Consider the following 70,061-nt stretch of genomic DNA (forward strand, 5'->3'; position numbering starts at 1 on the left):
GGAGCTTCCTAACTCCATCTACCTCTATTTAAAGACCTTCCCCGAAATTTTTGGGTCATTCTACCCTAACCCTAGCAAAAATCCCCTCTCCGCCGCCGGACAACGTCCACCCTAGCCGGACGCACTGCCACCGCCAACCACGTCCCGCCACATGGCACGGCGCCACTCTCCCCGCCGCCAGGCCGGAGAGCCCAGGGCGGGCCCTCCCCGGCCCATCTCCTTCCGCCGCCCGCGCCCTCGTCTCCCTCCTCGCGCCCGAGACTCGCTGCCCACGATGGCCGCCGCCCTCGCCGCGCCTCTCGCCGGCAAGCTTCAACTCCGGCGCTGCCCCGACCGGCCGCCGCGTCCTTCCTCGCCGCCCGACGCTGACAGCCGCGTCCCTCGTCTCCCCCTCGTCGCGCGCGCCGCCCTCCTCCGTCTCCGGCCACCGGAGGCAAGGCCGGCGACCTCTCCTCCCTCCTCCTCGACTCCGGCAGCCTGTTCGGGCGAGAACTCCAGCCGGCCATCCTCAGGAAGCACGCCTGCTACAGTACGCGCGATCTGGATCTGAGATCCACCTCGGTTGACTTTTGCCCCGAAACCCTAATTATTTTGTATTCTTCCACATGCCATAACTTCCTCATCGTAGCTCCGATTCGTACGTGTAGCATATCAAAATGTTTGTCTCTACGAGTACATCATTTCATCTCACTGCATCATTTTCATTTGAGCTCATCTTGATGCCCGAAATGCTATTGGAAGAGGGCTATGTGATGATAGGTGCAGATCTGTTTCAGCAAATGCACTTTTGTCATTTTTGCCATGATTAATGTGTGCATGCTATGATCCTGAGCTCTACATGTGTTTTGATGTATGCCATGCCATCTTTACAGGGGTGTATGCCATATATTTTTGTGATCTTTGTGGTGACTAGCACAAGCATGGAAAGTAGCTTACTCAATGATGCTGATTTCAGGGACATAGAATTTCACTAAGTCCTTGCCCTGTCATTATTTTTATGCCATATGTTCATGTTGTTTCCTAGTGATCTGTGTCTCTTTTGAGCATGATCAGTAAGGATGTTTTGTAGATAATGTTGTTCTTTGTCCATCCATGTCTTTGTTTGCAATTATGGAGCACCCTAGCTTGAGTCAATCGAGCTCTACATTTGCTATAAAATGTTCCGGGCAGATTGTTAACATGTTTAGCAATTTTGCCGAGCTTGTTGTTGTTGATCCGTGCATGCTATGTTGTTGTTCTTGCCATGTCTAGCTTCTATGACATGTCTATGTGCTGGGTGTATGCTTAGTTTGTCATGCAATGCCTCGTAGTGAGTGCATCGAGCTCGTAAACATGTCTACTTGTTAATCTGTTTTGCATGCTCCAGTTTTTCACTAAGTCTGAATCTGTTTATGTTTTTGCTATGTTCACATGTTTGCAATTGTATTTTTCTGATTCCTTTTGGTTTATGGTCAATAAGGTACTTTTGTTATATGCTTTGAGTAGCTTCATGCCATGCCTTGCTTTGCCATGATAAGTTCTTGTAGCATGTAGTTATCGTGCTCTAAACATTGCTTCCTGATGATAAATTCCTGTTTTGTGTTATTTTCTCTAAGTTTGAAACCTGTTATCATTTGCACTTTTTCCATGCTTGTTTGAACCTGTTAATGAGTGAATTAGCTATAGCTCAGTGTTCATCTTTTGTCAAGCATCATGAGTGGATCCCTACCATGTATTTTGTTGTTATGTTTGAGTGTTGTAGCATATTTATCTTGATGCATTTAGTTGGTCACTTGCTGATTATCGCAGACCGGTGCCATATTTGTTTTGATTGCCATTTCCAAACCGTGCATCCGATTCCGGTGATCTTTATATCGATTTCAAACAAAATCAACTCCCCTTTCTAGTGGCACTCTTGGATTTCCAAGTTGAGGCCAGGTTCAATCATTCCTTTGCAAATCTTGCATATGCATCACATATCGCATCCCGCATATCATACCATGTTTTGCATCATGTTGCTTGAGCATTGCACGTGGTTGATTGTGTTCCTTTTGCTTGTTGTTCTTGTTTGGGTAGAGCCGGGAGACGAGTACGTGAATGAGGAGCCCGTTGAGTATGCTTAAGAGGATCAAGGCAACTCTGAGAACTTTGCAGGCAAGATGACCATACCCTCGAAATCACTTCTATCTTTGCTTGCTAGATGCTCGCTCTTTTGCTATGCCTATGCTACAATACCTACCACTTGCTTATCATGCCTCCCATTTTCCATGTAAAACCTCTAACCCACCATGTCATAGCAAACCGTTGCTTGGCTATGTTACCGCTTTGCTCAGCCCCTCTTATAGCGTCGCTAGTTGCAGGTGAAGATTGGAGATCGTTCCTTGTTGGAACTTGTTTATTGTTCGGATATCACCATATTATCTTGTTTATCTTAAATGCACCTATATACTTGGTAAAGGGTGGAAGGCTCGGCCTTATGCCTGGTGTTTTGTTCCACTCTTGTCGCCCTAGTTTCCGTCATATTGGTGTTATGTTCCCGGATTTTGCATTCCTTACACGGTTGGGTTATAATGGGAACCCCTTGACAGTTCACCTTGAATAAAACTCCTCCAGCAATGCCCAACCTTGGTTTTACCATTCGCCACCTAGCCTCTTTTTCCCTTGGGTTTCCGGAGCCCAAGGGTCATCTTTATTAAACCCCCTTGGGCCAGTGCTCCTCTGAGTGTTGGTCCGACCGAGTAGACTGCGGGGCCACCTCAGGGCAACTTCAGGGTTGGTTTTACTCGTAGGATGTCTCATCTGAGTGTGCCCTGAGAACGAGATATGTGCAGCTCCTATCGGGATTTGTCGGCACATTCGGGCGGTGTTGATGGACTTGTTTTACCATTGCCGAGGATGTCTTATAACCGGGATGTCGAGCCTGATCGGATTGTCTTGGGAGAAGGAATATCCTTCGTTGATCGTGAGAGCTTGTGATGGGCTAAGTTGGGACTCCCTGCAGGGATTTGAACTTTTGAAAGCCGTGCTCGCGGTTATGGGCAGATGGGAATTTGTTAATGTCCGGTTGTAGATAACCTGAAACTTAACTTAATTAAAATGCACCAACCGCGTGTGTAATCGTGATGGTCTCTTCTCGGCGGAGTCCAGGAAGTGAACACGGTGTTGGAGTAATGCTTGACGTAGGTTGTTCTAGGATCACTTCTTGATCATTGTTGTTCGATCGTGCTTTTTCCTTCTCTTCTCACTCTCATTTGCGTATGTTAGCCACCATATATGCTAGTCGCTTGTTGCAGCTCCACATCATACCTTTTACCTTTCCTATAGGCTTAAATAGTCTTGATCGCGAGGGTGTGAGATTGCTGAGTCCCCGTGACTCGTGGTTTACTTCCAAAACAAGATGTAGGGACCGATGATGCCGCTCCCGACAATATGACTGAGCTCAAGTGGGAGTTCGATGGAGACTCTCGTCGTTACTACGTGTCTTTCCAAGATGATCAGTAGAGGTGCCCAGTTGGGGCGATCGGGGACTTGTTGCATTTGGGGGTTGATCTTTATTTTGGTTCCGTAGTCAGACCCTGAGTGTATTGGATGAATGTAATGACTTATTTATGTATTTGTGGGACGTGGCGAGTGTAATCCAACTATGTACTTTTCCCCTTTATTTATTTACATGGGTTGCTGTGAAGATTACCTCACTTGCGACATTGCTTTCAATGCGGTTATGCCTCTAAGTCGTGCTTCGACACGTAGGAGATATAGCCGCATCTACAGCGTTACAAAACTGCACCAATAAATAGGTGGGATTATTACAAGAATTTAGGTGTTGGAATTATTGCACTTGGATTAATATTTAATCCTCTGGAATTTTTACAAGTTTGACAGAAAAGAAAAAGGAGAAGGAGCACTGTGCCTGCTGGGCCAGAACAGCCGCAGCGCCGCAGGCCCAGCTAGAGAGGCGGCCCAGCGCACTGGTGCACGCACACGCGCCAGGTTTAAACCTGACGGGCGGGGCCTAGGCATCAGCGAGCGAGAGAGGGGCGTTGGAGAGGAGAGGCTGACAGGCGGGGCCCACCTGTCATCCCTAACCCCGAGTCCAGACGGCCGGCGAGCTCACCGGCGACGATGCAGGGCACGGCGAGGTCGGGCGAGGGCACGGCTGGGCTCAGCTCGTGTCGCCGTTCGGGTGGTGGTGGAGTTGGTCGCCGGGGTGGCCTGGTTCGCCGGCGATGAGGTCATGCGGTGGAGGAGCTTCGGGTGTTGGTGGTTCCGGTCGTTTCCGGTAGCTATAGAGAGGGGAAACAGGGGGAAATGGATCAGTGGAGTGTGGGGGTTCCAGATCAGGGCTTTAGAAGCAGCGAGGACGGCCTGTACCTCACGAACTCCGGTAAGCCGAAGCGGCGGAGCTCGAGCTCGATCTCGAGCTCGGGCGGCTCTGGAGAGGAACTGGGGGTGCAGGGGGATGATTTGGTGGTGCAGAGAGCGAGTGGTGAGGAGAGGAGAGCTCGGGGAGGCCCTTAAATAGGCGGGCGATGGTCCACCGAGGACCCGTGCGCCGGCGAGCCTGCTGTGGTTGCTACAGGTCACGGGGGCGCGCTTGGGCGTGTCTGGGGTGCTTGTGGGGTTGGTCTAGGGTGAGGGGAGAGAAGAGAGGGAAAGCAGGGGGCCAGGGCGCCGCGCGTGTGAGCGCTCTCACTGGTGCGCTCGGGCGACCAACACGCGTGCGAGCTGGGGCGAGAGCCGGGAGAAGGGGGAGGGGGACAGAGGCATGGCGTGACGCAGACGTCGAGGCGCATCGTCGGGCGCGCTGGGGAGGCCCGAGGTGGCCAGAGGTGGTTGGAAGGGGGCAGCTACAGTACGGGAGCGCACTGTAGCGCGCTCCAGAGCGCCCAAATGGCCGGCATGGCCATTTTCTATGCAAGGTGGGCGCGGCCAAATATGTCTGGTAGCTCTAGGGTGTAGTAAAGAAAGGGGGCTTTGGAGTGAGGAGGGAGGTTGAGGGAGAGAGAGAAGCTGCTGTCCAGGGAGGTAAATGGGGGTGTTTCACCCCTCAATCATTGAGAAATGGCCAGGGGAAAGTTACTGGAGGTAGAAGAGGGTCAGGAGTAGATGTAGTACAAAGTTGAGCCCACGGAGTTTAGTGGAAGAGGTCTAATATGGCATTTTGGTAAAGTGTCAGAAGGTGTTTGTTGCTGGTTTGGGCAAGAAAATGAATTCCACTTGCCATGATACTTAACAGGATGGAATGGCACATAGAAATAGGGTGCTCCACCAAATTTGAGTTCATTTGGGTAAAGTTGCCAATGCAACTTTTGTAAACCCTAGAAATCAACAGAAATGGGTTTTTCAAGATCTAGTATCCAAAAATATTCTCCTTGATGCACCACTTGTTTTAGTTTCATCATTTGGGTATTTGATAATGTCCACAAAGTTTGGGATCAAATGGAGAAAGTTGGCAATCTAGAGTTGTTCAGACTTGGATCTGGACAGAAAGGGTTTTGGGGCACTTTTGTCAACCAAAATTATTTTGATTGATATGAAAATTTTCAAGATCATCACATTATGCATATGTGACTTTCTAGAATTTTCCTGGATTTATTTGAAAATATTTCTTGTAGAAATATTTCAAATACTTGAAATGGACAGAAATGGTTTTGGAGAATTTTGCCCAATATTTTGAACATGACCATGTGTTCAAACTCTTATATATGGAAAATATATGTCCACTGAGTTCCCCTGATTTTTGTCAAGTATTTTTGAAACAATAAAATAATTTTTCCCTATTAAAGACCATTTCTGGCCATAAGAAAAAGCTTTTAAATAAAATAGGAAAATAACTTTTAAACTTATATTTTTGTGGTTTATGGGAGTCCTATATCTAATAGTATTCAAATATACCTGTTGAAAGATTTTCCACACCCCAAATCAAATACTTGCAGTGCAAACCTCAATTCAGGGGGTTTTGGAAAACTAATTTTAGAGAATACTTTTTGGCCAAATTATTTTTGTAAGAAAATACTATATTGCTCTATACACATGTCATGATCATTGGGCAGAAGCTTGGGGCAAGGATATGAAGTGTAGAAGGTGGAGTTGTGTTGACTTTAAAGAGCACTTGAAAAACACAGAGAGAAAACCAACTCCAAATAAAAAGCAAAAAAATGCAAAAGATTTTGTCAAACCACACTTTATCATGATTTATTAGCTTAATTGTTGTGGCATGAAAATCAGGGTGTGACAAAAGCATTGTAGACATAGAAAATTTGCAAAATACATACGGCTTTGAATGTGGCAGACCCGTTGACTAAATTTCTCTCACAAGAAAAACATGATCACTCTTTCGGTGTTAATCACATAGCAATGTGAACTAGATTATTGACTCAAGTAAACCCTTTGGGTATTAGTCACATGGAGATGTGAACTAATCACATAAAGATGTGATCTAGATTATTGACTCTAGTGCAAGTGGGAGAGTGAAGGAAATATGCCCTAGAGGCAATAATAAAGTTATTATTTATTTCCTTATATCATGATAAATGTTTATTATTCATCCTAGAATTGTATTAACCGGAAACTTAGTACATGTGTGAATACATAGACAAACAAAGTGTCACTAGTATGCCTCTACTTGACTAGCTCGTTGAATCAAATATGGTTAAGTTTCCTAGCCATAGACATGAGTTGTCATTTGATTAACGAGGTCACATCATTAGAGAATAATGTGATTGACTTGACCCATTCCGTTAGCTTAGCACTTGATCGTTTTAGTTTACTGCTATTGATTTCTTCATGACTTATACATGTTCCTATGACTATGAGATTATGCAACTCCCGATTACCGGAGGAACACTTTGTGTGCTACAAAACGTCACAGCGTAACTGGGTGATTATAAAGGTGCTCTATAGGTGTCTCCAATGGTACTTGTTGAGTTGGCATAGATCGAGATTAGGATTTGTCACTCCGATTGTCGGAGAGGTATCTCTGGGCCCTCTCAGTAATACACATCACTATAAGCCTTGCAAGCAATGCAACTAATGAGTTAGTTGCGGGATGATGCGTTACAGAACAAGTAAAGAGACTTGCCAGTAATGAGATTGAGCTAGGTATTGAGATACCGATGATCGAATCTCGGGCAAGTAACATACCGATGACAAAGGGAACAATGTATGTTGTTATGTAGTTTGACCGATAAAGATCTTCGTAGAATATGTAGGAACCAATATGAGCATCCAGGTTCCACTATTGGTTATTGACCGGAGACGTGTCTCGGTCATGTCTACATAGTTCTCGAACCCGTAGGGTCCGCACGCTTAAAGTTCTGTGATGATCGGTATTATGAGTTTATGTGTTTTGATGTACCGAAGGTAGTTCAGAGTCCCGGATGAGATCGGAGACATGACGAGGAGTCTCGAAATGATCGAGAGTAAAGATCGATATATTGGACGACTATATTCGGACATCGGAAAGGTTCCGAGTGATTCGCGTATTTTTTGGAGTACTGGAGAGTTACGGGAATTCGCCGGGGAGTATATGGGCCTTATTGGGCTTTAGGGGAAAGAGAGACGAGAGGTTGCACGCCCCCCAAGGCCTAGTCCGAATTGGACTAGGGGGAGGGGCGGCGCCCCCTCCTTCCTTCTCATCTCTTTTTGCTTTCCTTCCCTCCTACTCCCACTACATGGAAGGTGGGGAATCCTACTCCCAATGGGAGTAGGACTCCCCAGGGCGCGCCATAGTAGAGGGACGAACCTCCCCCTCCTCCACTCCTTTATATACGGGGGAGGGGGAACCCCATGGAGACACACAAGTTGATCATTGATCTTTTAGCCATGTGCGGTGCCCCCCTCCACCATAGTCCACATCAGTCATATCGTAGTGGTGCTTAGGTGAAGCCCTGCGTCGGTAGCATCATCATCACCGTCATCACACCGTCGTGTTGACGGAACTCTCCCTCGAAGCTCTGCTGGATCAGAGTTCGTGGGACGTCACCGAGCTGAACGTGTGCTGAACTTGGAGGTGCCGTATGTTCGGTACTTGGATCGGTCGGATCGTGAAGACGTACGACTACATCAACCGTGTTCTCATAACGCTTCCGCTTACAGTCTACGAGGCTACGTGGATGACACTCTCCCCTCTCGTTGCTATGCATCACCATGATCTTGCGTGTGCATAGGATTATTTTTTGAAATTGATGTGTTCCCCAACAGGGTGGACCGGTGCTTGGGTAGTGCCCTTCCTTGGACAAGCATCCCACTTATGATTAACCCCCCTCGCAAGCATCCGCAACTACGAAAGAAGAATTAAGGTAAACCTAACCATAGCATGAAACATATGGATCCAAATCAGCCCCTTACGAAGCAACACATAAACTAGGGTTTAAACTTCTGGCACTCTAGCAACCCATCATCTACTTACTACAGCCCAATGCCTTCCCCTACGCCCAAACAATGGTGAAGTGTCATGTAGTCGACGTTCACATAACACCACTAGAGGAAAGACAACATACATCTCATCAAAATATCGAACGAATACCAAATTCACATGACTACTTATAACAAGACTTCTCCCATGTCCTCAAGAACAAACGTAAATACTCACAAATCATATTCATGTTCATAATTAGAGGGGTATTAATGTGCATAAAGGATCTAAACATATAATCTTCCACCGAATAAACCAACTGGCGTCAACTACAAGGAGTAATCAACACTACTAGCAACCAACAGGTACCAATCTGAGGTTTTGAGACAAAGATCAGATACAAGAGATGAACTAGAGTTTGAGAGGAGATGGTGCTGGTGAAGATGTTGATGGAGATTGACCCCATCCCGATGAGAGGATCGATGGTGATGACGATGGTGACGATTTCCCCCTCCTGGAAGGATGTTTCCCCAGCAGAACAGCTCCACCAGAGCCCTAGATTGGTTCCGCCAAGGTTCCGCCTCGAGACGGCGGCGCTTCGTCCCAAAAGCTTCCTTCTGATTTTTTCCAGGGCAAAAGACACCTTATACCAGAAGATGGGCATCGGGGGGCTTCCATGTGGCCCATGAGGCAGGGGCGTGCCCATGTGGACAGTGGGTGGCCCCCCTCTGGTGCTTTCTTCACCCAATATTTTTAATATATTCCAAAACTGACTTTCGTGGAGTTTCAGGACTTTTGGAGTTGTGCAGAATAGGTCTCTAATATTTGCTCCTTTTCCAGCCCAGAATTCCAGCCGCCAGCGTTCTCCCTCTTCATGTAAACCTTGTAAACTAAGAGACAAAAGACATAAGTATTGTGACAGAATGTGTAATAACAGCCCATAATGCAATAAATATCGATATAAAAGCATGATGCAAAATGGACGTATCAACTCCCCCAAGCTTAGACCTTGCTTGTCCTCAAGCGGAAGCCTATATTGAAAAATATGTCCACATGTTTAGAGATAGAGGTGTCGATAAAATAAAATACGGACATGAGGGCATCATGATCATTCTTAGAATAGCAACATATATATATATATATATATTGTCATACGATTTCTTATACTGAAGTAACTATCTATTCACAATGTAAAGTATGAATCAGAAACTTCATTGAAAAACTAGCAAACTATAATCTCAGTCATTGAATCAATTGCAATTTATCATAACATCGGAAAGAGTCAATATAAGAGCTTTTCAGCAAGTCCACATACTCAACTATCATTTAGTCTTTCACAATTGCTAACACTCACGCAATACTTATGGGTATGAAGTTTTAATCGGACACAGAGAAAGATAGGGGCTTATAGTTTTGCCTCCCAACCTTTTACCTCAATGGTAACGTCAACAATAATGCTTTATGAAAACCCACATCCAATTGGATATATATATATATATATATATATCAGGATCTTTCCAACACATAGTGCTTGCCAAAGGATAAAGTGTAAAAAGGAAAGGTGAAGATCACCAAGACTCTTGTATAAGGTATAAGACAAAAATAAAAGATAGGCCCTTCGCAGAGGGAAGCAGAGGTTTTCATGTGCTTTTATGGTTGGATGCACAAAATCTTAATGCAAAAGAACGTCAATTTATATTGCCACTTGTGATAGGGACCTTTATTATGTAGTCCGTCACTTTTATTTCTTCCATATCACAAGCTCGTATAAAGCTTATTTTCTCCACACTAATAGATCATACATAATTAGAGAGCAATTTTTATTGCTTGCGACAATGACAACTCACTTGAAGGATCTTACTCAATCCATAGGTAGATATGGTGGACTCTCAGGGCAAAACTGGGTTTAAGGATATTTGGAATGTAGCGACCAGACCTCAACCAGTCTGATCTCTGTGCTCCGGTGTCATCCCTGGATCCGTAATGCTGACAACACACAGTACTTGAAGGATTTATAACAGAGTAGCAATCACACACTTATTACATCGAGTGTCTCAAAAGAGAACTTATTACAATAAATATGGCTTAAGGCCATCTAATAACGATAACAGCGGAAGGCTTGGATGATAAGTGAGTCCATCAACTCCAACGGCATCACTGAGTATAGAACCACGACCTAAAAGTCTCCTTACTCGTCGTCTGAAAAGTCTGCAACATGAATGTTGCAACCCGAAAACGGGTCAGCACATGGAATATGCTGGCAAAGTAACACATAGAGAATGATGGAAGAATAAGACTATACTTCATGCATATTTGGCTGGTGGAAAGCTCTATGGTTACAGTTTTGCGTAAAGCCAATTTTTCCCTACTGCAAAGGAATAAATTATATTTAACTATCATGGTAGTTGTTAAACATTGAGAGTGTAGACACCCTCTCAATCCCAATTAAGCATCATCATTAACCCAACAAAATTAAATTAGAGTAACATGACGAGATTCACATGATAATCCAAGTACTAGATACTCAAGATGTCCATAACCGGGGATATGGCTAACCATGATTAGTTTATACACTCTGTAGAGGTTTGCGCACTTTTCCCCACAAGACTCGATCTCCTCCGTTGGGATTCTCGCACTACATGGTGTTTGAGAAACGGATGACCGAGACATAGCCTTTCAGAAGCGCTTGCACCTTACAAATGGGTAGACCGTATCAACCTATATCCCCTACATCTGCTAGTCTACCACTGTAAGAGTTCGCACAACTTAGTCAACTATGCTAGAGCCCATAGTAGCTTGTGGCTGCACACGGAAGTTTCTAGTATGAATAATCTCATGATCCCTTTGAGCCTGGGTGGTGGTCCAAAGAAAAACAAGCAATTGCTGGAATACCCAGGTACCTCAATCCACCCAGATGTGTGTTCAAGTTGCCACCTTAGATAAACCATTAATTTAAAATTTTCACATCTGTCATGGATACACTCACCCAATCCACGTCTACTAGCATAACATAGCGATAAGCAACGTAGAAGTAACTCCCAAAGGTTTGGTAATAAAACAGGTAATAGGTGCTACCTCATATACTTCACAAAACCCACAATTTAATTAGGTCCTAAACATGCAATGTGTGAGGATTGATCTAATGCAATAAAAACTGGGTAATAGGAAGTATGATCAAAGTGTTACTTGCCTTGCTGATGATCCGTGAAACCTAGGGATTCAAAGTAGCAAGCGGCGCAATCCGGGTACTCTATCGCAAACAAACAAGCATACAATAAGTACTCAACTAATGCACAGGTAAAACTCAAATAAGAGATCTAACCAGAAAGCTCAACTTAAGAACTCCGGTTGGCAAAAAGAATCAAATCGAACGAAGCAACGAAAGACAAACGGCAAAAGAAACAAACTCCATTTACTAATCTGAATCTAGGTCAAATTTTACTGAGGCAAAAACTTGTTTTGAGTTCTTTAAACGGAAAGAGGGTTTCGAGACGAAACTCCAGGCACTTGAATCGCCTGATTCCGATAAACGAGCGAAAAGTTATACTAGAACGAAAATCGGATCAGAAATCACGATCAGAAATAATCGCGGAAAATCCGAGAAAAAGAGAAACGACAAACAGAATAACGAACAAATGTTCGTTTTCTGGAACTTAACGATGAACGCGTTCGTTAAAAGAATGAACGAGCAAACGCTCGCTAAATAAATAAACCGGAAAAAACAATCTATTTAAAAAACGAAAACTAGGGTTTTCTGAAAAAACCGAATCGGTTTTTCTTAGAAAACCGGGCGGCGGTGGCTACCTCGGCTCGGACTCCGGCGAGGCGGGCGGCGGGGCTGTGTGGGTGGGGCGGTGGCGGGCGGCGGCGGCGGCGGGGTTGCGTCGGCGGGGCGGCGCGGCTCGGCTCGGGGCTCCAGGGGGGCCTCGGGTGGCTATTTAAAGGGGGAAGGGGGGCGGCGGCCTGGCTTGGGGAGAGGGTCGGGCGGCGCGGGCGGCTCCGGCTCGGACTCTGAGTCCGGCGGCAGCACGGTGCAGGAGGCGGCGGCTCCTGGCGGGGCGGCCTGGCTCGGCTGGGCCTTTGGCCCAGTCGGGCGCGGGTTTTTTTCTAAATAAATTTCGCTGGACTAAAAAAAATTCTAGAAAAATAAATAAAAATCTAAAATGCCAAAACAAATTTTCACCGTCTAAATAAAATATTTAGAACAGGATGAACATTTTCTTGGCCCTAAATGCAATTTTTGAAAGCGTGCAATTTTTCCTAAATTCAAAAAAACAACGAAAAACTCCGAAATAAAACCTATTTGATTTTATTATTAAAACCTCAATATTTCTTTATTTTGGAAAAGTCATTTTATTCCCTCTCTCATATTTTTTTGTAATAGAAATAATTGAAGATAAAATAAATCAAATCAAATGATCCTATTTTTTAAAAATTTGAGAAAACTCAAATATGAAAATAACGAAATCCCTAACTCTCTCCAAGGGTCCTTGAGTTGCGTGAAATTTCTAGGATCAACCAAAATGCAATAAATATGATATGCAATGATGATCTAATGTATAACATTCCAAATTGAAAATATGGGATGTTACAAACCTACCCCCCTTAAGATGAATCTCGCCCTCGAGATTCGGGTTAGCTAGAAAATAGGTGAGGGTGGTCCTTCAGTTGATCTTCCTCTCGCTCCCAGGTGGCTTCATCCTCTGTGTGAAACGTGGAATACATCATGAACTCTTGACAATCCTTCGGGCAATTCCAACTTGTAAGCTACTTCTCCCATACGCTCCAAAACTTTGTATGGTCCTACGAAACGTGGCGCTAACTTTCCCTTAACTCCAAAGCGCTTAACTCCTCGAAGTGGAGATACTCGAAGATAGACTCGGTCTCCGACTTCGTAGAATGTCTCCTTGCGTTTCGAATCTGCGTAGCTCTTCTGCCTGGACTGGTCTACCTTGAGCCTATCGCGAATCAATTTCACCTTCTGTTCAGATTCCTTAATCAGATCCGGTCCAAACAACTGGCAGTCTCCAACTTCATCCCACGACAATGGGGTCCTGCACCTCCTTCCGTACAAGGCTTCGAAAGGGGCCATCTTCAAACTGGATTGATAACTATTGTTGTAAGAGAACTCTGCATATGGTAAATTGTCGTCCCAACTAGATCCATAATCTAGCGCACAAGCTCTCAGCATATCCTCCAAAATCTGATTGAGTCTTTCGATCTATCCATCTGTCTGCGGATGGAAAGCTGTACTGAACTCTAGCCTGGTACCTAAAGTTTCGTGCAACTGATTCCAGAACTTTGAGGTAAACTGGGTTCCTCTATCTGATACAATGCTCCTTGGAACTCCATGCAGACATACGATCCTGGTCATGTATATCTTTGCCAGCTTAGCACTGGTGTAGGTAGTCTTCACTGGGATGAAATGAGCTACCTTTGTTAAACGATCGACTACTACCCAAATCGAGTCATAGCCTGAACGAGTTCTGGGTAAACCGGTAATAAAATACATGCCTAGCTTATCCCACTTCCATTCGGGTATTGGCAATGGCTGTAACAATCCTGCTGGCTTCTGATGCTCTTCCTTTACTCTTTGACATACATCACAAACTGCTACATGCTCGCAATATCCTTCTTCATTCTGGTCCACCAGAAAGTATCCTTCAAATCCAAATACATCTTGGTATTCCCTGGGTGAATCGAATATGGTGAATCATGGGCCTCTTGCAGTATCAACTTCCTGATCTCCGGGTCATTGGGCACATAAACACGGTCTTCAAACCATAAGGTATCGTGCTCATCCTCACGAAATCCTTTAGCTTTTCCTTTGCTCATTTTCTCCTTAATAGAAGCAATCTCCTTATCAGTCTTCTGGGCTTCTTTGATCTTATCCATCAAAGTAGACTGAATCTCTAATGCTGCTACATAGCCTCTCGGAACTATCTCCAAAAAAAGCTCACGAAGATTTTCAGCTAACTCCCTTGGTAAATTTCCCGTCATTAGGGTATTGACGTGGCTTTTACGGATCAATGCATCGGCTACTACGTTAGCCTTTCCGGGGTGATAATGCAATCTCCTATCATAATCCTTGATGAGCTCCAACCATCTCCTTTGCCTGAGATTCAACTCCTTCTGGATGAAACTATACTTCAAACTCTTGTGATCCGTGTACACTTCACAATGGTTTCCAATGAGAAAATGTCTCCAAGTTTTTAATGCATGCACTACGGCTGCTAACTCCAAATCATGTGTGGCATAATTCAACTCATGAGGCTTAAGCTGTCATGAGGCATATGAAACAACTCTTCCCTCCTGCATAAGCACTGCTCCAAGTCCTCGACGTGAAGCGTCGCAATACACCTCATAATCCTTGTTCTGATCCGGCGAAATCAACACAGGTGATGTAACCAAACATTTCTTCAACTCCTGGAAACTGGACTCACATTCCTCGATCCATTTGAACTTGGTATCCTTCTTCAACAACTCCGTCATAGGCTTCGCAATCTTCGAGAAATTTTCAACAAATCTCCGGTAGTATCCTGCGAGTCCCAGAAAACTCCGGATCTCTCCAACTGTTGTTGGGGCTTCCCAATTTGTTACAGTGTCAACCTTGGTGGGATCTACTACTATACCTTCTCCGGATATAACGTGTCCAAGGAATCCAACTTCCTTCAACCAAAATTCACATTTGCTAAACTTGGCATATAGCTAATGTTCTCTGAGCTTTCCAAGTACCAAACGCAAATGCTCCTTATGCTCCTCTTCATTCTTCGAGTAAACCAGGATATCATCAATGAACACTACGACGAACTTATCCAAAAACTCCATAAATACTTTGTTCATCATGTTCATAAAATAGGCAGGTGCGTTAGTCAGACCAAATGACATAACGGTATACTCATACAGCCCATACCTGGTGGTAAAAGCCGTCTTAGGTATATCATGTTCTCGAATCTTCAACTGATGGTATCCTAATCACAGATCGATCTTGGAAAATACCTTAGCTCCTTGCAATCGATCAAACAAATCATTAATCATCGGTAGTAGGTACTTGTTCTTGATGGTTACTTCATTCAATCCTCGATAATCAACAACCATCCTTAATGATCCATCCTTCTTCTCCACTAAAAGTACTGGCGATCCCCAAGGTGAAGAACTTGGGCGAATATAACCTTTATCCAGTAACTCCTTAATCTGCTTCTTAATTTCCTCCAAATCCTTTGCGGGCATCCTATATGGTCTCTTAGATATTGGCCCTGTGCCTGGGAAAAGCTCAATCAAGAACTCAATATCTCTATCCGGTGGCATGCCTGGCAACTCCTCTGGAAACACATCAGGGAAATCCTTCACTACTGGTACTTCCTCCTGCACAACTCCCGTTAAGCAATTTACTTGAGTCCTCTTCGGCACATGCCGGGATACATACTTGATCCTTCTTCCTTCTGGCGTTGTAAGCAAAATTGACTTACTGGCGCATTCAATGTTCCCTTCATACTTTGATAACCAATCCATGCCTACTATCACATCCAATCCTTGAGATTCCAATACTATTAGGTACGAGGGAAATACATAGTTACCAATCCTTAATGGTAATCGATCACACCATAGACTAGCCATATACTTTGCTCCAGGCAAGGTTACTAACATGGGTGACCTAAGGGCTTGGGTTGGCAGTTTATACTTATCCACAAATCCCCTTGAGATGTATGAATGCGATGCACCAGTATCAAAAAGAACGAGTGCAGTAAATGACTTAAACAAAAACTTACCTATTACTACATCGGGCTGGGCTTCAACCTCCTCCACATTAACGTGGCTCACCTGTCCCCTGTTGAAAGGGTTCGGCTTCTTCCCAGAGCTTCCATTGCCATTTCCATTCTGGGCTTCAGGACATTCATTAGCGTAATGTCCGGTCTTCTGGCACTTAAAGCAAGTGACTTGGCTCAGGTCTCTCTTGGCTGGGGTTGATGGGTTGGTACGGTTCTGGCCATTGCTTCCTCCATTCCCATTACCATTCTTGGGGCCATTATGATTGTGCGAGCTTCCTCCCCCATGGGTATGCTGAAAAGGTCCTCCCGGTCTAGGGGTAAAACATGGCTTCTGCTGAGCTCCAGAATTGTACTTCCCTTGTCCATACTTCCTCTTGTGGTTCTCAATTTGCTGCTGCTTCCCTTCAATCATAAGAGCACGATCTACCAACTCCTGGTAGTTGTTGAAGGTTGCTACCATCAACTGCATGCTCAACTCATAATTCAGTCCTTCCAGAAACTTCTCCTGCTTAGCTGCATCTGTAGCAACGTCATCTGGGGAATAATGTGCTACCTTACTAAAGTCCTCCACATACTGGCCAACTGTCCGCCCTCCTTGGCGCAAGTTGCAAAACTCACGCTTCTTCATGGCCATAGCTCCTGCTGAAACATGGGCAGTACGGAAAGCCTGCTGGAACTGGTCCCATGTGACAGTGTCGATAGGGAACGTGGCTGTGAAATTCTCCCACCATGATGCTGCGGGTCCGTCAAGCTGATGTGCGGCAAACTTCACCTTTTCCGCATATGTGCATCCTGCTGTGGTCAACTCCCTTTCTGTCTTGCGGAGCCAATCATCTGCTACTATAGGCTCGGTACTACTGGAAAACACTGGCGGGTTCAGCCTAAGAAAACGGGCTAAGTGGTCAACAGGTGGTGGTGGTGGTGGGTTGTTGTTGTTGTTCCCCTGATTCTGATTCTGGACTAGCAACTGCATCAACGTATTCTGCTGCTGGATCAACTGAGTGAGCTCCGGTAGGAAGGTAAATCCGGGGTCACGTCTCGGAGGCATCTGATGGGTTTAGAAAAGATGAGATTTAAGAATAGAGAGGGGTCTAAAGAGAAACACTACCCTTATGCACATGAGGCAAAAGCAAACAATTCACTTCATTCAATCAAACAAGGGCACACAATCGGTCTAACTATCACAAAAGTGCTCGGACTACTATATTTACATGGTGGACTACTACTACATGTTGGGTGGTCTACTAGAAATATTCTTCGGTTGCAGACTCCATAATATCTGCTCCAGCTTCATCAACATAGTCATCATCGCTATCATCTGGATCCGAGTCGGTGTCGTCGATGATGATGTAGTCTTCCGGGCGAATCTCCTTGGGTTCTTCGTCTTCTTCTACTGGTGTAGGGCCTCCCATGAATATTCTGATCTTCTTGATCAGGTCGTCATTCTTCTCCACTAGTACTTCGATTTCCTCTTCATAATCTTCACGTGTATCCTTGAGTTCTTCCTCCAGTTCATTGATTCTTGTTCTTGCCTTCTTCAGATCTATCATGTCTGTGCACATCTGGTTCTCCTGACGTCGAATGTGCTGATTCAAGTCCTGGATAAAAGCTGCAATGGATCTATCCTTCTTGGTGTTGATCATCTCCCAGTGCTCATCTCGGCGCCCACAAATCTGGTAAATAGTATCCTTGAGATCATTGCGGTAAACTTTTCCAATACGTCCCATGGTGATGTGAGCTGCCATGCTCTTTCCTAGACTCCAGGTTGGTGCATCAAAGGAAAACTCTATGGGCTCGGTGACTGGCATGAACGTCCTTCCTGGGACTTGAACTTGAATCATCCAGCGCTCCTCTTCAGGTAAAGTGGCGTTGTAGGTTCCGGTGAAGCTTGGTACTCCGATGTTCAGATATCTAGTGACTTCCTTCAGGTGACGTCCAAAGGGTGTATCTTCATCCGGTTGCGTGAACTTGTTCCTTGCATCCTCCATCCTAAAAGAGTAGGAAAAGATGAGGAGTCAGAATGAGAAGAGTGAGTAGAGATCTAGGGCTTTTAGCTTAGTGGTCGTGTCCTACAGTCAGTGTGTGCTCTGATACCATCTTGTAGAGACCAGACCTCAACCAGTCTGATCTCTGTGCTCCGGTGTCATCCCTGGATCAGTAATGCTGACACCATACAGTACTTGAAGGATTTATAACAGAGTAGCAATCACACACTTATTACATCGAGTGTCTCAAAAGAGAACTTATTACAATAAATATGGCTTAAGGCCATCTAATAACGATAACAACGGAAGGCTTGGAAGATAAGTGAGTCCATCAACTCCAACGGCATCACTGAGTATAAAACCACGGCCTAAAAGTCTCCTTACTCGTCGTCTGAAAAGTCTACAACATGAACGTTGCAGCCCGAAAACGGGTCAGCACATGGAATATGCTAGCAAAGTAACACATAGAGAATGATGGAAGAATAAGACTATACTACATGCATATTTGACTGGTGGAAAGCTCTATGGTTACGGTTTTGCGTAAAGCTAATTTTTCCCTACTGCAAAGGAATACATTTTATTTAACTATCATGGTAGTTGTTAAACATTGAGAGTGTATACACCCTCTCAATCGCAATTAAGCATCATCATTAACCCAACAAAATTAAATTAGAGTAACATGACGAGATTCACATGATAATCCAAGTACTAGATACTCAAGATGTCCATAACCGGGGACACGGAAAACCATGATTAGTTTATACACTCTGCAGAGGTTTGCGCACTTTTCCCCACAAGACTCGATCTCCTCCATTGGGATTCTCGCACTACATGGTGTTTGAGAAACGGATGACCGAGACATAGTCTTTCATAAGCGCTTGCACCTTACGAACGGGTAGACCATACCAACCTACATCCCCTACATCTGCTAGTCTACCACTGTAAGAGTTCGCACGACTTAGTCAACTATGCTAGAGCCCATAGTAGCTTGTGGCTGCACACGGAAGTTTCTAGTATGAATAATCTCATGATCCCTTTGAGCCTGGGTGGCGGTCCAAAGAAAAACAGGCAATCGCTGGAATACTGAGGTGCCTCAGTCCACCCAGATGTGTGTTTAAGTTGCCCCCTTAGATAAACCATTAATTTAAAAATCTCACATCTGTCATGGATACACTCACCCAATCCACGTCTACTAGCATAGCATAGCGATAAGCAACGTAGAAGTAACTCCCAAAGGTTTGATAATAAAAGAGGTAATAGGTACTACCTCATCTACTTCCCAAAACCCACAATTTAATTAGGTCCTAAACATGCAATGTGTGAGGATTGATCTAATGCAATAAAAACTGGGTAATAGGAAGTATGATCAAAGTGTTACTTGCCTTGCTGATGATTCGTGAAACCTAGGGATTCGAAGTAGCAAGCGGCGCAATCCGGGTACTCTATCACAAACAAACAAGCATACAATAAGTACTCAACTAATGCACAGGTAAAACTCAAATAAGATATCTAACCAGAAAGTTCAACATAAGAACTCCGGTTGGCAAAAAGAATCAAATCAAACGAAGCAACGAAAGACAAACAGCAAAAGAAACAAACTCCGTTTACTAATCTGAATCTAGGTCAAATTTTACTGAGGATAAAACTTGTTTTGAGTTCGTTAAACGGAAAGAGGGTTTCGAGACGAAACTCCAGGCGCTTGAATCGCCTGATTCCGATAAACGAGCGAAAAGTTATACTAGAACGAAAATCAGATCAGAAATCGCGATCAGAAATAATCGCGGAAAATCTGAGAAAAAGAGAAACGACGAACAGAATAACGGACGAACGTTCGTTTTCTGGAACTTAACGATGAACGCGTTCGTTAAATCGAACAAACGAGCAAACACTCGCTAAATAAATAAACCGGAAAAAAACCGATCTATTAAGAAAACGAAAAGTACGGTTTTCTAAAAAAACGAATCAGTTTTTCTCAGAAAACCGGGCGGCGGCGGCTACCTCGGCTCGGACTCCGGCGAGGCAGGCGGCGGGGCTGCGTGGGCGGGGCGACGGCGCAAGGCGGCGGCGGCGCGGCGCGTGCGGTGTCGGCGGCGGGGCTGCATGGGCGGGGCGGCGCGGCTCGACTCGGGGCTCCAGGGGGGCCCCGGGTGGCTATTTAAACGGGGAAGGGGGGCGGCGGCCTGGCTTTGGGAGGGGGCCGGGCGGCACGGGCGGCTCCGGCTCGGACTCTAAGTCCGGCGGCAGCTCGGCGCAGGAGGCGGCGGCTCCTGGCGGGCCGGCCTGGCTGGGCTGGGCCTTTGGCCCAGTCAGGCGCGGGTTTTTTTTAAATAAATTTCGCCGGACTAAAAAAAATTCTAGGAAAATAAATAAAAATCTAAAATGCCAAAGCAAATTTTCACCGTCTAAATAAAATATTTAGAACAGGATGAACATTTTCTTGGCCCTAAATGCAATTTTTGAAAACATGCAATTTTTCCTAAATTCAAAAAACAACGAAAAACTCTGAAATAAAACTTATTTGATTTTATTATTAAATCCTCAATATTTCTTTATTTTGGGGAAGTCATTTTATTCCCTCTCTCATATTTTTTTGTAATAGAAATAATTGAAGATAAAATAAATAAAATCAAATGATCCTATTTTTTCAAAATTTGAGAAAACTCAAATATGAAAATGACGAAATCCCCAACTCTCTCCGAGGGTCCTTGAGTTGCATGAAATTTCTAGGATCAACCAAAATGCAATAAGTATGATATGCAATGATGATCTAATGTATAACATTCTAAATTAAAAATTTGGGATGTTACATGGAAGCACAAGTAGTATCTCTACTTGGTGCAAGGAATTTGGCTAGCATGAGGGGGAAAGGCAATCTCAACGTGTTGGATGATCCATGACAATATAATTTATTTCGGATGTAAGAAAACATAACCCATTACGTTGTCTTCATTGTCCAACATCAACGTTTTAGCATATCATATTTTAATGAATGCTCACAATCATAAAAGATGTCCAAGATAGTATATTTATATGTGAAAACCTCTATTTATTTATTACTTCCTATTAATTGCAACGATGCCGAAAACTATGTTTGTCAACTCTCAACAACTTTTATTCATAATACTCTTTATATGTGAAGTCATTACTCTCCATAAGATCAATATGATCTTTTTTTCTTTTTTTTCTTTTATTCCCTCAAGATCATAGCAAGATAACCAAGCCCTCGACTCAAGACTAATCTTTATTATATATAGCTCACAGACTCTATTACATAGATAATGATCAACACAAAAACTCAAAGCTAGATCATACTAAACTTTATTCTACTAGATCAAGATATAACCAAAAGGATCGAACTAAGAAAAACGATAAAGATAGAAGTGTGATGGTGATATGATACCGGGGCACCTCCCCCAAGCTTGGCAGTCGCCAAGGGGAGTGCCCATACCCATGTATTTATGTCTCTTTCTTCGGAGGTGGTGATGATGGAGTTGTTTATGATGTAGTCTTGGCGTCCATCTTCCAAGGCATGGGCTCACCATCATAGAAGGATGATCGAGTCTCCTGGATCCTCAAATCTGTAGCCAAACTCATCCTCTTGAATCTATATTTATACTCACGGTTTTGGTTTTGCAGTTCATAGATCTGGGCTTGGGGGTGCTCGATTTTCTCGTGAAGCTTGAAGATGGTCTCCCCAATGTTCTTGGAATATAGCTTGTGGTTGTTGGTGAACTCCGTGATCATCATGTGGTTGGCGTTGAGTCCACGTTCCACCATCCCCATCCCCTGGCACTTGAAAACTTGTTGCTCCATTGCTTCGAGTCTTGTCTCCACGCTTCCGGTCCTCCTTGGTCCCTCAACATCGCGGATGTGCAGCACCCCCTCATGCATCTCAATGGTTTGAGGGTGTTGCAGCACCTCCGCGAGGTAGGGGTTGATGACCTTCTCAAAAAATTTGTCCTTGGGGGAGCTTGAAGACGTCATGGTGATCTAGATCTGTCAGAAAAATAGCTCAAAACAAAAGCAGAGGATTTTGTCGTGGTACCGTGGTCAAAACCTTCGGGAGATTATATAATGAATTTTTACCGACCAAAAGAAATATCGTGCAAGAAAACGGAATCCGGAGGGCACACGAGGTGCCCACGAGGCAGGGGCCGCGCCGTCCACCCTCGTGGATGCCTCTTGTCCTTTCCGTACTACTTCTTATTTTCTTATTTTCTTAAGTATTCCAAAACGGAGAAAAATTGTTGTTAGAACTATTTTGGAGTCGGTTTACTTACCGTACCTCATACCTATTCCTTTGCGGAGTCTGAAACTTTCTGGAAAGTGTCCCTTATGTACTCCTCCAGGGTTACGGTGTCAATAAAATTGGTTTCAACATTTATGGGATTACCTGAGATACAATGCTTGATTCTTTGACCGTTCACCACCTTCGAATTTGTGCCTTGGAAGTTGTTGATTTTTATGGCACCGGAATGATAGACCTCCTCGATAACGCAAGGACCTTCCCATTTAGAAGGAGTTTTCCTGCAAAAAAATCTTAAACGAGAGTTGTATAACAAAACATAATCACCTACATTAAACTCATGCTTTTGTATCCTTTTGTCATGACATCTTTTAACTTTTTCTTTAAACAGTTTGGCATTCTCATAGGCCTGGGTTCTCCACTCATCAAGTGAGCTAATGTCAAATAGTCTCTTCTCACCGGCAAGTTTGAAATCGTAATTGAGCTCTTTAATGTCCCAATATGCCTTATGTTCTAGCTCGAGAGGTAAGTGACATGCTTTTCCATAAACCATTTTATACGGAGACATACCCATAGGATTTTTATATGCAGTTCTATAGGCCCCTAATGCATCATCAAGTTTCTTGGACCAATTCTTTCTAGATCTATTAACAGTCTTTTGAAAAATTAAATTAATCTCTCTATTACTCAGTTCTACTTGACCACTAAACTATGGGTAGTATGGAGATGCAATTCTATGATTAACATCATACTTCACAAGCATTTTAAGAAAAGCACCATGAATAAAATGTGAACCACCATCAGTCATTAAGTATCTAGGGACTCCAAACCTCGGAAAAACAACTTGTTTAAGCATATTAATAGAGGTGTTATGATCAGCACTACTAGTTGGAATAGCTTCTACCCACTTAGTAACGTAATCAACAACAACTAAATATGTGTATACCCATTAGAGGAAGGAAATGGTCCCATATAATCAAAGCCCCAAACATCAAATGGTTCAATAACAAGTGAATAGTTCATAGGCATTTCTTGACGTCTACTAATATTACCAATTCTTTGACATTCATCACAAGACAAGACAAACTTACTGGCATCTTTGAAAAGAGTAGACCAATAAAAACTGGATTGCAATACCTTATGTGCAGTTCTATCTCCAGCGTGGTGTCCTCCATAAGCCTCGGAGTGACACTTGCGTAGGATCTATTCCTGTTCATGCTCAGGTACACAACGTCTAATAACACCATGTACTCCTTTATAAAGGTGTGGGTCATCCCAGAAGTAATGTCTCAAATCATAGAAAAACTTTTTCTTTTGCTGGTATGTGAAACTAGGTGGTATAAATTTAGCAACAATGTAATTAGCATAATCAGCATACCATGGAGAAGTACAAGAAGCATTTATGATAGCTAATTGTTCATCAGGAAAACTATCATCAACAGGGAGTGGGTCATCAAGAACATTTTCTAACCTAGACAAGTTGTCTGCAACGGGGTTCTCAGCTCCCTTCCTATCAATAATATGCAGATCAAATTCTTGTAGCAAGAGAACCCATCTAATAAGCCTAGGCTTTCTTTTCCATAAGGTATTTAATAGCAGCATGATTAGTGTGAACAATTACTTTAGAATCAACAATATAAGGTCTGAACTTATCACAAGCAAATACAACTAAAATTCTTTTTCAGTAGTAGCATAATTTCTCTGGGCACTGTCTAGAGTTTTACTAGCATATTGGATAACATTTAATTTCTTATCAACTCTTTGTCCTAGAACAGCACCTACAACATAATCACTAGCATCACACATAATTTCAAAGGGTGAATTTCAATCATGTGGCTGAACAATAGGTGCAGAAATCAAGGCTTTCTTAAGTATTTCAAATGCTTCTACACAATCATCATCGAAGATAAAAGGAACATCTTTTTGTAAGAGATTAGTCAGAGGCCTAGAAATCTTTTAGAAGTCTTTAATGAACCTCCTATAAAAACCGGCATGACCAAGGAAACTTCTTATACCTTTAATGTCCTTAGGACATGGTATCTTTTCAATAGCATCAACTTTAGCTTTATCAACTTCAATACCTCTTTCAGAAATTTTATGCCTCAAGACAATACCTTCATTAACCATAAAGTGGCACTTCTCCCAATTCAAGACAAGATTAGTTTCTTCACATCTCTGCAAAACTCGATCAAGGTTGCTTAAGCAATCATCAAAAGAAGTTCCATACATGGAGAAATCGTCCATGAAAACCTCAACAATCTTTTCACAAAAGTTAGAGAATATAGCAGTCATACATCTTTGAAAGGTAGCAGGTGCATTACATAAACCAAAAGGCATACGTCTATAAGCAAAGGTACCAAAAGGGCAAGTAAAAGTGGTATTTTCCTGATCCTCTTTCGACACAGGTATTTGAGAGAAACCAGAATAACCATCTAGAAAGCAAAAATGTGTATGTTTGGATAATCTTTCTAGCATTTGATCAGTAAACGGTAAAGGGTAAAGATCCTTTCTAGTAGATTTATTTAATTTGTGGAAATCAATTACCATTCTATAACCTGTAACAATTATTTGTGGGATCAATTCGTCTTTATCATTAGGAACAACATTAATACCTCCCTTCTTAGGGACACAATGGACAGGATTTACCCACTGACTATCAGCAACAGGATAAATTATACCTGCCTCCAGAAGTTTTAGTATTTCATTTCTTACCACTTCTTTCATCTTAGGATTTAACCGTCGTTGGTGATCAACAACCGGTTTAGCGTCTTTCTCCAAAAAAAATTTGTGGTGGCATAAAGTGGGACTAATGTCCTTAAGATCATCAAGAGTATATCCAATAGCAGCACGGTGCTTCTTCGGAGTTTTCAATAATTTCTCTTCTTCCTGCTCGGAAAGGTTAGCACTAATAATAACAGGATATATCTTCTTTTCATCAAGACAAGCATATTTAAGAGTATCAGGTAATGGTTTAAGCTCAAACACGGGATCACCCTTGGGTGGAGGAGGATCCCCTGGAATTTCAACAGGCAAGTTGTGTTTCAAAATAGGCCCATGTTTAAAGAATACTTCATCTATTTCCCTTCTTTCATTCATAAACATATCATTTTCATGGTCTAGCAAATATTGTTCTAAAGGATCATTAGGAGGCATGGCAATAGAAGCAAGACCAATGATTTCATCTTTACTAGGCAATTCTTTATCATGGGGTTGTCTACAAAATTTAGCAAAATTAAAATCATGAGACATATCCCCTAAACCAACAGTAACAATATCCTTTTTGCAGTCTATCTTAGCATATCCCCTAAACCAAATATAATGGGACAAAAGTCATCTTGTGGGGAAGCAAGAACAAGAAAATCAGTAGGATATTTAATTTTCCCACACAAGACTTCAACATCTCTAATAATCCCAACTGGTGAAATAGTATCTCTATTGGCATGCTTAATAGTAACATCAATATCTTCTATCTCAGCAGGTGCAATATCATGCATAATTTCTTCATATAAAGTATAAGGTATTGCACTGACACTAGCACCCATATCACATAAGGCATGATAAAAGTGATATCCTATTTTAACAGAAACAACAGGCATGCCAACAACAGGTCTATGTTTATTTTTAGTATCGGGTCTAGCAATTCTAGCAGCTTCATCACAGAAGTAAATAACATGCCCATCAATATTATCGACCAAGAGATCCTTAACCATAGCAATACTAGGTTCAACTTTAATTTTCTCAGAGGGTGTAGGTGTTATAGCATTACTCTTATGAACCACAGTTGAAGCTTTAGCATGATCCTTTATTCTAACAGGGAAAGGTGGTTTCTCAATATAAGCGGTAGGAACAATAGGATCAACATTATAAGTGATAGTCTTTTCTTCAACTTTAATAGGTTCGGCTACTTTTACTTCAATAGGAGGATGATATTTAAAAAACTTCTCCTTAGGGAGATCAACATGAGTAGCAAATGATTCACAGAAAGAAGCTACTATCTCAGAGTCAAGTCCATATTTAGTGCTAAATTCACGAAAAGCATCGGTATCCATAAAAGATTTAACACAATCAAACTTAGGTGTTATACCTGACTCCTTACCTTCGTCGAGTTCCCAATCTTCAGAGTTGCGTTTAATTCTTTCCAATAAATCCCATCTGAATTCAATAGTCTTCATCATGAAAGAACTAGTACAAGAAGTATCGAGCATGGAGCGATTATTGAGAGAAAGTCGAGCATAAATTTTTTGAATAATAATTTCTCTTGAGAGATCATGATTGGGGAATGAATATAACATTGACTTAAGCCTCCCCCAAGATTGAGCGATACTTTCTCCTTCGCGAGGCCAAAAATTATGTATAATTACGATCACGATGAACCAGATGCATAGGATAAAACTTCTGATGAAATTCCAATTTCAATCGGTTGTAGTTCCACGATCCAATATCATCACATAGCCTAAACCATGTCAGTGCCTTTCCCTTAAAAGATAAAGGGAAGACCTTCTTCTTGATAACATCCTCGGGCATACCTACAAGCTTAAATAATCCACAAACTTCATCCACATAGATTAGGTGCATATCAGGATGTAATGTTCCATCTCCTGTAAAAGGATTAGCTAGCAGTTTCTCTATCATACCTGAAGGAATTTCAAAGTAAACATTTTTAGTAGGTTGAGGAGAAACTCTTTGCTCTACTGGTTGGGGTGAAGATACCCTGAACAAGCCCCTCAAAGGATTATTTTCCATAGTAACAGGTGACAGTAAATTTCAGCACACTATATAAATTTTTCCTTACTAAATTCCACCTACCAAAGGCGCTTCACTCCCCGGCAACGGCGCCAGAAAATAGTCTTGATGACCCACAAGTATAGGGGATCTATCGTAGTCCTTTCGATAAGTAAGAGTGTCGAACCCAACGAGGAGCAGAAGGAAATGACAAGCAGTTTTCAGTAAGGTATTCTCTGCGAACACTGAAATTATCGGTAACAGATAGTTTTGTGATAAGGTAATTCGTAACGGGTAACAAGTAAAAAAAGTAAACAAGGTGCAGCAAGGTGGCCCAATCCTTTTTGTAGCAAAGGACAAGCCTGGACAAACTCTTATATAAAGGAAAGCACTCTCGAGGACACATGGGAATTATCGTCAAGCTAGTTTTCATCATGCTCATATGATTCACGTTCGTTACTTTGATAATTTGTTATGTGGGTGGACCGGTGCTTGGGTACTTCCCTTCCTTGGACAAGCATCCCACTTATTATTAACCCCCCTCACAAGCATCCGCAATTACGAAAGAAGAACTAAGGTAAACCTAACCATAGCATGAAACATATGGATCCAATCAGCCCCTTACGAAGCAACGCATAAACTAGGGTTTAAACTTCTGTCACTCTAGCAACCCATCATCTACTTATTACTTCCCAATGCCTTCCCCTACACCCAAACAATGGTGAAGTGTCATGTAGTCGACGTTCACGTAACACCACTAGAGGAAAGACAACATACATCTCATCAAAATATCGAACGAATACCAAATTCACATGACTACTTATAACAAGACTTCTTCCATGTCCTCAGGAACAAACATAACTACTCACAAATCATATTCGTGTTCATAATAAGAGGGGTATTAATGTGCATAGAGGATCTGAACATATAATCTTCCACCGAATAAACCAACTGGCATCAACTATGAGGAGTAATCAACACTACTAGCAACCCACGGGTACCAATCTGAGGTTTTGAGACAAAGATCGGATACAAGAGATGAACTAGGGTTTGAGAGGAGACGGTGCTGGTGAAGATGTTGATGGAGATTGACCCCCTCCCGATGAGATGATCGATGGTGACAATCTCCCCCTCCCGGAGGGATGTTTTTCCAGCAAAACAGCTCCGCCGGAGTCCTAGATTGGTTCCGCCAAGGTTCCGCATCGAGACGACGGCGCTTCATCGCGAAAGCTTCCTTCTGATTTTTTTCCAGGGCAAAAGACACCTTATACCAGAAGATAGGCATCGGGGGGCTTCCAGGTGGCCCACGAGGCAAGGGAGCGCGCCCTCCACCCTCGTGGATAGTGGGTGGCCCCCCTCTGGTGCTTTCTTTGCCCAATATTTTTAATATATTCCAAAACTGACTTTCTTGGAGTTTCAGGACTTTTGGAGTTGTGCATAATAGGTCTCTAATATTTGCTCTTTTCCATCCCAGAATTCCAGCTGCCAGCATTCTCCCTCTTCATGTAAACCTTGTAAAATAAGAGAGAAAAGGCATAAGTATTGTGACATAATGTGTAATAAAAGCCCATAATGCAATAAATATCGATATAAAAGCATGATGCAAAATGGACGTATCAATCCACGAGGGGATCTTCCCGTGAGGGGTCTTGAATCCAAGGTGGATGTTCTCTGTAGAGGATGCAATCTCTCTCGTGGAGTAGATCTGTATGGATGAGCAAAGCTCTATCTCTAAATGAGCTAATCCTTTACTAACCCCAACTAGAAGGAGGTGGAGGAGTAGATATAGTCTAGGGCCACGAAGGAGTAAGTGAGGAGGGGATACATGGGCCTTTGGCCCGGTTAGGCACGCACATGTGTTGGACGTCCGGGCTGGGGGCCGGATGTCCGAGGTCTCGGCCGGATGTCCGGGCTGAAGTGGAGGTTCAGTTGCTCTCTGGATACGTCGGCGCCGGATATCCGCGGGAGATGCCGGATGTTCGGGCTGTCGGGAGGCGCCGGATGTCCGGGGCTGGCGTCGGATGTCCGTCCGCTGAAGCTTGTTCGTCCGACTGTTGGGGCAGCTCCTGCGCGGCTGCCCACACGTCGGATGTCTGGCCTCTGGCCCGGATGTCCGGCCGTTGTAGCTTCAGCAGCCCTGTCTTCTTCCGTCGTCGCTTCCAGGCTTCCCTCCCGGATGGTGTAGTTGTTCCTTGGCGCTTGCACTCCTCCTTAACATCTGTGAAGCACTGACAATACCTATGCATGCACATGGGAGAAGTGTCAAGTAGTATACCATCCTCGAAGGGGTCAAGTGAGCACGTGTAAAGGAGATGATTCACCTTTGTGTATGTGAAGTAGATGTCGCACGTGTCACTCGCCAAACGGACTCTTGACATGGTGATGTCCATAGGATGCTCCGCATCACTGTAGTTTATCACCATTTGCCACCTTGACAGATAAGGGATCAGATAGTTTTTTTGGTGTTAGCTTAATCTTGTCCAGCAAGGCCTGATCAACAAAAGTGTGTGTACTACCAGAATCCAACAACAGTAACACCACTTGGTTTCCAATCAGTGCTCTGAACTATATAGTTTTTGATGAGTAGCACCTGACAAGGCATGGACAGGAATAGTAGCACATTCCTCTTGCTGGTCATACAACAGTGCATCTAACACGGCATCAGAAATGATCTCATGGGGATTCATAGCTTCCACTGACTTAAGCATGTCCAGGACTGTACTTCTCCCCACACCCATAACATAGCCCATTGGCTCTTCTGTACTCTTTAAGCTACTTAGCTTTCCACAACTCACCTGGTGCAAACGCACTTCTAGAGTCCTGTCTACCAGTGATTTTTTTGGATAAGTAGTTTTACTACCCTTGTTTTGTTGCAGTAACCTCTCCTGGACTTGAGCATATAGTGCAGTTTGCTAAACAGATTCAGGTAACTCCATTCCCACTGCAGCTCTCAATTCCTCTTTTAAACCCATGAGAAATCTTGTGACCAATAAGGTGTCACTCAGCTGAGGCTCATACAACCTGATGCTATATACCAACTGGTGGAATTTATTTTTGTACTCCTCTATAGTACCCCACTGTTTCAGCCTGAGTAGTGATTGCAGCAGCTCTCTATGCACATTAACATCAAACTTAGCAAGCAGTCTCACTGACTGAAACCAATGTGCTGCATTATCTACTAGATTCAGAGATGCATATGCCACCCGGAAACTGTCTGGAATGTTGTACAATTGGAAAAATGCCTCACACTGATCAATCCAGACCCTAGCCCCTGTACCATCAAATTTTGGAAAATCCATTTTGGGCATCCAATTCCTCTTCCTAGTCGCTTCATCACACTGAACATGTTCTTCTTGCTCTCCACTAGGGTATGGGTTGTTGACATGTACCTGATGTGGCCGGTGCGGAGTCCTTGTCGTGGAACCTTGGGATGCTGGTGCTGCTCCCAGCAACCCGTCTGGAGCGGTGGAACTTGAGGAACAGTCCCTCCCTTAGCTGCGACCGGAGCACTCTATTTCATCGACTGAACTTGCTCCTACTGTACCTTGCCCAATGTGTCACATGAGAGATTTACCTTCACTTGAACCTGATCCAAGCGTTGCGACTGCTCCTCCAGTTTTGCATCCAGCGCCTCCAATTGGTTGCAGATCTCCACCACTTTCGCCAACTTGCTCTGCTCGGCGCAGATCCCCGCGAACTCCTTCAACATGCGCTCCTGGAAGAGCTCCATCTCGCGCGTGATGTGCTTCGTCTGGGCGCCGGGTTTGAACGCAGTCGTGTCGTTCCTCTCTGAAGTAACCCACCTCAGGTCAGGGATTACACCGATCGAACCCTAAGGTGATCGGAGACCGTCGCCTCGGAATTTGCCGGGTACGCTCTCGAGAACATGGAAGAAGGCCATAGATCAGTCGCTCTGATACCAGATTGTAACGCCCTTGCCGTTGGCCACGAGGGACCGTCGGATTTGGGGCTCGTCACCCGTGAGATCGGTGAGGAGAGGGGCTAGACGGTGGGAGAGATGCGGACGCAAGCGAGTGAGAGAGAGAAAGAGATAAGCTCAGGGAAATGAGATTCAAATTCAATACATTGATACCCGTACACGCCAGCCACTCGAGCTTATATCTGCTGGTTACATTCATGGGCCTCAGCCCGTTTACTCACCCGGCCCAACTCAACTACACACGGTCCAACGCCTATTCAAACCTCCCGCCACTACGCTTCCACCTTGGCACAGCGAATATGTCTTCCTGGCTGTTTCACTGCCAGTGTCAATAGGTGCATACTGACACATGTGCATCAAACGTCCACGCACTAGTTCAAACGGATAGTCTGCATCAAACATCTACTAGTTCAAACGGACAGTAAGCCGAAATTTATGCAAACTTGGATGAATTTTAAGAAAGTTTCACATATTACATTCAAACCGGATGATATTTAGCAAGTTCACCTAAATTTTAGAAAATAAACTATGTGGGCGATATTTAACAAGTTCACCTGATTTTTTTAAATACGTGAGGTACCAGACATGACCTCGTATGTATCCTGCCTTGGCCGGCGGCTCCTTCAGTCGTCATCCCCTCCATCGTTGTCGAAGTCGGAGTCGTTGTGGGTCTTCCAAAGACGGAAGGGAGCGTAGGGGTTGCGGTAGTCGTGATGGTCCGCCAAACTGGCGCTCGCGGGAGCCGATCAGATGCCTTCGCCTCCTGGTGCAGGTGCTCGTCCTGGCGATGACGGTCAGCCGTGGGTGTCTTGCCCTTGCCGCCAAGGACATGGGTGGCGCGTTCGGAGTCACCCAACCCCACTTTGAGGAGCAACCGTGAACGCCTTGCCCTTGCCGCCAAGGGCACGGGTGGCGCGCTTGGAGTTGGCCAGCCCCGTCTGCCCGGTGATCCTAGACTGGCCCTTGGCCTAGGCCAATGCGAGGTTGGGTTGGCGAGCTCCCAGTCCAATGTAGCAAACATGGCCGGCGCGTGTTGCATCGTTCCCATGGCGTGGCCTTGGATGCCACCTTCTTGGCCGCCGTCATGGTGTGTGACGACGTGTTGCCGCGGTCACGACCGAGGTACTGTAGGAGGCGTCCGCGCGTGTTCACAAGCTCCGAGGAGGACGCGTCCTCCACGGCATTGTTGTGAAGCACAAAAAACACAATTGTGGTCGAGAAGGGCGGTTGCATTATCACTTGCAATATGAACTGTCCTTCACAAAACGAAAAATCCCGTGTCATTGCTTATTGCCATCTCCCATCTCCAATCAAGAATGTCTACCAATAGTGACATGGACGAGCGTAGCGGTTAAAAGAGGCGGTAGAGCTTACGGGAGGGGTGTACCCAATCTACATATACTCCTAGGATAAGGAATCTATTTGCATCAATGAAATGGGTGTGCATACTCGCAGGGAGAGGCACAACTTACTTGTCAAGGTGAAGTCACAAAGGTGATGTAGCTGATTAGCTATCTGCGGAGCGTAGGAGCATATCAATGTACATTATATATTATTTTTCTTCTGTTTATCAATCTATTTCGACGAACCTGAAATCTTGGGATTCTAGAAACAAAGTTTCCTAAATCCATGGGTTAATTAGAGTAGGCAAACAAGATTTTATATGGTTAAACGGTTTTCTAGTTTATAAAGATTGAGTTTTGTGTATCCTCCCTATGAAAACAACGCCTTAGATAAGAGGGTATAAGAGGGCACTTGGATCTTTTGGTGCCGGTATTGGCAGGCCAGTTGCCCTCTTGCTTGAACTTATGTGAAGTAAAATTTTACTTTCTCTGTCCGGGTTTATTAGGCCTAAAGACAACTTCTCTTCGAGCAAGACATATAGTAATTTGCTCACACTAATTCTTTCATTCCACTTCAATGCACTCTCTCACATGCATGCAGCCAATGAAAAAGCACGCTTGAAGTGTATTAATTTTCCAGTCATGGCACCAACAACAACGGCTTTCAATGCAACCAACGAAATGATTGCATGCATGCACCTTTCCAAAACGAGACCTTATAAAAAGGGACATGTTTGTGATACTGAGAGGTCTAATAAACCCGGACGGAGGGAGTAGGAAATTTCACGTTCAACTCTCGTTGTTTTCGCCATGTTGTTGCTGACATACACAACCATTCCATTAATGTTGCCTTCCCGCCCGCATCCTTGACACGGGACTCGATGTGGGCCTCCCTCCGACATTTCCGACTTGCTAAGGAGGTCGCCGCCTTGAGCGGACCATCCGTCGTGGCCTCCTCCTCCTTCTCCCGTGGCATCCTGCCACACCGCCTCCCAAGATGGACAGATAGAGTAGAAATAAGAAAAGGAAAATGACCTATAGTTTCTAATCTGGAAGTATTCAAAAAATTTAATACTCCCTCGATTCATATTAATTGTCGCTGATTTAGTACAAATCTATATTAAATCAAGGACAACTAATAGAGAACCCTTTAAAACCATACAGAGGCTATTGGTTTTAGAGCATCTCCAATAGATGGTCCAAAATTTGGCGGTCCAAAACCGAAGATGTAAAATTTGGACCGTCAAAAAGTGCGTTTTGGAGCTCCGAAAAAAGCTCAACTCCAACAGATGGTCCAAATTAATAGTCCAAAAGAGCAACTCCAATAGATGGTCCAAAATGAAGATGTAAAACGACATACTACTAGTCCATTCAACATAGTTCAAACATCAAATTCAATATCGTTTCATACATCAACTTCAACTACTACTTATTCAAACTACTAGATAAACTACTCCTCATCGGAGCTACGGAACTGCTCCCAGAACTCCTCCTTCGTCGGGTCGTCGCACCCCTCATCCTTCTCATCCTCCTCCGAGAAGTCTGCCCAGTCCTCCTCGGAAGATGACTCGATGGGGATCACCGTCGAGGGACCGGCCTCATCCTCCTTCTTCGACCCCTTCTTCTTCTGTTCCGCCTCACGCTTCCAGTAGTACTCTATCTCGGCCTGGACGTACTCCGGATGCTCCCGAGCAAACCTCGCCATCGCCTCCTCATCGGTTTCGCCAGCACTGACGACAACCGACGGCTTCTTCGTCTTTTTCTTCTTCATCGTGATCTCCTTCATGTTGATGCCCTGCGGCACAAGTATCTCCGCTTCCGCCCGACTCTCGATCTCTGGAAATTTGAGGTGCGACCGAGGCCTCTCGGCACGCCACACCGCCACGTCGTAGGCACGCGCGACCTCGTGGGCGGAGGGGTACGTGCCGATCCACCAACGCCTTCCGGCGTCGGAGAACTCCACACCCCAGTTGCCGGAGGGCTTCTGCCTCACGCCGAAGAAACCCGACTTGCCCTTCGGCGTCTTCTTCGGCGACATCGGGAGCGGCGTGCGGCCGGGGCGGTGGCGGACGGAGCCGGGCGGGGCGGATCTGCGGGGACGCGGTGGCGGGCGGGGCGGTGGCGGAGCTGCGGGGTGGAGCTGCGGGGCGGCGGTCGGCGGGGCGGGCGGGCGGCAACGCGGCGTAGAAACAGCGGCGGGCGATGGGGCCGGATCCGCGGCGGGCGGGTTGCGGGGCGGCGTGGAAACAGCGGCGAGGGACGGGGCGGCACCGGATCTGATGCGGGCGGCGTGCGGCGGCGGGGTGTGGAGGCGGCGGACGAGCAGGAGGTCGCGGGCGGGAACGGAAATGAAGTGGCGGTTGGGTGTTCACGGGCGGCGGCTGGTTTTGGACCAGATGCTTCTCGTGATGTATATTTGCATCGCGAGGTGTTGCATTTTACATCATGAAGAGACCGCGGTCCATTTCTTTTTGCATATGGACCGTCTGTTGGAGCAGTGTTTTTTGTCCCAAATGGTCCAAAGGTTAATTATTTTTACATTTGGACCATCTATTGGAGATGCTTTTAGAGTGTTTGATTGATAGAGTTACTCTAAACTCCTGAACTCTTGATCGCCACGCTGCTGTGACCTTTTAACCATGAATATTCTGTTCCATTCCCTGGCACCGCCCAAAGGCTCCTCCCTCGCCAGGTTAGGTTAAAGGCCACAGAAACGAATAGTTTGCAGCCAACACCATTTTCTCCAATAATAAGAATGAAATGATACAATCCATAGCCAAAGCATTTCACTACAGAATAATTATGTATGCCCACTTGTTTCTGCCACATGTGCACCAAAATTCCTGAGCACACGACTACGAAGTCAGAAGCCCCATTAAAATGGTCACCGGCAAGTACTCGCACTCTTTTCGCAAAAAAAAAAAGTACTCGCACTCGCACATGCGGTTTCTTACATACACATAAACTAGCTAACGGTTATACGGATGAAGCGGCCTACCAAATGGAGGATACTGACCTCCCTGCCCGGGGAAGCCCATCATCTGCGGCCCGGCGCCAGGAGGAAACTGCTGATTGCCATATACTGGAAACTGCGGCATTGATTGCATATGACCTTGTGGAAACGGCGGGCCTCTATAACCTGGACCTTGCATCATTTGAGGACCCGGAGGTAGCTGCTGCCTTCCATGGCCAGGGAACGACATCGCTTGATGGTTGGGCATCTGTTGATTTCCTTGGCCTGAATGCTGTGACATTTGAGCTTGATTTGGGCCTTGCGGGAACCCTGGGGCTCCATAGCCTTGTAGGACTCCCTGGCTGGCGTATTGTTGAGGTCCACCTGAAGCAGTTTGTGGGTGTGGCTGACTGGAAGGAAGGGATGGTGCTCCTGGTGTTGCCAGAATAGATGTAGTCCCTGGTGCTGCTACTACATCAGCTGCTGTGGAAGGAGCACTGCTGTATGGTGGCGCAGTAGAGCCAGCAGCAAGCATTGGCTGAGGCCCAAGAATGGAAGGTTCATGGTTAGCTGGAGCACTGTTCCCCCCAGTGTAATCTCGACCTCGCTCATTGTTGATCTGAAACAAGATAAAAACATCACCAAGGATTTAACATCTGATATTACTAGTTCATATGGCACAAGTAGTTTTGCCTGGTGCATCGAAATCTTTATTCCCCAGCACAATGGTGCATTTTGTTATACCAAATTTGGACATAACGAGGGAGTGGTGCATTACCCTAACATTAAGATCAGTATGGCGTGAAAACGCGAGGTGAAGCTTGCAATATCCACCTTCATAGATGCTGTGTCCTTCTAATGCTTCTCTTGCTTTAACTGCAGTTTGAATATCTGCAACAAAGGCGTAAAAGTTTGAGAGACATGCTGCACACTAAAAACTTTTTGAGTTTTGTGTACTTGCAATTTGTTTTACCTGGATACTGGATTAGTGCATGGAAGCCAGAGTTCTTCTCAAAAATAGCAATCTTTTGTACAAACCCAAAAGCAGAGAAGACCTGCCAATTACAGGAACAAATGGTTGGTGTCATGTGTTTTACATATGATGATTTCACGGTATTTAATACATTACCTCGTGAAGAGCATCAATTGTAACAATATACTGCATATTCTCAACTGACGCAAGCAGAACATTGCTCTCTGGCTCCTCCTTCTTCCCATCCTGGGCCTAAACCAACCACTACGTTAGCATAAGAAAAATACCAAATCATATATAGGCACGGAGGTTAGAAGTATTACCACTCCAGATCCATCAATAGCAGAAGGTGCAAGGGGAAGGTATGGGTTTGTATAATCCCTAAAGAGGAAAAGAAACCAATAAGTGAGGAGTGAGGATCTTTCAACGCCAAAATGAGAGCAAATAGTTAAACAGTAGCTTAGTGTCATAGGGTAATAGAATATAATGAGACAAACAATTATTTTGCCCATGTTTGTAGTGAGAAAAAATTGGTAGGTGAATGTGACGAACGTTCATGAAGCAGCAAGACAGCAATTCTTACCTACTCCTATGACTCTGAAACTTGACATTTAGAACAGAGTGTGCTGAATAATTGATTCTTAAAGTGCAGGACCCATCAAGTTCTGGAAGCAAGTAGCTGCAGCAGAAGCATAAATAGTTATCCATCAGTCTTGAAAAATAGTACAATAGAAATATAACCTGAGAACAATACCTAGGAATGCATCTGCCATCCAGAGCAGCTTTTGCAGATGACGCGGTCTCAGCATCAGAAAATTGTATCAACGCCTATAAGACAGGGATAAAAAACATAATTCCATATAAAACCTACCAGGACAAAGAGAAGGAAATCATGCTGCTTGTTCTTAAAAAGAGAAACCATCATGCAAGATTTGAAGGGATGATCAGATGAGAACTGTTACTAAATGAGTACAAGTAAACCCTCACCTGATAACCAGATGCCTTTTCAAAGGTAGCAATCTTGTGAACATATCCAAAAGCAGAAAATACCTGGGTAAACAAAGTTCGGTTGTCAATATGACAAGTACAATAATGTAGTAAAACCAATTGCATGCATTTAGATAAAATGGAAAGACAAGCAAGCTTAAGTCAGGAAATAAGCTACAAAGGCCAACTAATATCTGAATGCAGAGTGTCACAAAGACTCAATTATAAAGCATGAAGAAAAGCACAGAAGCATACAAGGTAAATTCCTCACTAACCATGACACTCACGGGGTAGAGTTTGAAGGCAAGTTTTGAGGTTTTACTAGCAGATCATTTTTTCAAAAGGAGTCTTCTAAACCGCTAAAAATACAAAAAGATTAAATAAACCTATTATGTTTCCCCTCGCACAATTATAACCATAGAAGTTCTACTTATATTATCACCAAGTCAATACTTGCCATTTGTTAGCGTTTATAACAGATGGCCAAGAGAAGGCAGCAAGCAGCAAATCTACAAAGCATTGATATTCCAGTGCCGCTAAAAAAGGAACTACAAGTTCAGCTGAACAAGGTCCCAACACTGAAAAACAACTTTTAGGCATGTCTTCACATCAGCAAGTGATGAACTGTTAAAACAATTGCAACTCTATATAAAATTTAAAGCTCAATTGAACAGAATTGCGTACAGGTATGTCAGTCACTTGAGACTAGAGGGCATAAAGAATGACAGAAGCAGTCGCTAAAGCCAAACAAGCACAAAGTGTTCAACAAAGGATACACTGCATGTTGAGGCTTTACCAGTTAGCTCACGTACTTTCTAAAACTTTTACTGATCTATAGTTATGTATAAGTATAGGCTAACTGTTCAAGGTCTCCATCATGATAACTGTTATAGGATTGTTCCATGACATCATTTCTGTGTGATGCTATTTGCCAAAATTCTTTGAGGGCGTGAATAATGTATGCATGTTTAGTAGTTTTTGGCAAAAAGATACGAATTGTTGCCTCTAGCCTATTTGTATTGAATTGTGATATAACAGGGAACCACAATTCTGGCATCTTCATCTTGTGTTTTCTTTACAGTAACGGCTTCATCTTGTCCTGGTGGCTTTCTGGAGATAGTTGTAAACAATACTATCCTCGCATCTTTATTTGTTCTTGTACACATAGTGTCAAGTACCTCGGAAACATCAAATTCAAAAAGTATTTCATGCAATCCTCATTGAGACAACATGTAAACCAACTTTTTGTCACTAACTATTACGTAGTCAACAAACATGAAGGGGGGAGGAATGGAGAGGGAGGGAGGAGGATGGGAGGGAGAGAGGGAGGGAGTGGATGTTAACATCCTAGCGGAGGATATAGTTTGAGGGAAGGGAAGGGGGTAGGGCAGCGATGAGTAAGGGAGAGGAAACGAACACACACAGTTGTTCCTGATGCGGTTGCCAGTCATGATACTCCGTGACAACGGCCTGCTAATCCATTTGGACCATGTAAAAAATGGGCTACAAGTTACTAAGGCAGTCCTGGCAAATCAAATTAATCCTGCAGACATCAGACTAAGTAAACAACAGAAATCATACTAGGACTCTTAACTTCCTTACCAAGTGTAGAACATCTATGCTCACAGCATCTGGCAGAACACCCTCCATTGTCACTAGCAAAACATTGCCTGCAGCATCCCCGGTATTCTTGCTGTTGACAATCTCCTGTCTATTGGAGTACTGAAGGTACACATTCTTGCCTCTTACCTGCGCTGGCTCCGCTGATGATGCATAGTATGATATCATAGCAATTGCCTGATTTTGGTCAGCCTGCAAAGAGAGAATGTAAAACTTAACTAGTGTTTGGTATCTGCTATGGAGCATACCAAACTACAGTCTAGACTTGTAAAAAAAAAATTCCCCACATAATCAGTTAAAATTCCTTAAGACAAACTCCAGACACAATTTCCACCAAGATTGCGCTCGTTTAATTGTAAATAACATGACACCAACTCTAAAGGCCTTAACAGTTTATGAATGGCACAACTCACTGACTAAACACACGAACAGGACGGCCCCTTGCATCCCCACACTTGATACGGGAGGGAGGGGGCGGGTGGGTGGGTGGCTGAGGAACTAAACTGACTCTCAACCCAAATACGCACATAGGACGAAACTATAACGAAGATGCAATCAAGGATCTGGAAGTAATACTCACGAATTCGATGAACGCCTGGTTCCTGTTGGCGCCGACGTTGCACTTGGTGTTGACGACCTTGCCGAAGAGGCTCCCCAGCTCGGTCAGCTCCTCGTCGGTGCACTCCCACGGCAGGTTCCTCACGTGTATCACCTTCGATGGAGGCTGGGTGTACCGGAACTGCGGGTTCCCACCGGAAGCCATCCCCACTCCCCCAAAAGCTCCTCCTACCTCCCGATCTTAACTCGGCAGGTGATCGGCGATAAACAGATCCCCTTAGGAGGAAACTGTCAGTGGATACGCTCCCAACCAAGGTGCATCAAAGTAGGAGCCTGAACTTAACGGCGGCGAGCTGCGAGCGGCGAGCGGCGGTTCTCTTCGACGATGTGGAGAGGCGACAGGCCGGACCGGAGGAAGACGGGTTGGATGGATTGTCAAATCGAAAGGCTTCGGAGTTCGGAGCCTCCTGCCTAGGGTTTCGTGTGGGCTCCTGCGGGAAGAGAGAGTACGGAGGCAGCTGGGCCTCGGGCCGCCAGGCAATCTTTCGGTGGATTGTGGGCTTGGGCCATGGGGTTGCAAATCTCGAGGCAATTATCCGACGGCGCACAACACGTCGCCAGAGAAACCCACCTCTAAACCACATCGTGATGGGACAGAGAAAAAAAAAGCCCACCTCGTCGCTGCATCGCTCTGTCGGTTCGTCGGGCCTGTCCCCGCCACCGCCGGAGAAATGCCACCCCGGAGGCGGGATCGCCGGAGTCATCGCGACCCCTCGCCGTCTCCCTCCCGCCCAAGCGGGCCACGAGCTTCCCCCTCGAGCCCCCGCCTCCGCCTCGCCTTCATCGTCCCTCCCCTGCTTCTCCTGGTCCTCACAGTGCTTCACTTCACCGGCCTCCTTTCCCGATCCCCTCCTTACCCCCAAACGCCGGGGAAGACCCCACTCTCCGTCTATGATCGTGGCCTAGTCAAGCGCCAAGTCTCCGCCGGCGAGATCCTTGCCGTAAGGGCCTCCTCGAGGTCGGTCCAGTCGTTCCAGCTGAGAGTTCATTGCCACTGACGCCATGTTTTTTCTTTCTTCTGTCGGGCCGCTCGGTACCGTCTGCAGGAGCACGCTAGGGTTTCGGAGAACCAGTCGCGCCACCATTTCCCCAACCCCGTCCTGGCCTACGTGACCCCCTGGTGCGTCGTTTCTGCTAAATCAGCTGCTATACCAAGTTACATAGAGTTTATAGCATTTGGATCAATTTAGACGATTTTGTCCACATTGTGTAACAAAATATACTACATCTTTGAGAGCAATATATTCATAAACTACTGTGTGATTGGTTGGCAGAAAAAACAATGAAGATAACCATTGCATATCGGGTCTGCAATTATTTCAAGTTCTTAAATCTCATAGGAACATCATTGTGGCTGTAGTGATTTCACTCCTATCGCCAAGCAAATTGAGTCAGACAAGTCGACTAGAATGCATGTGTTTTGAAGAAGAGGAGTGTAGCTGATCTCTCCCCTCTGATTCCCATTACCAGAGACCAACCAAGTTCCTTACAGCCAAACGAAAACAGAAGAAAGAAAGAAAAGCTCTAAAAAGGCAAGATGCCAAATGTTGCTTCAAGCCATAGTACAGAGCCACATGCGGCTCAATGTGGGACCATGTTCAGGGCAAAAGCAAAAAGAAGTGTAGCTGATCTTCTCTTGTTGGAATGCACAGCAACAAGGATCTTAAGCAGCAGGAGTTTTTTCTAGAATGGAGGCATATGCCTGGCCTTAAACCGAGGCCCTTACAGTTAACAACAAGGTAGCAGAAAATAAAGGGAGTTCGATACAGGGTCATAAATTCACAAATGACCAGACACAGTGATGCAACGCTAGTGAACAGAAAGGAAATGCCATGCTGGCAAATGAACGATACTAAGAGGTGTCGTGCCGGACGAGCCTCGCTACAAGTACTGCCTAAGCACGGATGGCTCCTCTAGCCAGTAGTGTCCCGTCTTGAGGCAGCACGTAGCACTTGACTTCTTGCAAGGAGGCTGCTGATGAGCCGATCATGCTGCCATCGATCCTCTTGTCTCCCGAACGGTCTCCAACTCTCCATAGCTGTAAAAGGACAATGAGTCAGCTGGATGCTTAAAGGTTAGACCTTCCATTAGTGCCTTATTACGAGTATTCCGAAGGGACCAAGCAATTGGTACAAAGCCCAACCACGCCATTTTCCTATCCTTCCCATGTGTTCCCTGGATCAATTGACGAAGATTGGCAAAGCCCGCTGGGCTCCTAGAACACCCCGTGGCATCCCGCATAACACTCCAAATGAATTTGGCCACAATACACCGAAAGAGAATGTGGTCACAATTCTCGTCTTATCTGCACCACACGCACGTCCCATCCCCTGGACCGTGTCTTTTGAGAACCTGGTCGCTGCTCGGAATTCTGTTCCTAGCCACTTGTTGTCAAAACATGCTTCATTTCGTATTTCCGAATGGTCCAGAATACTGCAGCAATACAACAATAATCAGCATCTTTTCCTGCTTACTGGCTAGTTGGTGTCTTAAAAAAGCAATTAAAATGGGAAGGCCATGGCCCAACTTCGTCCTCATGAAGATCCACCCTTGGTTGATAGAGTGAAATTTATTGAGTACAAATTTACAATGGTATAACCTTTTTTCGGGAGAAAACGCAAAAGCTTGCTTCTTGATGAATTGATAGAAAGAGAGAATTGTTCGTTACAACTTACAAGTACAGTGACGGGGCAACACCTCAAAGAACAAAAACGCAACACGGCTAAGAAGACACTGCTGGGAGAAGTGTGGCCAGGCACGCCACCCCCGCCTTCGCCCACGATCGAGCCTCGGACTTGATCGTGTCGAGCAAAGTGGTGATGCTAGGCTGCGTTGCATAATCACCGAGGACGTGCCCTTGCGCAGGTCCGCTGCCAGCAGTAAACGAAGTCCTGCAGGCATCGCGTCAGTGGGGGTTTGATCTGATACGGATAGGACCTTGTGGCACAAGGTCCGTGAGAAGGGAAAAACTGTGAGTATGTGAGTCATGGACTCCACAGCCTGGTCACAGAACAGCTAACGCGGGTGGTGCTGCAAGCCCCAGCTCACAAGGCTTTTGGCAGTCCAACAGCGGGCTTGGCAAGCAAGCCAAACGAAGAACTTCACTCGCAGGGGTGCCCATGAGTGCCAGTTCAACCTCCAAGAACCTTACACAGCGCCCCCCCGGGGAAGAGGGTGTTATACCCTGACATAATGGTATAACCATGGCTTTAGATATTCGTCAGGGAGTTCAAACTGGTACATGTGAGCAGTAGGAATTTTGATCCAATAGAGTTAGCATGTGTCGATGTATACTTTCTGCTACCATATCTGTTCACTATTAACTTGTCCAAGGCCCACACCATGCTAGGAGTTGCAGTACAAAAACCATCAGTTTTTTTTTGAACCAAAGCGAATGTTGTTTGTTTAAAGAAACAGCAAACTTGCTTCAGATCAGAAGAAACCTAATTAGCATATAGTTAATTCGTAGTGTGAAAAGGGAGGTAATTGAGGGTTAATATCAGATCTTAAAACGCGAATTGAGCCGAGGCTAGGTTTCTTATCTAATGTGTGGAATGTAAGGTGTTGAAACTTATTGTTTTATCAGGACTATAGACCTAGATCTATACATACATAAAAGAAACAACTAGGATGTATAATTGGCAATTAGCAATACTTCTTTATTGTTGTAAGTCTTAATCTGTCAAAAAAAATCCACATCACTTGTTGTGCACTGAACTTCCCTGCAGGAATTCTAAAGGCTATGATATGGCAAAGTTGTTCAGCACGAAGCTTACTCATGTATCACCAGTGTGGTATGACTTGAAGAGGTATGTGGTTTCCGTCCCTGGATGCATTTTCCAAGTATCTTGTTTCAACAAGTTGTTTGTCTAACGTGTTCTCTGTCCAGTGATGGGAATAAGCTATCTTTGGAAGGACAGCACAATTATGATGCTGGATGGGTCTCCGAACTTCAAAATAACGGTTCTTTGGTAAATTATCTGTCTGTCTTGCTAAATAGGGAGTTCCATACATATTATGTTGGCCAAGCATCTGTTCTCTCCAAGATGTTCATAAGTGCATATAAGTATAAAGATAAACTAACAGAATTTTATGTTGTCTACCTAGTATAATTTGTTTTTGGTTCTTATGCTTGTTCTTTAGGTAGTGCCAAGAGTTGTCTTAGAGGCATTCCCTGGTGTTGTACTTCTGAAAAAGAAGTCAAGGGACAAAACCATTGAACTAATAGTGAGCGAATGCAGGTAAAAGAAAACCTTTATTTATTGCATTTCCAGATGCAGGTATTCTTATGGTTGCCAGTTTGACATCTGACTGTCGGTTAATAGGGATAAGGGGTATGATGGTGTTGTGCTGGAATCCTGGTCAAGATCGGCTGCTTATGGTGTGCTAGATGATCCAGAGCTGCGCCAACTGGTAATTCGTTACCAGCATACCTTAATAATCTCTACTATGGTTCTAACAAAGAATTTTGCATCACCAATTCACCATCTGGGTTAGTATGCAATCCATGCATTCGGGGAGTCTTGTGGGGCGTGTTTGGTTGCTGTAGTCTACAGTAGCTGCATTGCATAGCCTTCTCAACTCAGCCTGGCTATGCAAATGCAGCCTCAAATGCACCATCTGCAAGTTGTTTGGTTGCCTGCATGCCCTCTTGCCTGCATGGGCTGAACCACACTACCTGGTGTTTGGTTGCCTGCATGTTAGTGGACAAACCCAAGGCATGGTGTTTGGTTGTATGCAACGTCTGGTGTGTGGTAACCTCTTTGGCTAGTTGGTGAGGTTACCAGCACACTTCGGCACAACCATGTACCACACATCATAAGCAGAGCATAGCATAAACAGAAAATCAACTACTTAACAGCATAGTTCAGATAACATAGTACCACACATCATAATGATAGTTCAAACAGTTCAACACATAAACCATAAAGCAGACTCGATAGTACTAAGGAAGGAGGTGCCCGGGCCCTAGTCCCTGGCGGCGAAGGCTTCGTCGTGCTTCCCGCACTTGTTGACCACCTCAATGCCATCGTCGTCGAAGATGATGACCTTGAGGGTGTCGGCAGTCAGGAGCTTGAACGTCACCATATAGCCGATCTTGATCTGATGAACTGCGGCGTAGGTGGCCCAACCCTGATCCAAGGTCACCCTGTCGTTCATCAGCTTCACCGTCACCCTCCAGGAGCAGCCGGTGTTGTTCCTCAGCTTGAACTCCGTCGGCACCGCGACGAAGTGCTTGGTGAAGCCTAGGGGCATGGGGATGCACTCAAGCTCCGGTGCAACGATGACCTTGCAGAAGTGAGTTGGGCCACCCTCCTCATGGTAGTGGTCGTAGTTGCGGCGCTTGCTGCTGGGGGGCTCCTCCATGCGCTTGTCGTCGCCAACCGTTGGCGTCTTCGGTTCTTCCTCAGCGGTGGGCGGCAGCACCACCTCGGGCATTGGATGAACCGGCTGCTTGTCCTTGTTGTCAACGGCCGGGAGCACCTTCGTGCCCATCTCATTGCTCTCCTCGATCTGCAGACAATTCATGGAGTCAGGCACAACACAGAGTTCAAGGCTTATTGAAGAGCATGTGGTTAAAACGACATGACTGTCACTCTTCCTCCTCTCCATCGCGCCTATATTTACTCACCCTGACCACCACTACTTACCCACCCCCTCTCTTCTCTCACTATCAACCTTCCTCCTCTCCATCGCCATGAGCTCCAGCTCCAGCTCCAACGCTAACCCCTTCCCTTGGGGTATTGGCTAGAGGGCCTTCTTCCTCGGATGGTCGGCTGGTGACCGTACCAAGTTCAAGAGCACCATGGAGGTGTGCTCGAACTTCGGCTCCATGCCTGACATGCAGAAGGAATCTGATGCAGTGCTCATGAGGGCCACTGCACAAGAGTTGAAGACGCTGATTCCTAACCCAGCGAAGGGCGCGATGGCAGTCGACATCATTCGCTGGGCCATGAGTCAGGTCGTCTCCGACGACGCTAAACAGAGGAAGAGGTGGTCCAAGTACAAGAACTACTGGGCTCCTAATGACCGCCGTGCCGCAGTGTACTGGGAGACGGCAATCGTGCCGCTGGCGGTCATCGGTGGGGAGCCTAAGGAGGAGGAAGAACTGGTGCAGATGCCAGTGAGGGCGCCGGAGCCAGGCCGTCGTACCTGGCAGATTGACCTCGACTCCGCCGAGGACGATGACGACCCGCCGCCCCGCACGACGATGGACAAGAAGATGAAGGCCAGCCACTCGACCCGCCGCTCCGCATGCCTCAACGGCCGCCGCGGTTAGCCAGTGTCTGTTGTGTACCCCCAATCCCCCAATCCCCCTTCTACTCCATCCGCATCTACCTCTATTCCGATCTTGCATGAACTAGTATGAACTGCCATGCTTATCTACCTCTATTCCCCATTCCCTTCTCCGTCGTGGATCGAATCTACCACCGGATCGAACGCGGAAAAGTAGTGCATGACGAACAGAAAAGTGCTTACCGCCATTGCCGCGGGCCAGGTGATGATCCGCTCACCGGTGATGGAGTCTGGTGGTCTTCTTGCTCTCCTCCGATCCGCCGCCGCCAGTGAGAGTTGGGAGAGTGGGGAGATGGAGCGGTGAGGCTAATAACTGCCGGCGCTTCGGGAAGCAACGCGGCTTCTCGAGCGTGGCCACGCGCGTGCAGCCACCGCCGCCCACGTGCACCGCTCGGGCCTGGCTCTGGAGAAACTGCCGATTCGAGCGTTCCCAGGGAGCCAGGCCCAGGAGTGCTTTAAACATCATGCCATGCAGGCCCAACAGTGTATGCAGCCAACCAAACAGGTCGTTTTCTTCCCGCGCGGACCTGGTTGGGCCTCATGCAGGCAACCAAACACGCCCGTCATGTATGTGGTTTGCATTCTTTTATTATTGTTGAATTACTTTACGAAGTAAACTAGTTGAACAAACTAATCTTGAGCTACTTCTAGGATTATATTACATAGGTCCTTGTTGATTTAACACTTGTATAAACTGAAGATAGAAAAACGCCTGGTTTTCTTTCTAGAAATTGTTTTTGAGCATTGTACAATTGAATCTCTTGTTTTTATCTCACAACCCGTCACTGTTTTTCATGTTATAGTTCCAATGTTAGATGCTAGAATGGCATGCATTTAGTGAATGAGGGAGTACTAACTTTGTTGCGCCTTTTATTAGTTGCCTCACCAGCTTAACGTAGTTGTCGTAGGTCCTGCTCGAGATCTCAGATCGAGCTACCTCACTATACACGTGCCCTTTCAAGCATCGTGAGACTCTCTCATCTAATTCTTTCCCCATAGAGCAAAGCTCTACGTACGTTACATCTGTTCTGCAAATTCGTGCAGCAGGAAGCATATTTCATATTTTTCTGTTTTATTTGAAAAAATTACATTGAGACATGCTACTAGAACTGAGAACTTGTTAAACTCAATTGAACTTATTCCACCATAATGCTAACAAGCAGCTGCACATTTGGCTGGTTTCTGTTGAAGATGAAGTGATTCCGCTGCTTCCAGATTGACCAAGCAATGAAGGCGTTATGGAAACTACTCCCTTTTGTAAAACTGTTGGTGCCGTGGCGATCATATAGGACCACCAATCCGTAAAGATCATGTTTGTCATGGGGATGCTGCCTGATGAGCTTATCCAAGTGAGGATTTTGTCAGACTTGGTAGCTAACCCAAGGAAGAACTTAACCTACATCGTCACCCTGGTTGTCCAGATTGCTGAGGCATAGCATAGCCAAACCGAACATTACTTTTTTGATCTATATTTTAGTTGAAAATAAGAAAGAATGATGATATGAATATACTTTTCCTGAGCAATCTCCTAGTACCGTTATCGTTTTACTCTAGAAAAAGTACCATTACCATATCATAAACCTCGATCATTTTGTATATACTAGCTGTCAATGTTTGACTGCACGAATTCTAAAGCAATATCAGTTTGAGATCAGAGGGAGTTGCATTCTTGGGGTCATTTTTTTAATTCATTTAATATTTTGTTGCATGCCACAGGCACTTCAGTTTGTTAAGCAGCTGGGCGAGGCTTTGCATTCTATCAGCTCAAAATCAAGTACCAGGAACCATTTGGAACTAATTTATGTTATCCCAGCTCCACGGATGGAAGGGCCCAACAATCAAGACTTTGGACCAGAAGATCTCCTGGAGTTGGCTGATTCAGTAGATGGTTTTTCTCTTATGACATATGACTTCTCTGGACCACAAAACCCTGGCCCCAGTGCACCTCTGAAGTGGATACAATATTCTTTGACAACACTTCTTCCAGCCAAGGGTTCTGCTTCTCAAGGCCATTCTCACATGATATTCCTTGGGATTAATTTCTATGGGAATGATTTTCTACTTTCTAAAGGTACTTATACCCATTTTCATACCCTTGCCATTGAAATGACAAAGAGTCTTTTTACATGGCCATGTGAAACAGAAGACGTCACCTTTGTTGTGTTGGTACCATGTTTGCTTGAAATGTCACTGATTGACCCATATTATGACATTACACTCAAAATTCAGTAGGAACATTGTTTACCATTGGTAGCAGATGATTTTTTTCAGCCGCACGGTTATTATGTTTCTTGCTTATAGCTTATGCTTGGCATGAATTTGGGATTATTGTGTCTTATTAATCTACATACACAGGTGGTGGTGGTAGTTCTATTACTGGAAGAGATTTCATTCATTTACTTGAGAAGTACAAGCCATCTTTGCAATGGGATGACAAAAGTTCAGAGCATTTTTTTATATATTCGGATAAAGGTGTGAGGCATGCTGTATTTTATCCAACGCTGTTGTCTCTTTCTGTACGTTTGGATGAAGCGCAAGATTGGGGGGCAGGGCTTTCAATCTGGGAAATTGGACAAGGTTTGGACTACTTTTTTGATGTTCTCTAGGAATATCTATTTATGAATGTTATTTTCTGAACAATGCCAGTTAAACTTAAACAACTTCTGATGTGAAGTATTAAAAAGAAAATCGCGTGTCTCTTTATTGCATGCATTGTGAGCGCTATTCTTTTAGCATTTGAATTATTATTATCTGATAGCGGATAACTTCTTACATGGAAACTTTGTGATATGTCAAGCTTCCTTAATAGTGCAGTTACAGATATACAGTAACAACAGTCAACTATGTTCTAGTTTTGCACAGAGATATACATCTTCCTACCACATGATGGACATCTCCTATTGTTTCTTGCATGTCGTAATTTCTCTGTGATGCATTGTTATGTGATTTACATTTGGAATTAGTTCCCCAACCAAATATATGGTTATGTAATCATGCTGTGTCTACTTTTTTGGTCAATCTGCGACTTTATTGTCAGTGTGGCCATTTAACATGTGATGTAATTAGTGCAAAATGTTAGAATAATCCTGGAACAAAGCGAATTCATATTTTTGTTTATTTAGCACATGTTCCTCCTTTTTCTTGAGGTTTTCTTATGTACATCCATGCTTGGTACAGAACAAGTTGCTTTTAGCATGGCTGAGAAGATAGGACGAGTAAGATCAACACAGGTTTTTGATGGACATGATCCTATATGTCAATCTATTTTACTGCATGCATCCTGTTTTCATTTTCATTGGTCCTGGTGCCTTTTTGCCCAGAACATCTCTACTTCTTCTGCTGTTCTTCCGGGGATTCTTCCAGCTATAAGTTCCCACCTGCACAAGCCCATCGTACGAGAAGCACAATTAGGGAATCACAGATAATGCTACTTGCTTGGAACTGATAGATTTATGGATTTCATGAGCCTGTCAAATGATTTTCTTCATTCACTCAAAACACATTTCACATGTATGTGTAGGTATATATCAGTATAAGGGTAGTAGGAAACCTGTTCCCGACAAGCCTGTGCATTCTGAAAACAAGATCTTCCTCTGCTTCTGTGAAATCAACAAAATGCTTTGCGGTGCTATTAACTTCTGCCAATATTACATAAATATTAGAAACTTCAAAATGTGGTCATAAAATTAAGAAACAAACTCTAGTAATCAACCATATATGAATATTTAACAAATGAAATTTGTGTGTTCACCACTGGAATCCAAAATGTTCCTTGGAGGAGTTTACTCATATGCTGGAAGAGACCAAAGATGTACTCTGGCCTCCACTGGCTTCAAGGTTAACTCTCTTGTCTAGTAAAGAATATCCTGTTTATTACCTATACAGTTTCTTTATAATTTCTGTAGTTACATGTGCATTGCTTCCTTGATGAACTACTCTGAAACTGGTACAGCCTTCCCTCACTTTGCTTTTTTCCTTCGAATATGTATGTTAAAGTTCACTAGAAATCATATTAAGAAAACATAGACTGTTTCTTCATCCTTCGTTAGCTCTCCTTTTTTAAAATCAAAATGACAGTAATTAAAAGGTACTGCCTCCTGTTCCTATATCCATCTGGTGAGGCACGAAAGTTCAGTAATGTTTGATGGAATCAGGCTAACTTGCTCACATTAGATAGAGCAGTAGTATGTCTATCTAACAGTGGCTAAGATGGTCCAACTCCATCAAAGAGAACTTCGATTTTGTGCCTCCTATGTGTACTGATCTAGTGAAACAGAGGGAGAGAATGTTTTGGAGAAGAGAGAGTGAAGAAAGATCGAAAGGAACAAGCAAGCAAAGCGAAACAGGATGGTGGCGAACCTTTTCTTTCACGGCCACCCATGATCTTGGAGTTCTTGCCCAAGCTTTCGCTGCTCATATGCTTCCTGAAATGGTGAGGTTAGCTTGTGAGTGTAGGCGGCGGTCGTTGGTGGTGGTGGGGGTACACTATGAGGCGCTACACCTTATTTCTCCCAGGTTCTGCCCATTACAACACATGAGAAAACCTCCGGTTTTAAAGACACGGAGTTGGTACTCTACTCCACTATTGACTAGGTCAGTGGCTGTTGGCTTTTGGCCTTCCCAAAGCATCTGCCAGAGAAGGCCCTACGATATTTGCTAAAAAAAGGCCCTAGCATGATTTTACAAGAGTGCGTGGTTGATTGAAGCTGAGAAATCAATTTGCTGAATTGAGCTTCTTCGCTTTCTTCATTTAAAAGCTCAAACTCAATATACAGTAGATATACTGCATCCTTTATGACCACTATGCATGCGCCCACCTTATTGGAAGTCGTTCTTCCACCCAATCAAGCAATCTCCTGATTGGTTATCTCATTTCCATCAATCACTATTTTGTCGATACGCTACAATGTCATGTTTTTTACTCCATCTGTCCCAAAGTAAGTGTTTTAACCCTAGTACAACTTTGCACGTACTAAAATTAGTACAAAGTTGAGACACTTATTTTGAGACGGAGGGAGTAATAGACTGGCAGTTGTGATGCATCATCGTACTGTTAGCATTGTTGATTAAAAAGTGTTGTTGTGGCATGGTAGGAGTAAAGGTTGATATATTGCTTAGCTCCTTGGGTTACCATGTTCCACAGTTCATTTTTCTGGAGGACTTGTCCATTGTTTTTTAACTGCATTCAATGTGAAAGAGGTCTATCGTGGAAGCACCACTATTGAGTATAGTATAATGGTTGACTGAAAGTACTTTATTTATGAAGGCCTCATCATCACACTTGTGCACAGGGCTTTCAGCTGGCAACTCACCTTGTCACGGCACTTGTATTTACTCTTGATTTTGTCCAGGTGGATGAATAAATTGTTTCACGAGGAGCGGTTTTGTTAAGTAGTCTTTCTTACCTGGTTATTGCTCCCACTGTGGTGTAAAAGACGTCTTATATTAATTTACAGAAGGAGTATTACTTGTCCTTGCCATTATCCTGGTAAACATGAAACAAAAATTCCGCGATGCAGAAAATTAACATATTTTCTTTTGCTGTGCTAATCCAACTTGAAGCACATGTTCACGGAGCAATAGATGTGTTGACCTTTCTTGCTGGGGCTGGGGCTGGGAACCGAATTATTGTCCGGGTGATGTGTGACCTAGTATCGAATCCGTCGAAATCGACGCAGTTTTGTGGTGGCCAGCGAGCGCAGTCGACTATCCATTCATCCCAATCCCTCCCTCTCCCACGCACGGCACGGCTAGAACGGGAGAGTCCGGTGGTTGGTGGACGGTCGGTCCGTCTTGTACGCTGCTCAACTGTAGCTGTCCAGGGCGGCCCGGCCCGCGTGGCAACCACGTGATTCGGTCGGGACTTCACGTGATCCGGCGGGGACCTGAGGCTGAAGGTCCACGTTTCTGTAGCCAGATGTTTCTCGAGATAAAAAGCTGGTCTGTCACTGTTACTTTTCTGTAGTATTGTACGGCCGCCGCAAGAGAAATCCGATTTCAGAGGCCTCCTTTGGTTTGGAGAGGAACTTCATATGAATTCTATAGGATGGGATTCCTGTAGGAAAATTTTCTTTAGGGCCTTTTGATTCGTAGAAATGAATTCATGTTCTTCACATTTTAAAGGAAAATAAGGCCTCCTTTTGATTTATTTATGGGATATGAATATTATAGGGACAGAAGAATGATAGGAATGTATATATTAGTTCCTAGAAAAAAGAGATGCCATTTGATGCATATGATAGAAAATTTTCATTGAGTCCAATCTAATGTTTTTTTTTCTTTAGAATGTGAAAGATTGGTTCCTATCTACATAGGGATGAGAATCAATTCTTATAAATCAAAAGGCTTCAAAGGAATTTTTCTGGTGTACATATTTTTTACCATTTATAATTTCTATAAAATTCCTGTAAAACCAAAGGAGGCCTAAACCTTAGCCTAGACTCAGTTAAAAAAATCCTATTATGTGAATCAAATAACATCTCTTTCCGTATTCATCTTCATAGGAATTTTTTATACATGCCATCTCATTTCGGCCTCGTTTGATTCATAGGGTAAGAATGGCATTGGAAGTGAGATGACATGTATCTTAATTACTATAGAAAAAAATATGTTATTTGATGCATTGGATAAGAACGCATCCATTGAGTCTAGGCTAATGTATTTTTTCGTTGAAATGTGAGGATTGATCTCTATCCTACACAAAAATAGAAATCCATTCCTACAAATCAAAGACTCCAAAGAAGATTTTCCTATGCAAATCATATCATATGAAATTCCTACACACCAATGGAGGTCTTTCACAAATTTCATATTCTTGTGATATTCCTATCATATGAACTAAAGGAGGCGTGAATGGGGATTGAAATGTGGTCCTAGACGCATCCGGTGCTAGTAGGTATTAGTATTTCCCAATTTCTAGTGCGTAAATCTTTGTGATGATACGCAAGAATCTAACAATAGCGACGCACCAGTAGCACGTGATAGCAATATGGCTGCCCGCTTTCAATGATGCACGCACATCAGCGTTTCCCGAAAAGACTTTCACAAGAAAGAAAGAGAAAAAAATCAATCAATTATTAGTATACAAGATAATATCCAGCACCATCAGTAGCATAAACTTGTGGCTGGCGCCAGTCACATTCCAATAGCTTAAGTGGAACGCTTCATAGCTTCCAATCAGTGTTCTAGAACACGATATGCAATCCATCCTAGGATGGATGGATGGATGATACTGTTCAAGGACCACTTGTGGGCTCAACCTACGGGCCAATATACAAAATATACCCTTTGGAACATGGTGGCAATTACACCTGGTTACGTATTTTATTTTCAAAAATGTCAGAAAATGTCAAAACGTTCCAAAACTTTTTCCCAACAAACTTGAGATGTCGTTTCTGGTGTACAGAAATATTCTGCAACGAAATATTCTCTGACAGAAATGACAAATATTCTACGGCGTATATAACAACAAATTTGTTTTTTTAAGTCCACAACAACATGAAAGTTATTTCTTCACGAAAGTTTTCATACAAGTGCAACAATAAATCTACTTTGTTCGTAAAAAGTTTCAGATTTTTTTGACTTTCTTACAAATTACTATTTTAAAAAATCAGGTGTAATTACACCCAAGAGCCATTCAAATGAGTAAACAAACATAGTAAAATGTATCTATATACATCTTATTCAGAAAAGGTTAAAATATCTTATACTCAGAAGTATTTATGAACAGAGGCAGTACTTGTTTATATTCAAAACTGATTAATGACATTTATTATCTAAGAGAAATGTAAAATGGATCTTACTCATAACTCATTTTCCATATCCCAATTTTGACACTGATTTTGGGACCAAGGGTGTATTTCATATATGTGGTATATACGACACCGAACACTATTTCAAGACTGTGAACTGATTTGTTGACAGTTGAATAAAATAAAGTTAGTCAGCAGGCTAAATTGTTTACAAGAGAACAGATACATCATCAACTGTGGACCATTTTTTTTTCCATCACATGGCCATAAAGAACAGCTACATCATCAACCAGATAAGGATAACAGGTACATCATGCATTCATGGTTGAGGAGCCTAGTTTTGTCAGGGCAAAGCCAACCATGCATGCGCTATACCTTCCACACAAGACAACATAAAGAAACCTTGCAGAATTGTGAACAGATAGCAACCACAATTTGGGATCCTATCTTCATGTTGTAGAGCTATTAAGGCATTTAAGTTTGCTTTGTGCCTGCAATTTGGGATCCTATTTGTTGTGAACAGCCCTTACTGGTGTGACCCATTGCAGTCAAGCACAGCCTGCTCATGCCAAACTCCATTTAAGTTGGCTTGCCATAGCCTAACCATGCCATCCACTCCGGTCGATGCGAGCGTCATACCGCCCATGTCCCATTCCAGTTGCCATACCTAGTTGGATGTCAAATGCAAGTGAGCTGAGTAATAATACATAATACATAATGATGATGATGATGAGAAATCTATCCCAAGAAAATGAGGACGGGCTGGAAAACAACAGTTAAAGCTTTCTTTCTCCTTGACGCATGCCATGGCTATACCAGCGTTATTCCTCTATTACGTAGCAGATTTGCAACTATTCAATTGCAGGGATTATAAATACCACCATGTTCTCGTAAAGGGCACGTTAACATGAAAACAATTTCAGGCAAGTTGTTTCTCGTTCATACCTCCCCATTGTGGCTGGGAAGTACAGCAACATTCTCTGTTGACAGTCTGCCGTCAGATTCAGGGTTGAAGCCTACATGCCACACTGCAATGCCTTTGCAGGTTGCAACTGCTATCATCTCATATGGTCTGAAAATTGTTGCAAGAGCATAGCAATATTATGGTAAAACAACAAATTGTCAGGACAAACACAAACAACCAATAATGAAATAATGCATATCGATATAAGCATAGCAATATGATGATCTACCCAATTGACATGCTCTTTCCAAGCCCATCCTAGCACCAACCCATCAATTACCACCCTTACGCCTGAGTTCAGCTTAATTATCAAGGCATGCAAGTTCAAGTCGAGCATTATGTCAAGACATATACTTGAAGCTTGTGGTCCATCAAGCAATGGTGGATATGCGAGTGAAGAAGCTATCACGAGAAATCTTCCCATACTGGTTTCAGGGAGAGAAAATTGAAATATTTCATCAAGCGAAGAAGATTAAAGAAGGTTTTCAACTTGGAGCGAGGATTGTGAAGAGGCCCAAGGAGTTATCAGTGATTGTGGAGCTAATCATCTTGGGGATGAAAGAGCAAACTATTCATAGTGGAATGGGCTTGTCGTGTTTGCTCAAGATAGGGCTAACCTGCCAATGTTAGGAGCCCATGCTAGAGCATGTACTCTCTCCCCCTTATCCTCCGGTGAACCAAGTTCAATAAGTGGAAGCCAGCGCTGGTGAGCTTCTTCAAACTCCCAAATCTGTTTACCATTTCAAATTAGAATATTACCATAGACAAAATACCAGTTCATGAACTACGAAACACGAAAAGTTGGTTGCTCATCACTGCAAAGCCAAAGCGACATCATATGCATTTGCATTCAATTACTCTTTGTAGACTTCATCACTTCAATTCACAGTCATCACCCTAATAACAGCTCTTATTTCATTTTTCTTCAAAAGCAAGATAATATAAGAAAACTGTGATTATTGCTGGGATGAAGTTGCAGAAGTTTTATAATTTCCATGTTGAGCGTACAAGAAACAATGAAAACAGTCCACGAACCTTGCAAGAGTTAAAGTTTGGAGAATCCGAATTGAAACCAATAGCAAAACTAGCCTGCTGGCCTTCACCTCTTCTTGGACTCCATGCAATTGATGCAGAAATGCATGCTGGCTTCCCAATTCTGGAAACAGGATCGGTAATATTCTGTAGCTCTGCCTGAAGTTATTGTTAGGAATCAGAATTGCTCTAGTTTTTCAAAACAGAAAAATGGCGACAACACTTTGAATGATGAAATAATGGGTTTGCTAGTTTAGATTAACAAGAGATTCATCTGCAGTAGAAAGGAACTAAAATGCAATTATTGAGAACGTTGACAAATGAGAGCAAAATTTAGATGAACCTGAAGCTGCCACTTGTCCAATTCCAACGAATCCAAAAGTTCATAGACTTTCACTTGACCATCTGAGTATGCAATAACCTAAAAAGACCAGCAAGAGTTACTACTAAATAATGATGCACATGCAACGAAGAGTCCATAACAGTGAGAAAGCTTTGGAAAATAAGAATAGAACTTCTAGCATGGTCAACGAAACAATGAAACAACGCACCACTTCAGCACAGGCTAGTTTACAACTTGTTGCATGTGAGAAGTGAAATGAAACTGCTGGTTTACGAATCAGGGGTAACTCACCATTTTCAGACTTGACAGCAGCACACCAAACTGTACATTTAGGATGTGGGAACTGCCACCCTCAAAGACTTTACATTTTCTCCAGATTGGAAGTTGATCATCTGTTAGTGGAAAATTCTTAGTGAGGGCCTTGCCTACCAGGTTCCATTATTGAAGAATAGGAAGGGGATGAAATACAGTAATGACAAGCATACTACGTATATTTCCATAATTATATAACATGAAGCAGAATGCAGCTTTGATGTATAGAAATCCAGAGCTGACGAAAACAATGAAGCTTAAAGGTTGTTTGCATGATTACCTTCAGCAAAACTGATTTCTTTACATATATACGTTAGCCAAGACTGGATTAATTAATAAGTTCTTTGGTACATACTACTAGATTTAAGATTTCTCGATTAAGTTATCTTAGAAAATGTATATAAGTAGATTTTTGCAGGACCGGCTGCTTGAGATTTAGAAGTTGATGTTACTGGTGTCAGAGAAGCAAACAATGTTTTTCGTTGTTGCAAAACCAAAAAAGGGCAGCCCGGTGCACATAGCTCCCGCTTGCGCAGGGTCCAGGGAAGGGTCCGACCACTTTGGGTCTATAGTACGCAGCCTTTCCCTACATTTCTGCAAGAGGCTGTTCGTTGTTGCAAAACCAAATTTGGTAAAATTAGTCATATGTTTTAAATATTCAAGATCTAAGCAGCGCCTTAAGTCACATAAAGGCCAGTTTGGGATTACATGATATGTTGCATTGTGCTGCAAAGTCTAGTGAAATATTCCTATTCCAGTTTTTAAAATGAGTTTGATGTGTCAAAAAATAATAATAAATAAATAAATTTGATTTGGATCTACTCAATAGTCAGTATTGCACATGACAGAGTGGTAAACTAACTGAAGTGCTTCAGATGTACTGGTAGTCAGTACTGGACATGTCAAGATGACATGCAAATCCAATCCCACGTTTTTCCTATTCCTGCATTTGGGAAATCCTACGAAACAAAGAGTCCCTAATTGGTTGTCAGTACTGAACGGATCCTAGCCCAAGTACTATTCTGCATGTATATTTTCATGGGAAAATTGAGCTAGTAACGAAGACGGAGAGGCAACTAAAACAAGATCAATGATTGCTGAGTGGTCTCCAAATTCATTCTCATCAATGCATAAGCCCCTTCAGACTTCTCAGTACAAAAGATAATAACAGCACAACTATCCCCATCTTGAAAGTGCAAGATTGTTAGAAACATAGAATAAGATAGAACAAGAAAAGCTGACCTTCAGCAATCTCCTCCCACAAAGACAGTGTACCGTCAGCACAGACACAAGCTATAGCATCCCCGTAGTCCGGAGGAAGCCAGACGACAGCCGCTATGGCATGCTCATGGGCCTGCTCCCAAGACCAACCACATTACGAAACAAGTCTCACTTAGTACACAAGAAACACCAAAAGGAAGATACAATGGTTCAGAAAGATATGGGATATATGCTTTTCCAACGCCCATAGTACTCCATCTCCAGCATAATTTCTACGCAAGTGCCAACATCATATCAGCACACTGATCTTTACAAATAGAACCATTCAACAGAATGTGCAGCCAGTTTGGTGCATCAAGAATGCAGAAACACTCCAGTCTCCACATGCAAACTAATTACCGCATCCCAAAGCAATAACTTGGTAATCGTAGCCCTACGCAACGAGCCACATGATATTGCCGTATTACGCACGAAGAATCGAATTCTAGCAAAAGGCTCTAAACTTGCACTAAATCTTGACGAACTCATGAGAAATACTAGGTCAGTACTAAACCACCCGAGTGGAAGCGAAAGGACGAGACGCTGGGTGGGTGGGTGCCATGTGAGGTTTTAGGGTTTCCGTGTTTAAGGTGGTGGGCTGGTGGTGGTGTGGGAGACTGACCTGCCACTTGGAGGAGGGAGACGGCTGAGAATCGTAGACGGAAACGGACCCATCGACGGCGCCGGCGGCTAGGCGCCGGCCGCAGTGGTTCCAGCCGCAGCACGCAGCTCCAGGCCCCAACTGAGCCACCTTATGATCCGCCATTCCCGCCTCCCTTCCTCACCTGAGATGTCGTGCTCGTCGGCGGCGGCGGCGGCTTCGGCTAGAGCGTGCGCCTGCACAGAGTTTTGCGCCGACCCGGTTGTTGTTGTGTCTTGTGTTCGGGGACGAGGCCTGGCGGCCCAGGTAGACGTAGTTGTTTGTTGGGCCTGTAGGGCAGTGGTAGTGACACCGAAATGAAGGTCCATGAAAAACGTTTTAAAATTCTATAAAAATAAATGAATGTCTCAAAAAAATGAAGGTTGTTCCAAAAAAGTAAAAATGAAGGTTGTCCATATCATTCTAGTTTATGTTCCCTAATCAAGATAGAGACACAGTTCAACTCATATATTTTTAAGACACAACAGCATAGACAGAATATAAGTGTGAGAAACTACACAGCATTGGCAACACTTGTAATGTGCATCACATGAGAACATAACTGTTTATACAACTTAAACTGAAATCAACATAGAGCAAGAAGTTAAAACAGCAATCCAGTTAAAGAAATATGTTTAAAACATATCTGTTGCGCCATTGGAGTTTCAATTGGATTCTTCAAATTCGAAAGTAGTTGGTATGAGTAAATACAGTGATGCAACAACAAAGGAGTGTGGACCATAGCTACGGAATCTGACCTGAGAACAGTTGCTCTTCTGCTTTAAACGTGGAGTTTGGGTTAGCTGTGGTGGTCTTCATGCTTTGGGCACTGCAGTAGCTTTACAAACTGCTCGTATGGGGGTACTCTGTGGTGGACGTGGTACTTTGTCACTATAAGTGGATTACTATCCGCTGGGGTTGCGGTTAGATGGGTTGTAGCTAGTTCTCTGCCCAACAGTGTAAGTGTGCAATCTGAAAGAGTCTCGATTATGTGTGGTGGGGTTAGTTTGTGGGCTAGTACAATCATGGTTCTATCTGCATCGACGGGTAGCACTGTCTTTTGTGAAGAACGGGTTTTTTCTCCCTTAGATACTGCCATCACCCCCTCCAATTCAAATGGCTGATAAACAAGAAAAGAAATTAAATGTACAGACATTGTATGATAGACAGATGTGGTAATTCACATATATGTTGTCTAACCAAACAGGACAGCATGACACAATTTCACATATATGATGCCTAACTAAACAGGATAGCATGACACAGTTTCAGATATATGATGGATAACTTAACAGGATATAATGGCATAATTCAACATATGATGAGTACCTAAACAGGATGACATGACAAAATTATATGATGTCTTTCTAAAATAGGTTGGGATGAAATAATTCACATACATGTTGTCTAAGTATACAGGATGGCATGATATAATTGACATAATTAATTCATATACTAAGCAGCTGGCACTCGCATGTATGATCTCTAAACTAAGCAGATAGAATTCAATATTGTGCATATGATGTCTAAACTAAGCAATGCAAGACACCATATGCATCATATGAGAAATATAAACATTGCAACTTAGAGCATACACCTCAGGTGGGATATAGGACTGGTCACCTGTCTCTGAATCCTCCTCTGAGGAGCTCCCTGTAACCATCGAGATATATGCTTCAACAGGTATCATTGCCTGCTCTGAATACCTTGTTTTCACTCCAGATTTTTCTATAACCGGCTCAAATGGCTGATACACATGAAGAGTAGTTCAATATACACATATTATCGACAAATGGAATATGTAATGAAAAAAAAGATGGCATGAGATAATTCACGTATATGATGCCTGACTCCATGGCGGTGCATAATTCACATATATGATAACTGGCTGAAAAACATGGCATTGCATAATTCACATATCTGATATAGAAAGAAAACAAGAGGCATTCACACAAAGCATGTCTAATCTAAGCAGATGGCATGGCAATGCAAGACACCATATGCATGATATGAGTAATATAACCCAGCCAAGTTAGAGCATGCACCGGAGGGGATATGACTGGTCATCTCTCTCTGAATCCTCCTCTGAGGAGCCATCTGTAACCAGCAAGAAATCTGCATCGACAGGTAGCACTGACTGCTCAGAAGACCTTGTTTTCACTCCAGATTTTCCCATGACCGACTCAAATGGCTGATGCACAGGAAGAGTAGATGAATGTATAAACATTGTTGACAAACGGAATACATTATGAAAAAAATATGGCACGATACAATTCACATATACAATGACTGGCTAAACAGGATGGCATTGCATGATTCACGTATATGATGCCTGGCTAAAGAAGATGGCATTGCATAATTCCCATATACTCCCTCCGTTCCTAAATATTTGTCTTTTTAGAGATTTCAAATGGACTACCACATACGGATGTATATAGCATATTTTAGAGTGTAGATTCACTCATTTTATTTCGTATGTAGTCACTTGTTGAAATCTCTAAAAAGACAAATATTTAGGAATAGTGGGAGTATGATATAGAAACCAAACAGGTGGCATTCACACAAAGCAAATCTAAACTAAGCTGATGACATATAAGATGTATAATGTAAGCAATGCAAGGCGCCATATGCATGATATGACCAACATCAGCATGCCAGGTTAGAGCAAACACCTCAGGTGGTAAACAGGCGTGGTCGGCTCCTTCTGAATCTCCATCCGAAGAATTATCTTCCTCTGGAATACAATCTGGAAATGCAGGAGGGGGGCACTTCGCCCACCATGGAGCGGCGTCTGCATGACATTATATTCGCACGCAACGGTCTTCTCTTTTTCTCTACATGTTCAGTACAATTATGTACAATATCTGACATGCATAATAATAAAAATAGTTAGATTTTGTAAGGCCTAAGGGGTGCATGCAAAATTCAAGACTGATGGTAGCAAACGAGTGGATGGATCCAAAACTAATGATAGCAGGTAGATTATAGCTTCAGTTTAAAAAGATAGACAATGGATTATCTATTGTTTGTTGCCCACCCAACATGAACCACATAGAAGACCCCAGATGAACCAGATAGTAGACAGATACTATTCATTGCTGGCTCGATATGAGACCCATGGGCAGTTCAAAACTCAAGATTGAACGATAAAGTAGCAGGTAATAATAACCGATGTATAACGTAAGCAAACACGAAAGACTGCGACATCTCTTCGGAACTGTGTAGTCCTCGGGTTCATCTGCTCAGTCGATGATGGTAATGCAGTTGGTGTGGCTGCCGGCAACGGGGAAGATGATCTGAGGCGGCGAAAGGAAGTTTGCAGGGGGGATCTCTGCTGCAGTGAACGCTTCTGTCAATGGTGCACCTCAGGTGGGGTGGATGACGGCACGACAGGAGCAGGACATAACACACAGAGTTTTCTTTGATGCCTATCTGAAAATGAAGTAAATCTGTAAGGGCTCCTTAGAATTGGAGGATTCTATAAACGCAGGGACAGGAAAAACACAGGAATAGGATAGGAATGCACGTGCAAAACAGAGCATTTGGAAACATAGGATTTCAGTCAACCTGGGTGTTTGGCTCACATGAATTGGAAGAACAGAGGAATGGAGAAACAAAGTGATGCGACGAGTGTACAACCTCTTTCGCATAGCCTTGTGGACCTCGGCATCATTGGGTTGGACGTGGAGGATGGTGATGATGCTGGTGTGACTGTCGGAGGCGGGGAAGAAGATCCGAGGCCTCTGGGAACGGCGCCGAGGGTACTGCTCCGCTGTGATGGATGGTTCCGTCGTTGGAGCAGCTCCACTAAGGTGTACGGCGACGAGGCTGAAGCATGACAAGACAGACAACGTTAATCTGAAGTGGGACCCTAATATCATCTTCAATAGATGATGTAAAATACATCACCAAAAAGTGCTAGATGTAAAACGCATCAGCCGCGCCACGGCCGCTCCGACAGATGCTGTAAGTACCGTTCACTCTGAACTTAACTGAAGAAAATGAACTTCACAGTTGAAACTGAATTTTACTATCGAAACTGATTGAACTAGTAACAGAGCATTGCAATAGATGTTTAGGGCATTCGAGCACTAGTAGCAGAGAAGCAGTGATCTAAATCGGCAAACGCTCGAGCAGGGAACGCACTAGCAGAGAGCAAGTCGTGCAGTAGCACCGCGAGCGAGTGCTAAAGCAACAACTCTTGTAGTTGCCGGAGGTCGTGCAGCAGCAGCGCAAGCAAGAGCAAGAGCAGAGCAGCAGCACGAACAAAAGCAGGAGCAGTGCAGCAGCGCGACCGATAGCAAGAACAGAGCCGCAGCGCGAGCGAGAGCCAGAGCAGCTGCAGCTAGTGCCATTGTGGAAGTCGCCGCCGAGGAAGCAATGACATGGGGGAGAGACGCCGTGGATGATGTGGCCGGCGACGGCGCCGTCGATGGAGACACGCCATGTCTGCTCGGTGTCGAGCACCGGCAGCCCCATGAGATCAAATAAAAAATAAAATGCAGCGGTGAGTGCAGAACCTCCTTGGTGGCGCCGAGTTGGCCTCGGCTTCATCAGAGGAATTGGTGAGGGTGATGCGGTTCCGGTGGGGCAGGTCAAGACGGCGCTGTGGGGATTGAGGTGGCGCGATAGACGAGGCAAACGTCGGGGCAGCTCCTTGGATGTGGAGGACGGGGCGGCTGATCCGGCGGGACGACGAGATCGACAACGGATCCTCATCCGGTGCAGTGGATGAGGGACGGCGAGCTGTTGCGGTGGACGACGTAGTCGGGGAAGAGTCTCCGGCTGGGCGGCGGTCGGGAGGCCGATGGAGGAGCGTGGGGTTTCGCGGGTTTTGGTGGCCTCGGTGTATGAATGGGGGCGAAGGGGGAGGGGGAGCCAAGCTTAGGGACGCGCTTGTCCGGAATGTAGGATAGGTTACCAGCGTACCCCCACCAGTTTTGACACCATGACGTGGAACTTCATTTCCGACTGAGGGGTAGAAGGGGGATTTCGCGTGTCTGGGCTGCGGGAGCGATTTCGGATGAGGAGGGAGTTCTCGCGCGTGTCCAAATTTCGGGATAACAAGGCGCGACGCGGGTTGAAGAAGCGGGAGTTTCAAAGCAGGTGAGACAAAAGATACTCGAGCTTGAAAATTTCGGGATAACAAGGTGCGGATTCCTTGTTCGGCAGAACAAACTTAACGTGTAAAAAAACAATTCATACAAGACACAAGAGAGTCATGTCCCCTTTTACTATATTGCTATAGATGCCATTGGAAAAACTACAAGAAAAATGTAAAAAAAATCAGGGGAACAAGATTACCCTGCACAGTACCAAATCGATTCGCACTTCCCTCAACAACAATAAAAAACAAATCAATTCCCACCAAAGAAAGAGTAATGTCCCTTTTTATATGATTACAGATGCCATGATCTCGAATTTCAATTTTTGAATCCACGTTATGTTGAATTCGAATATATCGTTAGGTGACCTTGCGGTTTATAATTGATGTAGTCATACATTTTGATCTTCCATCATATATGAACATTTTACTCCACCATGTGAACATATATATTGTCGTCTACCATATGGACTAAATTTGAATCAATTTTCCTCATTTGAATACAATTGTTGTCAAGTTATACAATAATTTAAATATTATCTTGATAACAAAAAACATACATATAGCAGTAATCATATTTCACTATGAACTACATGTACCATACGCTCTCCAATTCAAATATTTGTATCCATTTTATGTTGAATTCAAATCATAGTATATTATTGGTCTAGGTAGCGAGATGTTTGGGATAATCCAAACCATGTTTTTATACTTATAATTTTTGGCTGAATTGGGAAAAGTTTTGGTATAAGCCTCTTGCAAAACCGGAGATTCTCTCAACAAGCCTCGTGGTTCCGAGAGGGAACGTGTCACCTTTGTGTGTGAAACGATATACGCTGCCTCCCCCCTGATTTTATGTACAGAGGCAACATAGAACTATATGAGTGCCCTGTTAAATTTTGGAATTATTTCGGGTTCATTTGGCCTTTTTATACATTAATTGAGTTTCTGGACTTTTAATGTGCATAATCTAAATATGAATTGCATGCACATGCTCCGGTGCGCCAAAGTGGGTTGAAAAATCGCATGTGTGTCCTTGGTTGAATTTCTAGGTCCCATGGAAGAAATGAGAACAAAATTCAAACATCTGGGCGTCATGACTCGGTCGAGAACATCGAGAAACTTTGATTTTAAATTCATGTAAATCCAAAACTCGCCTGGAAATCATGAAACTTGGCATGGTGTCATGTCATGGCACTAACATGTTGTGGTAAAAAAATTGGGCCGATTTGGAAGCTCGTGGTTCTAAGAGGGAACATGCCACCTTTGAGTGTGAAACGATATACGCTGCCCCCCTTGAGTTTCTTAACAAAGGCAACATAGAACTACATTAGTGCCCTGTTAAATTTTGGAATTATTTCGGATTCGTTTGTCATTTTTTATACATTAATTGAGTTTCTGGTCATTTAATGTGCATAAGTCAAATTTGAACTACAAGCACATGCTCTCGTGCACCAAAGTTGGTTGAAAAATCACATTTGTGTCCTCGGGTGAATTTCTAGGTCCCATGCAAGAAATGAGAATAAAATTAAAACATCTGGGGATCGTGGCTCAGCCAAGAACATTGAGAAACTTGGTTTTAAAATTCATGTAAATCCAAAACACGTCTAAAAATCATGAAACTTGGCATGGATGTCATGTCATGGTACTACCATGTTGTGGTAAAAAAATGGCCGAATAGGAACAGATTTTGGTATAAGCTTTTGCAAACCGAAGCTTCTCTCAAGAAGGCTCGTGGTTCTGAGAGGGAACGTGCCACCTTTGAGTGTGAAACGATATACGTTGTCCCCCTTGAGTTTATTTACAAAGGCAACATAGAACTACATGAGTGCCCTATTAAATTTTGGAATTATTCCGGCTTCGTTTGGCCTTATTTACACATTAATTAAGTTTTTGGTCATTTAATGTGCATAATTCAAATTTGAACTACAAGCACATGCTCCCGTGCACCAAAGTTGGTTGAAAAATCACATTTATGTCCTCAGGTGAATTTCTACTCCCTCCTTCCATCTATATAGGTCCTAATGCATTTTCCGAGGCTAACTTTGACCAAACGTTAGAGCAATAATATATGACATGCAACTTACACAAAGCATACCTTCAATTTTGTATGTCAAAGGAGCTTCCAATAATATAATTTTCATAGTATACATCTCATGTGCTATTAATCTTGTCAATAGTCAAAGGTTGTCTTGAAAAACACATTAGGCCCTATATAGATGGAAGGAGGGAGTAGGTCCCATGCAAAAAACGAGAATAAAATTCAAACATCTGGGCATCGTGGCTCGGTCGAGAACATCGAGAAACTTGGTTTTAAAATCATGAAACTTGGCATGGTGTCATGTCATGGTAGTACCATGCCGTGGTAAAAAAAATTGGCCGAATAGGAACAAATTTTGGTATAAGCTTCTTGCAAATCAGAGCTTCTCTCAAGAAGGCTCGTGGTTCTGGGAGGGAACGTGTCACCTTTGTGTGCATAATTCAAATTTGAAATACAAGCACATGTTCAAGTGCACCAAAGTTGGTTGAAAAATCACATGTGTGTCCTCGGGTAAATTTCTAGGTTCCATGCAAGAAATGGGAATGAAATTCAAAATTCTGGGCGTCGTGGCTGGGTTGGAAACATTGAGAAACTTAGTTTTTTAATTCCTGTAAATCCAAAACACGCATGAAAATAATGAAACTTGGCTTGGTGCCATGACATGGCACCAACATGCTGTGGTAAATTTGCAGTCCGATTTGCGAAGGCGCACACATTAACAATCAACAAAGTCATTTTGGAACAAGTGCTGTCATGTTACAATCGGAAACACAAGTATTATTGAAACCGTGGGCGTTCTACTTACTAGTACAATTTACGTGCCACCACGTGTCCCCATTTTTTATTAGCTAGGAGGCGCCGTGCAGGGTAGCTATTTGAGTACGAGAGGCGTGCGATCAGACCCCTGCGCGTGCTTATCGGGAGGAGAGCCCTTTGACCTCCATCTGCCGTCCACCTCTCTCCCAAGGTCTCCATTAATGGCGCCCGAGCCTCTGTTTAATGGCGTGGCTATGTCTCACTCGACTGAGATTTAAGAGAGAAAAAAGAAAATCTGAAAGCACGGATCTTGATGTAAGATCCGGCGGACCTATATAGCATCTACTGTGACTTATAGCAAGACTGATGAATATATAAGGACGATTAAATTTTTTTTGATCAAAGAAGGGCTTGCCCCTTCCAATTTTCATTACTGAAAACCACCACAATTCACAAGAAGTTCAGCACAACTCCAGCCTAACACGAAGGACTAAAAGCTACCAGATTGAAATCGCAACATCCCAAGAGGCCAACAAAGGCCAAACATCCGCGCTAGAACCCAACATTTCACAACCGACGACACAATCCACATCCTAAACCGATTATTACATCAAAAGAAACCAGGAAACTAGTCTCCGCGGTGAGCGGCGATGAGCTCTTTCGTGTGCTCAAGACGCTGCTTGAGAACTTCCACGGATTCCTCCACCAGCCTTTGGCACTCGTTGCGGAGCATGTCATTCTCGTCCATAAGTTTCTTCAACAAGGCACTGGTCTCCTCCTGCAGGTCTGCACTTCGGACGATCTTCTCCCTCAGCAGGTCACGCTCGGCCTGGAGCCTCTCATTGCCCTCCCTTAGTTGCTGGTGACGCCGGTAGCCTATTCAAACGAGGCTATCATGTCGTCCTGCAACCTCGCCGAGCTGGAGATCTGATCCATCTGGCTATGGACGATCACATGCATGCGCCTGTAATAGTCGTTGCCTGCTTGCGAGAAATTTTCCCAGGCCGCCGCGGCGCGGCGGGACATCTGTGCTGCATTCGTGGCGCGGCGGGACATCTCTGCTGCTTCCGCGGCGCGGCCGGACTAGTCTGCTGCATCGACGGCGCGGCGGGACCTCTGTGCTGCTTCAGCAGCGCGGCGGGACCTCTGTGCTGCTACTTCCGCGTGGCGGGACATGTCGGCTACTCTCGCAGCGAGGCGGGACATCTCTCGTGCTTCCGCTTCCATGCTCGCCTCTCCCTGGTGGCAATCTCTCGACCCAGAACTCACGCTGGCCATGGCAGACGCAAGGGAAGGATGCTGAATGACTTGTTTGTTTTTGTGGATGAGGATTTGAGTATGAATGTGCAGTCATCTTGGCATACTAGTATTTATAACCGAGTACTAATACGCTCCTAAGTGGGAAACCATTTAGGTTGTGATCGGTGTGAACAGGTTTGCAATTCAATATAGCATGGAGTAATTTGGAATGTGACGAGACGCAAGCTCAAAATTTATTGATGGTTCTAGTTTCGAAGTGCGGCACTATTCCCGGATGGAGTACTTCTTTTTCTACTCCCCCCTTTCCGGTTTTATAGGGCTTATCTCAAAATTTTAGGTTTTCCATTTTATAAGGCTCAATTTAGTTGTTCCCCAACACATGTTTAGATTCCAAGGTGCATTAAATCATTGCATGCAAGTATTAAGAGAAAATTGACCAATGCATGTACTTTATGCATGCATGCATTGCAATTAATGCATTAAACCTATCTCTCGGGACTTCTCGCACGCACCATCGTGCCACCCACAAAAACTTGTACTCTGAGTTTAGTAGTACGTTATACAGGAAGAGAAGAGGTGCACACACGCACCCATCCTCTCACACACGTGTCTGTTTTTTCTCGAAAAGGAGGATGATGACCCCCGGTCTCTGCATCTGGTAGTCACACACGCAAATTATTGAAATATATCGAGTGCAGTGCTTTGATGTGTCGCGTCAACTCGTACATCAACGAGAAGTTTGATTATCCTCTCCCTCGCAGACTTAACTGCACCTGCCTTTGGCTGTATGACAGGTTGGCCACACACCTGTAGGGCCCACCTGTCATACACGCAAAGGCAGGAGCGTCCTCCCTCGCCCATGAGCGTGGTGGCTGGCAAGACTAGGAGAAGCTTTCGCTACACGCTCTCCCTCACGCACGCGGTGGACATGCAGCAGTTCAATCGGTGTCAGATGGCCAGAAGCGTACTATAGTACTCCTCCAGTGCAGTAGTATTCCATCATTGTTCGACTTCCCGAAGAGGCGAAGAGCCAAAGAGCCAAGCGCAGCCCGGACGCTCGTGTGGCAGTTTCATGTGTATAGTAGTCTAGGATAGCGTGTACCATGCCTGTAAGCTTAAAATCGTTGGGGTCGGCTCGATGCTATGTGGCCGTCTCGAAGTTTTTTTTAAAAAATAAAATAGTCTTCTGGCCCTACCCGAAAACTGCCGCGCGTACTGCCCGGGAAAAGCCCCGCCCTCAACTTTTAACTACGCGAAAATAGTTTGAGCTTGTTCGTTCTATATAAATACAGTACTTACTGTATGTTTATTCACCCGTGGGGTTGTTCAATGAATGGAGGGGCAGGGAGTACAAGTGAACAATACTGTAGTACTACTAGTAGTAAGTAGGAGTCGTATAGTAGTCACCTTAAATAGAGAGTTTCTTTTCTTTAATGCCACATACACAAATTGAAACGCTTGTTGTGGAGAGAAAAAAGATAATCACTCCACTATATATGGACGCAGGGGCCTGAGCGCTTGCTTTACTAGGGTTGCTCTCTTCATTCTCTCATCCTCTCCAGATATAAACAAGACAGCGGTAGCGACATATTCTCTCTGCTCACCACTGGTCACCGATCCGGCCGGATCCCTTCGGCCGGTGTGTGTAGAGGACTAAAAGGTGCATCGTTCACGCGGTCATCGCCGCCGAGGGAGGAAACCCACAACTGCCAGAGGGGCCCGATCCTCTGCCCGTGTCATTCTCTCCGACACATGGCCGGCTCAGGAGGTCCTCCGAACCTTCTTCCTCCCTGCCGTATTGTCCGCAGATCTGACCTGCCGCCGCCGACATCCCGGCGACCCTCAGGTATAAGTTCTTCGAAGCGGCCTTGCTCTACTGCCCCAGCTCCCCACGTGTCTGCATGTGCATCTTTTTCTACTCCCATCAGCTCTTCCAAAGCCACCTAAATTTTTAGTATTATTAGAGGTAAAGCTACTTCATGCATTCGAATCTAGGGCTTTGTTCAAACAACGAAGAAAGGGGGAAAGTTGTAGCATGAATCTAGGACTTGATTCAAAGAGGAAATAATATGGTGAAAGTAGTAGAGACCGGATACCCAACCGGTCCCTTGGTTGAAAAGGGAAATAATGGGAAAACGCAGTACAAACTGGATAAGGAACAGATCTATTATTGGTTGAAAAAAGGATAGAAAGTGGCGGCTGGTGGACAAGTCAACAGAGTATGTCGAGGATTAGATTTGCTGCCATCACATAGTAAAAGGTCTCCAAGATTAGATTTGCTGCCCTCACATAGTAAAAGGTCTCAGGATTAGATTTGCTGCCCTCACATAGTAAAAGGTCTCCAGGATTAGATTTGCTGCCCTCACATAGTAAAAGGTCTCCAGGATTAGATTTGCTGCCCTCACATAGTAAAAGGTCTCCAGGATTAGATTTGCTGCCCTCACATAGTACAATGGCACTCCTGCTGTTTTCCCCAGTATGATAAGTAAGTTGCTCCTTTACGCTGCTGAGTGTCCTGGTGTCCCCACAGTCCCATGCCCTTAAACCAACTCTTTAGCTGTTGTTGATTTACTGTGTCTGGTAAACAAGCAATGCCATCATTAAAGTAATCCCATATTTGAGGAATCTCATTGTTGATCGTAATGCTTCTGGTAACATGAAGCATTGTTGACGTTTTAAAATTTCTACTATCCTTGCGTGATTGCCATGAACATAATTAAGATGCTTCTTTTCATTTTGTATATGTTTCGTATATTCTTATTGACCAGCAACTGTTTACTTTCTATCTTTTTGTGCAGATAGGGATATCC

General features: G+C 44.1%; 7 protein-coding genes and 1 long non-coding RNA gene across 11 annotated transcripts; 2 read left to right on the plus strand and 6 right to left on the minus strand.

The window, feature by feature from the left end:
• Positions 1-33,790: 33,790 nt before the first annotated feature.
• Positions 33,791-34,397, minus strand: LOC125544141 (uncharacterized). Its single transcript, XM_048707724.2, has one exon. The coding sequence runs from the start codon at positions 34,376-34,378 to the stop codon at positions 33,791-33,793; it is 588 nt and encodes a 195-aa protein (XP_048563681.2). The 5' UTR covers positions 34,379-34,397.
• Positions 34,398-35,101: 704 nt separating this feature from the next.
• LOC125544138 (polypyrimidine tract-binding protein homolog 1) lies at positions 35,102-39,920 on the minus strand. The gene is made up of 10 exons (XM_048707719.2): positions 39,454-39,920; positions 38,856-39,065; positions 37,254-37,316; positions 37,021-37,094; positions 36,850-36,945; positions 36,590-36,647; positions 36,423-36,518; positions 36,267-36,348; positions 36,072-36,184; positions 35,102-35,912 (listed from the first exon to the last, which is right to left on the minus strand). The coding sequence occupies exons 1-10, from the start codon at positions 39,634-39,636 to the stop codon at positions 35,310-35,312; spliced, it is 1,578 nt and encodes a 525-aa protein (XP_048563676.1). The 5' UTR covers positions 39,637-39,920; the 3' UTR covers positions 35,102-35,309.
• Positions 39,921-40,076: 156 nt separating this feature from the next.
• On the plus strand, positions 40,077-48,496 carry LOC125544139 (Glycosyl hydrolase superfamily protein). Its single transcript, XM_048707721.2, has 8 exons — positions 40,077-40,432; positions 40,538-40,611; positions 43,220-43,300; positions 43,381-43,462; positions 43,635-43,732; positions 43,817-43,904; positions 47,505-47,859; positions 48,144-48,496. Exons 1-8 carry the CDS (start codon positions 40,163-40,165, stop codon positions 48,392-48,394), a joined length of 1,299 nt encoding a protein of 432 aa, XP_048563678.2. The 5' UTR covers positions 40,077-40,162; the 3' UTR covers positions 48,395-48,496.
• Positions 41,107-43,211, minus strand: LOC125544143 (uncharacterized). Of its 2 annotated transcripts, XR_015619050.1 has the most exons (3): positions 42,167-43,211; positions 41,635-41,924; positions 41,107-41,529 (listed from the first exon to the last, which is right to left on the minus strand). It is a non-coding gene; the product is annotated as an uncharacterized LOC125544143 (long non-coding RNA). The 2 variants fall into 2 exon arrangements; XR_007299296.2 differs by having other exon boundaries at positions 41,635-43,211.
• Positions 44,324-46,973, minus strand: LOC125544140 (putative B3 domain-containing protein Os03g0619850). 2 transcript variants are annotated; one of them, XM_087547231.1, is made up of 2 exons: positions 46,007-46,973; positions 44,324-45,005 (listed from the first exon to the last, which is right to left on the minus strand). In XM_087547231.1, the coding sequence occupies exon 2, from the start codon at positions 44,985-44,987 to the stop codon at positions 44,460-44,462; it is 528 nt and encodes a 175-aa protein (XP_087403357.1). In that variant the 5' UTR covers positions 44,988-45,005; positions 46,007-46,973; the 3' UTR covers positions 44,324-44,459. The 2 variants fall into 2 exon arrangements, with proteins under 2 accessions (XP_087403357.1, XP_048563679.2); XM_048707722.2 differs by having other exon boundaries at positions 45,972-46,973.
• On the plus strand, positions 45,147-46,095 carry LOC147979916 (uncharacterized). Its single transcript, XM_087547232.1, has one exon. It carries the CDS (start codon positions 45,298-45,300, stop codon positions 45,769-45,771), a length of 474 nt encoding a protein of 157 aa, XP_087403358.1. The 5' UTR covers positions 45,147-45,297; the 3' UTR covers positions 45,772-46,095.
• A 385-nt stretch (positions 48,497-48,881) lies between the features above and the next one.
• On the minus strand, positions 48,882-50,407 carry CPL3 (CAPRICE-like MYB3). 2 transcript variants are annotated; one of them, XM_048707725.1, is made up of 3 exons: positions 50,148-50,407; positions 49,339-49,426; positions 48,882-49,165 (listed from the first exon to the last, which is right to left on the minus strand). In XM_048707725.1, exons 1-3 carry the CDS (start codon positions 50,203-50,205, stop codon positions 49,081-49,083), a joined length of 231 nt encoding a protein of 76 aa, XP_048563682.1. In that variant the 5' UTR covers positions 50,206-50,407; the 3' UTR covers positions 48,882-49,080. The 2 variants fall into 2 exon arrangements, with proteins under 2 accessions (XP_048563682.1, XP_087403359.1); XM_087547233.1 differs by having other exon boundaries at positions 49,339-49,423; positions 50,148-50,303.
• Positions 50,408-53,697: 3,290 nt separating this feature from the next.
• On the minus strand, positions 53,698-58,348 carry SEH1H (Transducin/WD40 repeat-like superfamily protein). Its single transcript, XM_048707727.2, has 8 exons — positions 58,073-58,348; positions 57,433-57,544; positions 56,170-56,270; positions 55,879-55,956; positions 55,539-55,694; positions 55,121-55,233; positions 54,485-54,611; positions 53,698-54,206 (listed from the first exon to the last, which is right to left on the minus strand). Exons 1-8 carry the CDS (start codon positions 58,214-58,216, stop codon positions 54,066-54,068), a joined length of 972 nt encoding a protein of 323 aa, XP_048563684.1. The 5' UTR covers positions 58,217-58,348; the 3' UTR covers positions 53,698-54,065.
• Between the last annotated feature and the right edge of the window lie 11,713 nt (positions 58,349-70,061).

The sequence above is a fragment of the Triticum urartu genome, chromosome 3A, assembly GCF_056163025.1.
Source record: "Triticum urartu cultivar PI428250 chromosome 3A, HENAU_Tu73, whole genome shotgun sequence".
NCBI classification, from domain to species: Eukaryota; Viridiplantae; Streptophyta; class Magnoliopsida; order Poales; family Poaceae; genus Triticum; species Triticum urartu.

Excerpts from the sequence above, each read along its gene's own strand:
- LOC125544138 (XM_048707719.2), bottom strand. The coding sequence starts at position 39,636 with ATGGCTTCCGGTGGGAACCCGCAGTTCCGGTACACCCAGCCTCCATCG. Across the intron at positions 37,317-38,855 it reads GCATAGATGTTCTACACTTG|GTATTTTCTGCTTTTGGATA; the intron begins GTAAGGAAGTTA and ends TTGTTTACCCAG. Across the intron at positions 36,349-36,422 it reads CAATTGATGCTCTTCACGAG|GTCTTCTCTGCTTTTGGGTT; the intron begins GTAATGTATTAA and ends TGTAATTGGCAG.
- LOC125544141 (XM_048707724.2), bottom strand. The coding sequence starts at position 34,378 with ATGTCGCCGAAGAAGACGCCGAAGGGCAAGTCGGGTTTCTTCGGCGTG.
- LOC147979916 (XM_087547232.1), top strand. The coding sequence starts at position 45,298 with ATGGAGGTGTGCTCGAACTTCGGCTCCATGCCTGACATGCAGAAGGAA.
- CPL3 (XM_048707725.1), bottom strand. The coding sequence starts at position 50,205 with ATGAGCAGCGAAAGCTTGGGCAAGAACTCCAAGATCATGGGTGGCCGT. Across the intron at positions 49,427-50,147 it reads GGGTGGCCGTGAAAGAAAAG|AAGTTAATAGCACCGCAAAG; the intron begins GTTCGCCACCAT and ends TAATATTGGCAG. Across the intron at positions 49,166-49,338 it reads CACAGGCTTGTCGGGAACAG|GTGGGAACTTATAGCTGGAA; the intron begins GTTTCCTACTAC and ends GGGCTTGTGCAG.
- LOC125544139 (XM_048707721.2), top strand. The coding sequence starts at position 40,163 with ATGCCACCCCGGAGGCGGGATCGCCGGAGTCATCGCGACCCCTCGCCG. Across the intron at positions 43,733-43,816 it reads CTAATAGTGAGCGAATGCAG|GGATAAGGGGTATGATGGTG; the intron begins GTAAAAGAAAAC and ends GTCGGTTAATAG. Across the intron at positions 47,860-48,143 it reads TGATTTTCTACTTTCTAAAG|GTGGTGGTGGTAGTTCTATT; the intron begins GTACTTATACCC and ends CTACATACACAG.
- SEH1H (XM_048707727.2), bottom strand. The coding sequence starts at position 58,216 with ATGGCGGATCATAAGGTGGCTCAGTTGGGGCCTGGAGCTGCGTGCTGC. Across the intron at positions 57,545-58,072 it reads CTCCCTCCTCCAAGTGGCAG|GCCCATGAGCATGCCATAGC; the intron begins GTCAGTCTCCCA and ends TCTTGGGAGCAG. Across the intron at positions 56,271-57,432 it reads GTGGGAGGAGATTGCTGAAG|ATGATCAACTTCCAATCTGG; the intron begins GTCAGCTTTTCT and ends TTCCACTAACAG.